Below are 58,523 nucleotides of genomic sequence, written 5' to 3' on the forward strand. Positions count from 1 at the left end.
AGTTGCAAACATCTGTTTGTCTCATGATTCTCAACCTTATGAAAGTGGCAATAAGGCCTACCTTTTACTTCCCTAAGAGTGTACTGTGCCAAGAAATCCTTAAGTGATTCCTTTTGTCCTTGTTTCACTTGGAAGAAAACCGCTACCTGCTTTGGTTTTACTCTTTGATGACCATAATTAGTGAGGAATTTCTCCTCTAATCTCCCTAAAACAAGAAATGGTCCCCTCAGGTATCGTACATAACCATTTCAGAGCTTTGGCTTTCAAGCTTGATGAAAATGATCGACATAGCACCGCATCCTAGTATTCAGTTCCATGATATATCAAGAACTGGTGTCGGTAGTAGAAAAGATGGTCCATGGGGTCTGTGGTCCCATCATATTGGGAGACTTTGGGATTTTTGAATTTTGGAGGTAATGGCACTCTCTCTATCTCCTTTGTCAGGGGGTTTCGCGTGCCCAACGTCATCGGTTAATTTTCGCACTGATGCTGACACTTTCCCCATCAGCTGGTCCCCAAACTACCTCTACATCATTTCCTAAACCATTTCTTTGGTAATCAGTGTTTGCTTTACCTCTTCCTCGTGCACCAACTGTGGTGGCGATTTCACCACTGAATGTACTTCCTCAAGGTGTCTTTTCCTAACTTCTTCGATATGGCTTTTCTTCGGCACTGGAGTGCCTGAACTCGATTCAGCTCCATCTTTCTCATACAAATCTTCCACCGCACGCCTCTCGTTCTCTTCCTTTACCGCTTTATTTTATGCTATTAGAGCTTTGTTTTGGTTTTCTAGCTTTTTGAACTTCTTTAACAAGATTTGCAAGGAAACTTCCTCCTCCTGCACTTCTTCTACTTCCTTTAACAACCTACTCATCGAACGTCTTGTTCTTCCTACATTTCTAAATGCTACTTGAGAAGTACTTCCTTCATTTACCATCATAGCTTTACTCCTAGTAGCACGCTTACTAGGCGCCATTAAATTACTACTAATTTGAGGAAAGATCTCAACCAACAAATCACACCAAACAGATCAACAAGATCGCACTACAAAAGGGAGAAAAATCAGAAAAACCTAATCTTTCAAGCTGGAGTAGCATGGACGGCGCCAATGTGGGTGATCAGCGTAGTGATCGTGGTTGCTAACTAAGATCATTGAGATTGAGTTAAGATCAAACTATGATTGAGATAAGATCGAAGATCGAAATGAAGTAAAACTCTATCCTCTTTCTCTCTTTCTTTCTCCAATTTATAACAATTTGTGTGTGTGTGTGTGTGTGTGTGGGGGTTGGGGGGGAAAGATCTCTTTCTTCTGATCAAGTCTTTATATAGTGTTTCCTATTAGCTTTGACCCAATCAGATCATGTCCATCTTCATCTTCCTCCTTTTCTTCCCGCTCAAACCTGCAACAATGAACTTAAATGCCAGATATCGACAATCATGTCGATATCTCGAGTTATTTATGAAACTCAGGCTAAAATATCGAGTTGATGATATTTGACCACAACAATAGATGCAAAAAAACCAATTCAAATCCTGCTCGGTATTGACCAAGTGACAGACTAATAACTCTGCTCGATCACTTTGTCAATTCGAATCGACAAAGTGAGAAAAATCAGGTATTGATATTGCTTATTGCATGTAGAGACTAGAGCGTATATTGAGGGAAAAAATTAACAAACAAATCGGAACTTTCTTAATGGCATACTGGTAAATATTGTTTGGGGGTATTTGAGCGATTATGAAAAAAGAGAAGGTCAACAATAAACACAAAATAACTGAGTAAACTGATAGAATTGGGGCCAAAATCGAATAAACGAACAAAGTGGGGCTAAACCCTGAATACCATTTTAAAACCTGGGGCCAAAATCTAATAAATTCTTACACTAAACTTAAATATGATTCTTGTGATTTAAATATAACTGTAAATGTTAGTTATTTTGGGACTACGACCTGATGATCTGTTGGATAGGAAATGGCTGCACTCTTCTTGGGATAAGAGTTGCCTATGTATGAAGTTTCTCGTGGTAAACTTGAATCAAGCCTTACGTAGTTCATCTCTCTCTATTTGTAGATGTGTGTCTAAACCATTATGGATTGCAGATCCACCTTGTATGCTATCTTGATGATTTGCCATTACTCTAATGTTACAAAGTAAATGACTCCTTGATTGTTGCGTTAACTGAGCTCCAAGATTGCGCTAGTTGATATCTTTCCATGTATGGCTGTAACTGCTGCTGGTGACGACCTGGGTGTTGGGTCATTGGTACGTTCTGATGTTGTGGGACGAGCTGAGGTAAGGCGTCCTGCCTTGTGGACACGTGCTCTATAGTGTAGAATGGAGGGTACTTACACAACCCCCTTTTTTATCCGTTATGTGGACAGCGGTTGCATGGGATAAGAACGGTTTAAAAAGTAAAGTTTGAAGGCACGTGTTTGACAGCTGTTTTATTTTGAATTTAGGTTTTGGGGAATGTGCGGGCACTGTTAGGCTAGATTCGTGGACCCATAGTTACGGCGATTTGTAGGCGAGTAATGATTTAAGTTTTGGGAACACGAAACATTTTGATTGTCTCGAGATGTTTGGGCAGTTGAGGGGTTTTTGACTTGTAGAAGTTTTTTTTTTGTTTGTTCACTTTTCAACCAAAGGAAAAAAAAAGAATCTAGAGTGAAAGAGGAAAAGGAAAAAGCGAAAGAAAGAAGAAAAAAAACTTCTCGTCCTTCTTGAATCAGGTTCGTCCTTCAACTTTAAAAATTTGAGCTTTCTTTCTTTCTTTGATTGTGCAATGTCTATGACTAGTGATAGTTTGAGGTTGAAGCTCATGAATGGAGAGAGAGAACTGTAAGTGAAGAAAGTGAGGAGAGGGTTCGTAGTGGTGATGAGGCTTTGTCGTCTTCCTCGTTGGAGATAGTGGATGAGAGGAAGCCTAAGTCGGTGAATTGTTATGCTGCTTTGAGGAAGGAGTTTGGTTGGGTGAAATCCGACTTGGTCATGTACGACCTGGCTGGGGAGAAGAATTTGTATACTAACGACTACATTCCTTGGGGTGGAGAAGTAGTTGTTTGTTATGGGAAGTTGAAGGCTGGGATGAGGCTGCCTTTTCCCGTCTTACTGTGGAGGTGTTGAACTTTTTGGGGAAAGCCCCTTGTCAGCTTGTGGGGAACAGTTGGAGGGTTCTCCATGTGTTGGACTTATTAAATGACAGGGGCTACAACATCTGTTTAAATGATGTGATTGAGCATTTTGTTTTTAGGAGGTTGGGTGTTATGAACTTTAGTTTTCATATTTATAAGGGGAAGTCTCCTATTATTGTGGGGGTGAGCAAGGAGGACTGAAGTCGTAGGCCGTTGTTGGCTACGGGTAGATATTGTCCTCCTGGCTTGGAGATTGATAAACGTGTTGTACAATCTCGTGGTAGGTCGTTGGTTGTAGGTCGTAATGTGTGTGTTTTATATTATAATTTGGACGTTCTGACTTATTGTTGGGTTTGTTTTTGCAGAGGTTTCTATCCCTTCTCGTACGAAGAACGGTATGATTGAAAGGTTTGCTTCTTTGAGTTTGGAGGATAAGCAGGCTTTGTTGGGGGAGGTTGCACATTATTTTAATAGGCGTGGAGGGGAGAAAATCAACCATAAGAGGTTAGAGCAGAAAGCTAGGGCTCGCAAGGTGGTGGTTGAACTTTCTGATTCTAGCTCGGAATCTGCCATAGAGAGGGAGAGTTATAAGAAAGTGATAAACATAAAATTGATGAATAGTCTACCTACGAAATGAACGATGAACTCAAAACGTAAGTAAACTAAAACTATTTATGTGTGTCTATATTTATCAAAGTTTCTACTCTCAATTCTATCGAAATAGAGTGGAGTAACAAATTCGTTCCACTCCTAGTGCTCTAGCATGGAATGTTTTCTAATCTAATTAGTCGGTCTTAAGTCTAATGAGAGCTTTACGAAGGGTGTTATACTACGATACAATATGAAATTGATTATGTTGAATTTAACTACGAATGCTATGGAAATATGATTGTTTTTGAATCTAGATAAAGGATTAGAGGGGAATTGAATCCACCTCGAATCCAACTTAATAACCTAGCATAGATTCTTGTATCTCGATTCTTACATTCTTACGGCAAGAAATTCGAGTTCTAATCCCTAGTGTTCATGGCATTTCTACCAAATACTAACTAGCATGTGAGGTCGTCCACCCATTCTCATGGCGAATCACGACCTTCTAGAGTGGAATAGATTCTACAACGTTTCTACACTATACCACTAAGTTTTCATCAAAGCTTCATCAACCCCTCTAATGGAGGTTTTAGCCTTGAGTCATCAAACCATCATTTCCCATTGAATTATAACTACACATCATATTAAAATTCTAACTTAACTAAATTAACTAACAATGTTTCAATCTACTTAAACTACGAAATTATAATCAACAAGAATTAAAACTAGATCTAATAGATTGAAATAACAAAAATCGAAATGACAAGAATAATAACTATTTTATTTATCTAATGAATGATATTCAATGATTCAAGAAATTAATCTAAAACAAGAAATGAAATTCTAAAACTAAGTTCTAAAACTCATTAATGGAGGCTAACTAATCTAATTCTAATCTAGGTCTAACTATCTACCCTATCTACCATTAACAAAGAGTCAAGCTTTTGTTTTTATACTTTCAGATCCAAAATTCGTGCATGGGCTTGGAGCCATGTTTTGGGCCAGAGAATCAGGCCCAAAACCCAATTCTTTCAGTCCAAAATGGGCTCTTCAGCTGCAGTTGGCTTCGACAGATGTTTCGTCCACTTCTGCTCTTCTGATTGGATCAAGGCTTGGACCATTGGAAAGCTCTTTCCGAGCCGGTCGTTTTGACATAAGGTAGGCCCAATTCCGAGGTCTGAGTCCAAAGATATGGTCTTCGGAAGTTCTGCTGACTTTGTGTCTTTGTTTCGCCCGCGTTGACTTTGACTTTTCAGCTTTGACCGGGCTTTAGAAAGGCTTTGTCTTCTTGAATCTTGGCCTTTAATCACAGAACTCCTTAGCAACCAACCATTGCTCCTTTATCTAGCTAAAGTGGCACATTTCTGCACATAATGGACTTTGAAGCCTGAAATGCATAAAAACACATAATCAGTATTAACTCTTACTTATTATGCACATAATTGGTCTAAAAGTATGATTATTAAGGGGTTAAAACTACATTTTTGGGCTCTTATAAAAAAGCACCTATTTCTGAAGTGAAACGGAGTGGAGGTGTTGGTGACAGCCGTTCTGGTAGAGCTAGGACGTCTGTTGGGGTTGCTGAACACCGTTCTGGAGCACTGAGGGCGGCTGGAGTGGTGACGCCTTCTAGACGTCCTGAGTTGGGTGATGCAAATCATTTGGCACCCCAACATTCTGAGCTGGGGGGTGGAGGGCGCTCTGCGTCCAACCGCTTCTCTTCTGGTGATGCAGATTGTTCTACATCCAACTGCTTCTCCTCTGGAGATGCGGGTTCTGGAAATGCTGGTGGTGCTGTAGGTGGCAGTGCTGGTGAGGAGGTTGATGCTCCCACTTTGTTCCAGAAGCCTAATCTGAAAAGGCATTCCGAAGTGGTTAAGTCGGAGGGGGCTAAGAAGGCTCAAATTGAGTCTGGAGACCGACCTGGTGCTGTTGTAGGTTGCTCGTCTTCAGGTCGGGCTCCTCTGCAGAAGATGAGCCTGATTGATGTGGCTGCTGATGTTGGGGCGGTTGAGGCCCGAGGAAAGGAGAAAGTTGGTGATGTTGAGCCTGTTATTGAGCAGGGCAAGGGGTCAGGAAGTATGGGCCCAAGTAAGAAGAGTGACAGTGATGTCCTTGATGGACTGGTTACGTATGAGGACCCCTACAGTTTGTTGCCGAAGTTTGTTGTGAATAGTGATTGTAGCTTCAAGTCCCCTGCGGTTGGTGCGACGTTGTTGGATAGCATTACGCTTGCTGGGGATAGGCGCAAGCTAGATGGTAAGGGTTTGGATGTGAACTTTGTGGAGATGGAACGGTCGTTGTGCTTTGTGAGTATTCTTCTGTTCTGAGCTTGCTCCTTTTTAGTCTTGTTGATTTTGATCCCATCTAATGTCTACATTTGTTGTCTTGTTTGTTAGGTTCTGGCGATGTGGCGTCTATCTCCGACCATTACAAGAAAGAGCTGGATGTCAGCAAGCAGACTTGTAGCAGATTAGTGGCTGACCAGTAGGTGGAGAGAACGGAGGTTGCAGGGCTGAGGGATCAGGTGCAACAACTTGGTGGTAAAGTGACTCTGTTGCAACCCGCTCTGGATTCCACAAAGTTGGAGGTTCAGCAATGGGTGGATGAGTGTAAGAGGATGCGCTCCGTTGTTGAACGAGCTGAGACTGCATATAATGACTTGGTGGATACGGTGGAGAGTGGCGATATGTACGTGCTGTTGGATGATTATTTTGAGACATTGGATAAGTATGATCGCCTTAAGATGTCTATTGAAAGTAGGGCTGCGATTAATGCATTGCGATCGTGATGAATAATGTAGATGCTAATAGACCATCGATCGCCATCCGACCAAGTCGTTATTGCCACCCGGTTGCTCAACCATTCCTTTTGTTGTTTCTGAAGTTGTTGTTGATCAGGCTACCAGTTCTGGTGTTGCAGAGGGCGTTGATCTGGACCCTTTTTGAATGTGGATACTCTCTTTGTGTGGATTGATTATGAATGTCTTGTGCTTGTCTTTGGGTTGGGAGGTCTTTGAATGCCTTGTTCTTGTCTTGTTATTGGGTTGGGGGGTCTTTGAGTAATACTTAAACAGCTTTTGTTCTTGATACAGATACAATATTATTTTTTAAAGGGGATACTCAGGTTATTTTCCTGGGATAACCTGGGGGCCTTGGTATCTAACCGATTTTGTATTGAAGTAGAAATATTTAAATTACTTACTTGTTGAAGTTGGTTTGAAGTATGCATGTGATTGCTTTTGTTGCTATTGATTTGTTGTTTGACGACCTGTGCTGCATAGTGCTAGTCCTGATGTACTACTTGATTTTGCTAGGTCGTCTTTAAGGTACAGGTTGTAGAGCGTTTGAGTACGACCTGATGTCTTTGCGTAGTTGGCACCTAGGCTTTGTCTTGTGTCAGGTATACGCCCTGATTCGTTCCTTTTGGGGGAACTCCTGATTAATATAATTAGCCTTTGAGTGGCCATTATATTTGAGTCTGCCTTAAACCCTTTGTGAGGTCGTAAGTTGACTTGGGGTCATTTTGGGGGTCCCTTAGATTGAATTTGTCTGATAATTGGCCTTTGAGTGGCAATTACAGTTGAACCATACCTAACCCTGGCGTTGGTGTTAGGTTAGTTTAGGGTCCTTTTAGGGGACCTTGATTTGAATTGATTGGAATTAACCACTGCGTGGCTGTTGTTGTTGAGTTGTTCTGAACTCCGTCTTTAGTATCCGATCTGACATTGTGATGTCCTAGGTCGGGTTGCGTAGTGTGAAATGCAAGGTGCTTATGTAATGCTAAAATGATAGCTGCACTCAAAATGTTGATGAGATTTCATTCATATTGACTGATGTACTTGGAGGAAAGAAAGAAAAAAACTTATTGATAAAAGCGCTTGAAGAGAGCTGTATTCCAAGGTCGGGAAAGCCTATCACTGAGCTGGGTTTTGATCCAATATGCGCCATTTCCAATGACTTTTTGATTACCTTGTGGAAACTTTTTGAGGACTAAGTCACCAGCTTGGAAAGATCTTGTGGACGACCTCTTGTTGTAAGAACGTTGGATTGTTTGATGATACCGAGCTAGGGATATTGCGACAGTTTCTCTGCGTTTTTCTAGGAGATCAACTTTTTTTGCCAAGATGTTGTCATTGACACCTGATTCAATAATGTCAGAACGTGTAGTTGTGATTGTGAGTTCTGATCACTGCTTCTGTTCCGAAGAGCAAAGTGTGAAAGGAGATTCATTTGTACTGGATCTAGCTGTTGTTCTGTATGCCCATAGAATATTTTCTAGTTGCTCTAGCCATTGGGTTTTCTTGATCTCTAGCTTCTTCTGGAGGTTTTCTTTGGTGGCCTTGTTGGTGGCCTCTGCTTGGTCATTGCTTTGTGCATATCTAGGTGTAGAAAATGCTTGGTGATGCGCCATTTTTGTAGAAAATCCTTGACTTGAGTGCCAGCAAATTGCGTTCTGTTGTCCATGACTAGGGTGTGGGGCAGACCAAATCTAGTGATGATATTAGTCCAGATGAAGTTGATTACGTTGAGTTCCTTGACTTGGACTAGTGGGATTGCTTCAACCCACTTGGTGAAGTAATTTGTGGCTGCTAGGACGTATTTGAGCCCTGATTTGTTTTGCGGGATGAATGGTCCCATGATGTCTAGCCCCCACATGTGGAACGACCATAGGCTGACTATGTTGATCAATTCCCTTGCTAGACTTAGGTGATTGTGGCCAAAAGTTTAACATTGGAGGCATTTAAGAACGTACCTTTTTGCCTGGATATGCATGCCTGGCCAATAATATCCTTGGGCGATTACTTTGTGTGCCAGTGATCTTGCTCCTGCGTGGTTGCCACATTCACCTTTGTGGATTTCGTCGAAAATGAGTTGTCCCACCCTTGGAGTTATGCACCTTAGGAGGGGTCCTCCTGCTGATTTGCAGAACAGTCTTCCATTGATCACTGTGTACCTTGTGGCTCGGAGTTGGATTGCACGGGAATGCTTTGCTTCTAATGGGATCTCACCATGTAAGATGAACTTGAGGAATGGGCCCATCCAAGATTGACTGATTTCTTCTTCAGATGAGGGTTGGAAATCTGTGAGGCTGTTGATACTTTCTTTATGGTACGCAGGTCGTTCCAGAATGTCAATGTAGACTGTGGTCGGACATGCCTCTTGTGTTTTGGAGGCTAGGAAAGCCAAGTTGTTTGCATGTCTGTTGTCCTCTCGAGGAATATGATCTAAGGAGAATGTTTTGAACGAACTGATTATGTCATAAACGACTTGAGCATACTTTGCCAAGTTTGCTCCGTTTGTGACATATTCTTTTGTGATCTGCTTGACGATTAGCTTGGAATCGCTGTAAGCTTTAAGCTTTGATACTTGTCCTTGTTGTGCCATTCGGAGCCCTGTGATCAACGTTTCGTATTTTGCTTCATTGTTGGACGTTGCGAAATCGATTTTTATTGATTTCTGTAGTTGGGCTCCCTCTGGTGAAGTTAATACAGCCCCAAGTCCACTGCCACTGTTATTGCTTGCGCCATCTACGTGGAGGTGCCATGTGTCTGGGGTGGCTAGTTGATGGAGTGATGTGATTGGCTCGGGTTCCCAGTTTATATCTTCGACAGGGAAATCTGCCAAGAACTCAGCAACGACCTGGCCTTTGCGAGACGTTCTGGGAACGAACTCGATGTGATGTTCTCCTAGTTCTTCAACCCATTTGGCCATGCAGGCTGTTTTGCTGCTAGAACTCAATACCTGTTTAATGGGTACGTCAGTGATGACCTTGATGCTGTGAGATTGGAAGTAAGGTCAGAACTTCCGGGCTGAGTAGAGTAAAGAAAGCATTGCTTTCTCCATCGGGGAATAATGTTTTTCTGCATCTGCCAACGTCTTCTTGGTGAAGTAGACCAGCTTCTCGACTCTATCCTGCTCTCGAAAGAGAACTGAGCTGATTGCGAAGTTAGTCGTTGCAAGGTACAGCCCTAGTGTTTCTCCTTCTTCTGGTTTGGACAGGACATGTGGAGTTGATAAATAGGCTTTCAGGTCGGTGAAGGCTTTGTGGCACTCATCTGTCCAAGTGAAACTTGCTCCTTTTTTGAGTATTTGCAGGAATGGTCTGCATTTGTCAAATGCTCTTGGGATGAATCTGTTGAGGGCTGAAACCATGCCAGATAACTTGTAGATTTGTTGCTTTGTGGTTGGTTCTAGCATTTCAAGGAGAGCTCGTATCTGTTCTGGATTTGCTTCAATGCGTCTTTGTGAGACGAGGTAACCTAAGAATTTCCCTGAGGCTACTCCAAATACGCATTTCGCTGGGTTGAGCTTCATCTTGTTTTGGCGAAGTCGTTCAAAAGCCTCTTGTAGGTGGGGAATGTGATCACCTGCCTTTTCGCTTTTGATCACCATGTCGTCTATGTTGACTTCCATAGTGTCTCCTAACAAGTCTTTGAACATTTTGGTGACAAGTCTTTGGTAGGTCGCTCCTGTGTTCTTCAAGCCGAAAGGTAGGACGTTGTAGCAGAACGTACCTTGCTCTGTTATGAAGGACGTCTTTTCCTGATCTTCCACTGCTAGTGGTATTTGGTTGTACCCACTGTATGAGTCCATGAATGACAAAAGCTCATGGCCGCAAGTTTGATCTACCAATATGTCGATTCTTGGTAAGGGGAAGCTGTTCTTTGGGCAGTGCTTGTTGACGTTTGTGAAATCTATGCAGAGTCATACCTGACCGTTCTTCTTCGGAACGGCTACTATGTTAGCAAGCTAGGTCGGGTACTTGACTTCTCTGATGAATCCCACGTTTTTGAGCTTTTCTATCTCTTCATTGATGGCTTTTTGAAACTTGAGTGCTAGCTTCCTAGGTCGTTGTTTGATAGGCTTGATAGTTGGATTTACATTTAACTTGTGGCAAGCGACCTGAGGGTCGATTCCTGGCATATCGATATACAACCAAGCAAAAACATCTTTATTGAGAGATAGAAATTTGACAAGCTGCTCCTTGAGCTTGGGGTCTAAGTTAGCCCCTACATATACAAATTTTGGGTCATCAGTTGTGCCCAAATTGACTTTTTCTCTTGGTTCTATTTGAGCTTGTTTTCCTTTGAGCTTTTCTGATGCCGCTACTGGAGGGCTGGATGTTTGAGGATCCTGCCTCTTTGGAACGTCCTTGGTTTTGACGACCTGAGGCTTGGGTGAGGTCGTAGTGCTGACCTGATTGCATCAGTGAGCTTCTAGTTGGTTGCTTCTGAGCTCCATGATGCCTCTGGGACCAGGATATCGTAGGACTTGGTGTAGGGTTGATGGAATAGCTTGGATTTTGTGGATCCAACGACGTCCTAGAATGGCAGTGTAGGACGACCTGACATCGATAACATTGAAGCGTGTTGATGTTTTGACCATGTCCTCTTTTTTGCCAATGGAGACTGGTAGGATTACATCTCCGATGGCATCTGTACGATCTCCGTTGAACCCATAGAGCGGTGCATTGGACTCTATCATCACCGAGTCTGGCAGGTGCATGTCTTTGTAAGTTTGATAGAACAGTATGTCGCATGAGCTCCTTGGATCAATGAGGACTCTTTTGACCGTCCAACCGTTGATCTTGACGTGCAATACCAAGGCATCATTGTGAGGTAGGCACACCTTGTGTAGATCTTCTTCTGTGAATGAAATTGCCATTGTCTTCTTAGGGTTGGTGGGTTTGATCATCTCGGCTTTGTGTGAGAGATGGTAGATTTCTTGGATTTCTCCCACTCTTTTGCGCTTCTCCCGACCTTAGGTTTCGTCGTTTGAGGTGTCTGTAATCATGTTGATTACTTTGTCCTCATCTTGGTCGGAGGAGTGTTGTCTCTTGTTGTGCCTTGACCGACCTGGAGACTTAGATCGTCCTGTTGATTTGCCTCTGCTTCTGTTTCTGTTGTTGGCAGGCCGTTCATTGCTACAACTCCTGCTTCTGTGGCGTTTGGCATCCAGCTTGTGCCTCAGATCGCTTTTTGGCAAGAACTCTTTTAATTTGCCTTCCTCTACTAGGTCTTGGAGGCAGTGCTTGAGGCTCCAGGAATCATTGGTTTCGTGGTGGTAGAGTTTGTGGAAATGATAGTATGGACGCTCTGGTATGGCTATTACCTTGTTGATGTTTGGTTTGAAATACGACACTGTATATATCTTCTTCAGGATTTGACTTGGCGTCCTGGAGAAATTGAAGAATTCCCTCTTTGTGTATGAGGGTTTGTTGGATCTCTTGTTGTTGTTGTTGTTGTTGTTGCTATTTGAATATTGCTTGCTTTCCTTGGGGTCTGGCTCGCTGCGAGGACCTCTTTGCCTTTGCGCTTGGCCATCCACTCTTCGTACTTGATGTATTTGTCGACTTTGTGATACAGGTCGCCTGAGGTGTCTGGCTTGTTGCGCATGAGGGACCCTGCTAGGTCGGAGTCATCCAAGAGGGCGTTTGTGAATGCAGAAATTGCAAAACCGTCACTGAGTCTTGACTCTAGCGAGAGTAGGTCCTTCTTAAAACGTCCTAGAAAGGCTCGGATCGTTTCGCCATGAGCTTGCTTGAGCTGGAATAGGGAGTCCAAGTCGGCACACTTCTTTCTGTTGTGGACAAACTCTGCTATGAATGTTTCAGCAAGGCTGTCAAAGTTGTTGATTGAATCTGGAGGGAGTGTGTAAAACCAGTCTATTGCTCCATCCTTTAAACTGGATGGAAAAAGTTTGCACTTCAGGTAGTCGTAGTCAGGATGGCTGTATAGTGCTAGGATTTGGCTGAAACGGGCTATGTGCTCGCCTGGGCAGGAGGTACCATCGTACAACGGGAACTTTGGTTGAATGAACTCTGAAGGAGGTTGTTTGTCTCTGATATCTTGGATGAATGGTGATGCTTTGTATGTCTCCAACATTTTTTGAGCGATCTGGATCGCACTGGCTCTTTCGCTTGACTTCTATAGTTTTTGCGCGAAGTCTTCTAAACGCTGATTGGTGGTGTTGGCTAGGGATGCAACAGTGTTGTGCTCCCTGATTTCTGTGGTGCCATTGTTGGTGTTGGAGTTGGCATTCTCTTGCATTGTCTGGTTTTCCTATTGTAAAATGATGAAGGCTTCTTGGAGTGTCCTCATCTGGTCTGCCAATGCTTGTAGGTTGGGCTCCATTGTGGTTTTGCTGACCAGCTTCGTGGGCTTGAGAAAAGAGTGGTTGCTCTTTTCTTAAGGAAATGAACCAGTAGACGGCACCAATGTAGATGTTGGTTATTTTGGGACTACGACCTGATGATCTGTTGGATAGGAAATGGCTGCACTTTTCTTGGGATAAGAGTTGCCTACGTATCAAGTTTCTCGGGGTAAACTTGAATCAAGCTTTATGTAGTTCATCTCTCTCTATTTGTAGATGTGTGTCTGAACTGTTATGGATTGCAGATCCACCTTGTATGCTATCTTGATGATTTGCCATTACTCTGATGTTACAAAGTAAATGACTCCTTGATTGTTGCGTTGACTGAGCTCCAGGATTGCGCTAGTTGATATCTTTCCATGTATGGCTGTAACTACTTGGTGACGACCTGGGTGTTGGGTCATTGGTACGTTATGATGTTGTGGGACGAGCTGAAGTAAGGCGTCCTGCCTTGTGGACACGTGCTCTGTAGTGTAGAACGGAGGGTACTTACAACCACCAACTCTCCCAAACAGTATAAATCACACTCTAGATGTCGTAAACAATAAATCAAGAAGTCAAAATGAATACTATTTTCTTTCTTCTATTTGAATCCGGCTTATTCTAATCTTCAAAACACAAAACACTTTGTTGTATTTCTTTTACCAAATATCAAGATAATGAGCTTGAGGTACATTAGCCGAGTTTTTTATCAAGTAAGCATGCGAGCTGTTCAAAGGATCAAAGATCAAGCATCCAAGTGTGATTCCTCTACTATCCGATCTCTTAAAGATTCCACTTCTTCTTATTATAAACAAATTAGAAGGTTCTCAAATGCTCAAGGTTCTTCATATCAAGTGGCCACGGCTGGCTCTGAGGTTTGGGTGGCCCTAGACAAGCCTCTTCAAAATGGGCCATTTTTCTTAGGAAACCAAAAAATAAAAATGACTTACCGTAAGTTGTTCTTTTGTTTCACTCAGTGTTCTAAAAAACACTAGGCAGTAGTCGGGCGGTGGGAGAGCGCCTAGGCCTTCTAGGCAGTGCCTAGATGAGCTAGGCCCTAGGCGGTTTTTTTTCCTAATATATCTTATAATATATATAATAATACACACCTATACTACAAGAAATGAAGAAAATCATTTACAATAACTCAAAAAATAAACACAAACTAATATACTTATTATAAAAATGCGTAATAGTTGAAGAATATTGATTTCATATAAAAACATACCCTTTCTTATAGTGGCATATAATTTACATTAGACTTTAGTCTTTTAAACTCATTCAAATCTTAAGCTTACACGGGTCTTTAATTTTCGATATTTAATTATTCAAAAAAAAAAAGAAATTACTGGACCGCCTAGCCGCCTAATCGGTCCTCCTAGACCCGCCTAGTTGGTCCACCAATTTTTTAAACAACTTGGGCCTAGGCAGGCTGCCTAGACCGATTTTTAGAACAGTGGTTTCACTAAAATAGTGTTCTAAAAAACGCTAGGCGGTAGTCAAGCGGTGGGAGAGCGCCTAGCGCCTAGGCCTTCTAGGCAATGCCTAGACGGGCTAGGCACTAGGCGGTTTTTTTTTCCTAATATATATAGTAATACACACCTATACTACAAGAAATGAAGAACATCATTTACCATAACTCAAAAAATAAACACAAACAAAAATATTTATTACAAAAATGTGTAAACACAAACAAATATACTTATTATAAAGATGCGTACGTAATAGTTGAAGAATATTGATTTCATATAAAAACATACCCTTTCTTATAGTGGCATATAATTTACATTAGACTTTAGTCTTTTAAACTCATTCAAATCTTAAGCTTACACGGGTCTTTAATTTTCGATATTTAATTATTAAAAAAAAAAAATTACTGGACCGCCTAGCCGCCTAATCGGTCCTCCTAGACCCGCCTAGTTGGTCCACCAATTTTTTAAACAACTCGGGCCTAGGCAGGCTGCCTAGACCGATTTTTAGAACAGTGGTTTCACTAAAAGCAGTGTTCTAAAAAACGCTAGGCGGTAGTCAAGCGGTGGGAGAGTGCTTAGCGCCTAGGCTTTCTAGGCAGTGCCTAGATGGGCTAGGCGCTAGGCGGTTTTTTTTTTCCTAATATATATAGTAATACACACCTATACTACAAGAAATGAAGAACATCATTTATCATAACTCAAAAAATAAACACAAACAAAAATATTTATTACAAAAATGCGTAATAGTTGAAGAATATCGACTTCATATAAATACATACTCTTTGTTATAGCGGCATATAATTTACATTTGACTTTAGTCTTTTAAACTCATTCAAATCTTAAGCCTACATAGACCTTTAATTTTTGATATTTAATCATTCAAAAAAAAAAAAAAAAAAAAAATATGGCTGGACCGCCTAGTCGGTCCATCGATTTTTTAAACGACTTGGGCCTAGGCGAGTCGGTTGGGCACTGCCTAGCGCCTAGAGACCGCCTAGGCGGCCACCTAGACCGATTTTTAGAACAGTGACTAAAAGACTTTTAGCAGTTAGGCTTATGAACTGAATGGCCCTAACTAGACTTAAAAAAAATAATAGTAATATGGACATGTGTAGTGGGTATGTAGCCCATTGGGGCCCTATATATTAGCAATAAGTGGGGGCCTTAGGCAGTGGCCTATGCTGCCTACCCCTCCAAGTGGCTAAGAATGGTAATAAGAAGCTGAAAAAAGCAAAGGAATCATTAAGGACTACTATACATTTAAGTTGTTGGGTCCTAATTGATCATGTTATCTACTTGATTTCGGTGTAATTTAATGGAGAGAGTGGTCGGTAGCAGAGAATTTGGTTGAGGGAGATGATACAAGGCAACTGGTGAAAACCAGTTTTCTCTGTTTTCATTTCAATTTGGGTTTTGGGCTTAGGGTTGTACTGGACCATATGTGGCGCCCAACACAAATACACCCCCTTTATTTTTTGGGGGCCTACCCAATAAAATTCGGTGTGTGCCAAACATAGGACCCACGCATTCTTAGAATGGCCAATGTGAAACTCATGGAATGGTGACATTATATGTGCAGGAAGCAGGCACATCTCAGCAGGTACGGTTCAGCGGAAGATGCGGAGCTACTAGCTTTCCACATAGGATTGCAACATGCCTTTCAACTAATTAAATATTGAGAAGCTCGTTATCTACTCAGACAACCAGTCCATTGTCAAGGAGCTGAATGGAGAATCGTCTGATGTCTCTTAGAGTCTATCGAGTCTTTTGGCAGAAACATTAGCTCTAAAACAGTCCTTTTGTTTCTGCATGCAAATAAACTTGTTTATTGTCCAAGAAGGTTGATTCATCATGCCCATATCATGGCTGAATCTGCCAAGCGTGTCTTTCATTTATCATGTAACTAGGGTATGCCCGTGCCATACGGCACTGATGAACTCGTCGCGCCTTCGACACTATCTCCTCTACCAACCCAATTGGTCATTATCCATAAGCCCAATATCATCAATTAGGCTAGCCCTTTCTGTAGTACCATGTTAAATTTGGAGGCCCAATAGTTTATAGGCTAGCCCAGTTTATAAGTCCAGCCGCAATTGTTGACTTTTGAGTGATTTTTAGATAGATCACATGGCCGGATACTGATTTGGTTTAACAAAATTGCACAAACCCCTAAATCACTTGGATTCGCTATGTCATATTTTGTGAGGAAAATTTATAGCCGCCGTATGGGCCCCTTTGGGCCCCACACCATTCTGCTAGATAGATGACAATGTGCCTCTAGCTGTCAAAGCCACAGCTTCCGTCGAGTCCAAGACGAGTTGTATCAACTTTTTGCTATCTTAAAAAAAAAAAGTAAATGGCCAAGAAGGGAAGAAAGATATATATGCATATGATAACTAAAGAACAATTAAATACACATGAAACTAAGAGTACCAACTGGCCTAAAAGTGAATAAGCAATAAAGCTCGGACAAGAAAGCTTAAAAGATGTTCCAGGTAAACGAGTGACATTACTCACTGCGATCCCAAGCCATCGTTAATCTCTCATAGAGCTCCACTCCTATAATTCTAGATATAGAATTACCAATAAAAATACATCATATAATACATCACCAAAAGCAATATGAATCATGAGGACGAACTACTTAACATCAGTGTTCTAAAAATCGGTCTAAGCGGCCTCTAGGTGTTAGGCGGTCCCAAACCGACTAGCATAGGCCCAAGTCGTTTAAAAAATTGGTGGACCGACTAGGCGGGTATATAGGCGGTCTAGGCAGTCTAGTCAAGTTTTTTTTTGAATAATTAAATGTCGAAAATTAAAGGCCCGTGTAGGCTTAAGATTTGAATGAGTTTAAAAGACTAAAGTCTAATGTAAATTATATGCCACTATAACAAAGAGTATGTTTTTATATGAAGTCGATATTCTGCAACTATTACACATTTTTGTAATAAGTATCTTTGTTTGTGTTTATTATTTGAGTTATGGTAAATGATTTTCTTCATTTCTTGTAGTGTAAGTGTATATTACTATATATATTAGGGGAAAAAACTGCCTAGCGCCTAGCCCATCTAGGCACTACCTAGAAGGCCTAGGCGCTAGGTGCTCTCCCACCGCCCGACTACTGCCTAGTATTTTTTAGAACAGAGCTTAACATACCTACTATAGATAATTAATAACGACAACTAAACCCTTTTTTTTGAATAATGGCAAAAGTATTTGTATTAGAAGTAAAATACCACCTTAGTCCTTAGGGAACTATCGATAGGAAGGGTTTAGATATATAATTTCCCAATGTAAACATGTGTTTTGATTTGTGCGTAAAAAGACAATTGTTTGTATACTTCCTTACCGTATGAGTGTTTGAGACACATGATTTCCTAAGGCATAAAATACCTTAGTTTGCATGGAAGAAATTCCATCAGTGAGTTTCGTCCCGTGACTTGAATGAGTCTATTGGTCGAAGAATCTCCTTGAAAAGCCAAGAAAGATCCCGCAATTAGCAACTGCAAATCGAACATATACTTCAGTGCCAACGGAATGTAATTAACGTCGAATTATGGAACCAATATGCAGTGCCTACCCTTTGTATCCCACCATTAAAAATGATGTAAAGTTTATATAGTTATTGAACTTCACCAATGAATATACAATCCAATAATTGCATACATAATCATTTTCCGCTACTAAAACGTGCTAATGATATCAATAAAGGAAAAAACAAACAATACAAGTCTACTCCAATAAAGTTAGTTATGCCCAACACATTTAAGAAAGTAACCATTCATTCTTTTCATACCAATGAACTAATTAAGTAGCAAAGTAATATACAAAACTTTCATTTGTTTATAGGGTCATTATTCATGAGCAAAGAAATATGATTGAAAACAACCTTCCGACCTTCCGGCGGCTGTGGGAACCAGGATTTTACGGGGTGGGGCGGGCTATTATGAAGTTTGTAAATGAGCGTATTAGTACTACTCTACATACAAGGTTAGGAGGGGAAAAGGATTTGATATTTGGGAAAGACCGAGTTCATTTTGAGCAAACTGCCTACGTATCTATCTCTCGATTCTCAGGGGAGAGAAGAATCAGGTCTCACGTAGTTCATATAGGTGGTATTTATAGATGCGGGGCGTTTAGATCTGCGAGACACATGTACTGACATGTACAAGTGTGGGGTGGAGATTAAGAATGAGTGTTAGGTTGGTTTTGGTAGGAATGTTGTGATGATTGGGAGTGGTTGTAGTAGTTCGTAGATCACAGTGATTGGAAGTACATGTATGGCTCTGGTAATGATTGTATTTGGATAAGGAATGGTGTCATTAGATGAAGCATTCTACTTGAGGTTGTCTCTTTGACCTGAGATATCTTGTAGCGAGCTGAAGTAGACCACCTACATGAAGCGAGCTAAATATGGAGCGATCTTGGAGAACTCTTGCTTATGAACACGTGCTTAATATTCCTGAATGAGAATATTACTCCCCTCACCCCCCTCGGTGGGGTCGCGGTTGTACACTAATCGCGTTTATCTGCTGAGAGAAAATAGTGGCACGTGTTAAGCATGAGTGGAGAAGTGGACCGGTGGAGGTCACCTCGTATTATGTGACGGGTGCGAGGGATAGCTGGCACGTGAGAGAATCGTAGCAATTGTGGAGGAAACTTGTCGCCGCATTTGTCGGCTCTTGAAAAGACAGGTCCTTGGTACACGTGTGCGGGCTAGGGCGTAGGCTGTAATCATATTACCTTGGGAACTGAATGGGTGGTTATTCAAAACCAAATTTCGGAGAACTGAAAAGTTATTTTCTGTTTCCTTCTTCAACATAAACGCAGGCTAGGGTTTCTCAGGTGAGTGCTTTTGTTGCCGCTGCTTTTTCATTTTTTTTTGTTTTCTTTCTTCTTGTTCAAGCGTTGTGTGTCTAGTAGGTAGATCGGTGCTAGGTTTTGTTGCTTAGTTTTGTGTATTTGATAAGAAGAAAATACAAAATGTCTGACTCTGACGATATGCGATCGGAAGAGGTTCAAGAAGTATCTTTAAGTTGTGGTGAATATGAGGAGGATAAAGAGGAGTCGGTGGGTTTTGAAAGCGGTCATGAAGATGATGAGGCTGAGGTTAGGGATGCGGATGATAGTGCACGATCTGGTTCTGTAGGTGCTGTTGCTAGCACTTCAGGTCGTGATGAGGGGTCATCTTCTAGCGGGTTGCCCCCTAGACGGTGGATCGACTTGTGGCAAGTGCATTCCCTGAACTGAGGGCAGCTTATGGGATAAAAGTAAACGACCTGGAGATATACGACCCTGGTCAGAACGAAAATGTGCGAAGTGAGGAGTACACCCCTCCGAACGGTGGGATAATAATTTGTGAGGGGCAACTGAGGGCTGGTATGAGGATACCATTCTTGAAGCTGGTTTGTGACTTTTTAAATTTCTGTTGGAAGTCCCCCTGTCAGTTTGTTGGTAACACTTGGCGGCTGTTCAAGGTGTTTGATTTACTGAATGCAAGTGGTGAGTACCGCATAGTGGTATCTGATATTATTGAGCATTTTGTGGTAAAGCGATCTCGTAATTTCAAGTTTAGTTTGCAAACTCTGACAGGGAATTCCAGTGTGTTGGATGGTGTTAGCAATGAAGCTTGGAAGAAGAGGTCGTTGCTGTTAGTTGGGAATTACTATACTAGAGGATGTAGTTTGCAAACTATGGTTTGCAATATTGCTGGTGGGTAGGAGTGTATTGCTCTTGTTATTTTTATGGTTGGGTTACTGTTGATTTAACTGACTTGGGTTTTTGTTGTGTTTGCAGAGCTCGCTATAAAGAAGCGAACTGAGCGGCGGGAAATAGAGAAGTTTGTGAAATTGACTCGGGCTCATAAACAAGCGAAACTGCCTGAAGTTGCACATTTCTTTGTGGAAAAAGGAGGTCTTGTGATTAGGGAGAAGAGGAGGGTTCAGAAGAAAAGGGCTCGGGGTCAGACTAGTGAAATAATGATGGAGAAGCGTAAGAGCGATCTGGTGACAAGGGAAGAAAGGAATAGAGGTCGTACTGGTCCTAAGCGACCCACTGGAGGTGCTGGTGCCTCGGGGTTTGGTGGGTCGGGTGGGCGACCTGAAGGGGGGTCTATTGGTGTGCCTATAGAACTGGACAGGGTGGTCTTCAAATCCCGTGAGCGGAGCAGCTCGTTGAAAAGAAAGGCTGATGCGTCTGAGCAGGACGCTGAAAAGGCTGCCAAAGCTGCGAGGCATGCGCTTGGGGAGAGTTTCAGTACTGGGGGCGTGTCTGGTGGTGGGCGAGTTGGTGGTAAGGCCACTCGCAGTACCAGGTCGAGGTCGGCACCAGTCATGGATCTGGAGACCTTTGGGGTCAGGCAGAGTTCGTCCCCAGCATCTCGAGAGCCCACCCCGTTGGCTAAGGCAAAGGCCCCAAGTAAAGTAAGTGGGAAGTCTGTTATGGCTGTTGAAGATTTGGAGCCCCAAGCGGCATATTTGGATGACCAGGGGGTGCAACGGACTGTAAGGCGAACTAATGTCAGCTTAAAGTCGAGTAAGATTTTAATGTGCTTGCTTGATCACATAGCGCTGGATGGCAACCGCAAAGAACTGGACGCCAAGGGGCTGGCTGATAACCTGAAGCGAATAGATATAGCGCATTGTCTGGTAAGTGGAATTCTCCAGATTTGGTTTGCTTGTTCTTTTATGAGAACATTGTGAACTGACTGTTATTGTATGCGTGTTAATGCAGATTGTGAGCGGGTACCAGAAGCTGAAGGAGATCGTCCAGCTCGCTAAATCAGATCGTGAGACTATAGCAAAGCTGAAAGACGAGTTGAAGGATGTTCAGGACGCGTATGGCATAGATCTCCAAGAACTTGTTGAGGTGAAGAAAGAGCATCAGGTGCTTAAGTTGGCGAAGATTCTGAAGGATACCGAGGAGGAAGATCTTAAGCTGAAATTACAGACCGCTGAGGAGAACGTTTTTGCTGCGACTAGAGAAATTGGTAGGTTAACTGACTACGCCTATCACTGCAAGGAAGTTGCTCAAAAAGCTACTAAAGCGTATGACGTTCTGGATGCTGACTTCCTTGAGCTGGAGGTCAACTACAATGCCTTGAAAGAGGAGTATGAATGCGGGGCTCCCAGTACATTAGTGGTACCTGTATTGAGAGATGCATGTGATGCTCCTACTGCTGCGATCCCTGCTCAAGAGGTCGTTGAACCGTGAACTGAAGATGTTACACCAGATGCGTTTGTGAACTTGGGTGCGGATGGTCTTGAGATTGTGGTTGAAGGGGGTAATGCAGAGGCTGAAGTAGACCTCCTAGCTGCTGAAAAGTTGGCTGTTTTTCTGGAATCTTAGAGTTGTGAGGGTATTGTGTTGATTTTGATATTTGTAAGTTGTGATATATTAGAGCTGGTTTTTTGGGATAACCTGGACAGTTCGACTTTCTTTTTGTTATGGTTGTCAAAACACTAAGCGAACTGGCTCCCCGTGTTGTTATGGGGAGCTCGTTGTATGTTGAATGATGATTGGTCGAGTTGGATTTCCTGAGTAAACTCAGCAGCTTGGCTAGTAGGCGAACTGGGGCCTGAATGTGGCTGAACAGTAGGTCCTTTTGCTTTTATGAAATGCTAGTTTTTGCTTTTCTGCTCTGTTTAACTTTTGCTGGTGTGAATGTATGATTCTTGATATTGTTATAATGGTCTGGCTGTGTGGGCGACCCTTGGTAAGAGTGCGGTGGCTAAGTAACTTGTGACCCTGAGTGAGCATTCTGATCTTTATGTGTTCTTAGTGTTGTAGGTCGCGAGTATCTTTATGTGTTCTGAGCGTTCCTTGTAGTTCCTGGCTGGGTATGATAAGTTGAAGTGAACTGTTAAGCGTACTGACAATGTTGATAGTGATACGGCCGAGTTACTGAGGATGCGTGCTGCCTGGGACGCTGACAAGAAGAATATGAAGGCCTTGAAGAAAAAACGTCAGGACGTGCTGGAGGAGAAAAGGGTGCTGGTTAGTTCGATGGTGGACTTGCAGGAAAAACTAGCGTCCGTGACTGAGTACACCAAGCAGTGTCAAGGTGTGGCACGAAAAGCACAGAAGGAATATGATCGAGTTTGTGAAGATCATGATGTGCTAGCGGAAATGTATGTTGAACTATTAGAGAAGCAAGATCGTGAGGCCAAGGGTACTGTTGCATTTGTTGTATCACGAGATGCGAGTAATGTCCCTTCTACCAGCGCCGCTCCTACTGATAAACATGTTGTTGGTGATGCTTGATTGTGATGCTGGACTTGTCTGTGTAAGTTATAAAAGTTTTTTGGATGTTTGTTAGTTCTCCTCTCTGCAAGAGAGTTAAACAATAGAGCTGGTTTCTCAAGCTTGTCTGAGCAGTTTGCCTTTTGGTATAGATACATAACGAACTGGTTTCCATGAAAGTGGCAGTTCGATATTTTTACAAAAGTTGTAAGAAATACCGATATGGATTTCCTGGGTAGACCCAGCAGATCGGTGGATTCATGAACTGGTTTCTTGGCGTCGGTCAGGCAGTTCCATTGATGAATGTGTATGGAATGCATGTTTGTACTTATGCTCGATTGCTTGTAGCTAGTGTTTCGTTTATAATGCTTATGGCGAATAGTGGCTAAGAAGCCTGAGAGTTAGCTTAAGTAAGCGTTTTGCTCGTAGATAACATTCTCATATGTGGGCTACCCACTAGTAAGAACTGCATGGCTGTGGAGCTTGGTAGCTCGTGGGAGCATGCTAGCCTAATATGGCGTGAGGCTCGCTGAGAGCATTCTCTTTGAGTTGATCCTAAAGTTAATGGTAGTCAACTAATGAGAATTTGAGAGGTGATGAAACCTATGAGCTCAAAAGAGCGTGCTGCTCACAGAGGGCGTATTGCTTGTGTAGAGCATGCTAGCTTAAGAAAGCATATCGCTCACTGATAGAGTTCTCACTAAGTTGATCCTAGAAGTATAGGTCCTCAACTAGTTAGAATTGGAGAGGCTCTAGAGCCTGTAAGCTCAAGAGAGCGTGTTAGCTTATGAAAGCGTACTGCTCATTGAGAGTGTTCTCATAGAGTTGATCCTAGAAGTATAGGTCCTCAACCAGTGAGAATTGGACAGGCTCTGGAGCCTGTAAGCTCAAGAGAGCTTGTTAGCTTATGAAAGCGTACTGCTCACTAAGAGCGTTCTCACAGAGTTGATCCTAGAAGTATAGGTCCTCAACTAGTAAGAATTGGAGAGGCTCTAGAGCCTGTAAGCTCAAGATATTATGCTGCTCGTGGAGAGCGTGCTAGCTTATGAAAGTGTGCTAGCTTATGAAAGCGTACTGCTCACTAAGAGCGTTCTCACAGAGTTGATCCTAGAAGTATAGGTCCTCAACTAGTGAGAATTGGAGAGGCTCTGGAGCTTGTAAGCTGAAGAGAGCGTGCTACTTGTGGAGAGCGTGTTAGCTTATGAAAGTGTACTGCTCACTGAGAGCGTTGAAACTCATGAGAGTGCTGGAAGTGCGTGTATACTGGTGGTGCTTTCAGTGCAAATTGGGTGTTTTGTTGATGAGATTGAACGGAGTAGGTTGTAATACAAACAGAAGTAAACTACACTTGAGCGTACAGTAAATAAAAACATGAAATTTACAATAATGCATTTTTATTGATAAAATTTCTTTAACAAATAAGTGTTCCAAGAGCGTGGCAATGGTTTCCCCTTCTGAGTCTTAATCCACTACTCTCCATTGCCACCAACTCGTTCTACTATGTACGGTCCTTCCCATGTTGGTGCTAGCTTGGAGTCATCTTGAGTCTTATTCAGAACTAGATCACCAGGTTGAAAAGATCGAGGATTGACTCGCTTGTTGTATGACTTCTTTAGAGTTTGATGGTAAGATGCGACTCTGATCGCTGCTAGGTCGCGGCGTTCTTCCAGCAAGTCGACCTCTCGAGTTAGGACGGAGTCATTGTGTCCAGACTCTACGAGTTTTGATCGAGTTGTAGTGACTGTCAGTTCGGTGGGAATCATGGCCTCTGTACCATAGCATAAGGAGAATGGTGATTTGCCTATGCTGGAGCGAGCTGCAGTGCGGTAAGCCCATAGAATGTTCTCTAACTGATTTGGCCATTGGCTCTTGTTCTTTTCAATCTTTTTCTTCAAATTCTCCAGGATTGCTTTGTTGGTAGGTTCTGCTTGGCCATTGCTTTGCGCGTACTGAGGAGTGGAAAATGCATGAACGATCTTCCACTTGGCCAGAAACTCCTTGACTGTTTTTCCTTTGAATTGGGAACCATTGTCCATCACCAGAGTATGTGGCAAGCCGAATTTGGTGATGATGTGAGTCCAGATAAAGTTTCTGACATGTGATTCCTTGACATGAGCTAAAGGAATTGCTTCGACCCACTTAGTGAAGTAATCAATTGCAGCTAAGACGAACTAAAAACCGGTGCCCTTTTGTGGGATGAACAGTCTCATGATGTCCAATCCCCACATGTGAAATGGCCAAGGGCAGGCAATATTGATTAACTTGTGGGCTGGTTGGATGATATGGTGGCCATAGGTCTGGCATTTGATGCACTTGAGGGCATACGTTTTGGCATCAATCTCCATTCGGGGCTAAAAGTATCCTTGGGAGATCGCTTTATGGGCCAACGAGCGACCTCCCACATGATTTCTGCACTCTCATGAATTTCAGCAAAAATCAATTGACCTTGTTCTGGGCTTATACACCTCAAGTGAGGTCCGCCAGCAGATTTTCTGAACAATTTGTTATTTACCAAGCAGTAATGGCAAGCCTAATATGGAATTTGTCTGGCTTTGACACGCTATTCTGGGAGTGTACCATGCTGGATGTATTCTATAATGAGTTGCATCCACGTTTGACTCATCTGATTATCAGAGAGTGGGAACAAGTTGCTGATTTCTAGGATGTGTTCCACTTGGTAAGCAGGTCAGTCCACTACTTCAATGAGTAATTGCCTAGGGGCGCAGTTCGGCGTTTGAGTAGCCAGGTAGGCTAAACTGTCCACGTGACGGTTCTCGTCACGCAAGAAGTGATGTATAGTGGCTTTCTTAAAAGAAGGAAGTAACTGATAAACAACTTGAAGGTACTTAGAAAGGTTACCTTCATGGGTAGTGGACTCTTTAGCAACCTGGCGAACAACTAGTTGCGAGTCACTAAAGACTTGAATATCCTGTACACCAAGTTGTAGCGCGATTCGAAGCCCCATGATTAGTGCCTCATACTCCGCCTCGTTGTTGGAATTTGCAAACTCGATGCGAACTGATTTCTCCATCATAGTTCCATCTGGTGACACTAAGACGACTAAGAATTCCGCTCCCTCCTGGGTTGCTAAAACCATCTATAAAGAGAGACCAGATTGATTTGTTGTGCTTCGTCGTGGATGGGATATCTGTTTCTGGTTCCCAATTTAGGTTGTCGATGGGAAAATCTGCGAGAAAATCTGCAATGACCTGTCCTTTCTGAGAGGTGCGTGGGACGAACTCGATGTGGTGTTCCCCAAGTTATTCGGCCCATACTGCCATGCGAGTTATCTTATTCTCTTTATGAAGGATTTTCTTGAGCGGAAAGTCGGTGAGTACTTTGATTGGATGTGCTTAAAAATAAAGCCTGAACTTTCTTGTAGAATATAACAATGCAAGTACAACTCTTTCAATGTAAGAGTAGTTCTTTTCAGCTGGAGTTAGCGTCTTACTTGTAAAGTAGATCGGTTTCTCTGAGTTGTTGTCGTCCTTGAAGAGAACCGAACTGATAGCAAAGTCTGATATTGCTAGGTAAATCCCCAGCATTTCCCCATCTGTTAGTTTGGCTAGGATGGGAGGTGTTGTCAGATATTCTTTGAGGGTGGAGAACGCTTGGTGGCACTGGTCGTTCCATGAGAACTGCTCACCTTTTTTAAGAAGTTGTAGGAAATCTCTGCACTTGTCTGACGCTTTTGATATGAATCAGTTGAGTGCAACAACTATTCCTGACAGCTTCTGTACTTGCTTCTTTGTCTGTGGATCGGGCATGTCCAAGAATGCTCGGATTTGGTCTGGGTTAGCCTCGATCTTGCGCTGTGATACTTGGTACCCCAGAAACTTCCCGGAGGACTCTCCAAAAAGGCACTTTTCTGGATTCAATTTCATTCGAGTTTGGCGCAATCTAGAGAACGCTTGCTCAAGGTAAGTGAGGTGGTCACCTGGTTTTTTGCTTTTGACTACCATGTCATCGATATAGACTTCCACGGTATCCCCTAACATGTCTTGGAATATGTCAGTGACTAGTCATTGATAAGTCGCTCCAGCGTTCTTGAGGCCGAACGGGAGAACATTGCAGCAGTAAATTCCCTGTTCTGTGATGAATGATGTTTTTTCTTGGTCTTCCTCGGCAAGTGGGATCTGGTTGTACCCACTGTAAGCATCCATAAATGACAGAAACTCGTGGCCACAGGTCTGGTCCACAAGTCGGTCAATTTTAGGTAAAGGAAAGCTATCTTTTGGTGTTTCTTGGTTGACATTGGTGAAGTCAATGCAAAGGCGAACTGTACCATTCTTTTTTGGGACTGCTACTATGTTAGCGATCTAGTCTGGATAATCAACTATTCTGATGAAACCGACTTGCTTGAGCTTGTCGACCTCATCATTGATGGCTTTTTGAAATCTTAAGGATAACCTTCGAGGTCACTGACGAACTGGTCTAGCATTAGGGTTTACATTTAGTCTGTGACATGCAACACTAGGATCTATACCGGGCATATCAACATACGACCAAGCGAAAACATCTTTATTTATAGATAAAAAGTTTACAAGCTGGGCCTTGAGTGTAGGGTCAAGGTTAGCCCTTATATAGATGAACTTATGGTCGTCTTTTGTTCCTAAGTTCACTCGCTCTCTTTCTACAGGTGGGGGTGCTGCTTTTGACGATGATGCGTCCTCAAGGGGATTGATCTTTGGAGATGTTGTGTCGACCTGAGAGATAGTGGAATTGGCAGCAGGGGTTAGAGCGACCTCTGTGGTTATGACAACAGGGGCTAATGCGACCTCTGTGGTCATGACAACATGGGATGGAGTGATATCTGGAATCTGTATTGGTTGTATAACACATGATGGGGCGACCTCTGGGGTCCTGACGAGTGGAGCAACAACTGCTAGAGCGACCTCTGGGGTCTTGACTGATGGAACAACAACTGATGGAGCGACCTCTGGGGTCTTTACTGGTAGAACAACAACTGTTGGGGCGACCTTTGGGGTCTTTACAGACGAGTAAACCTTCTTGCTGGAATCCCCAGCGTTCTGTTTTGGTGTTATGGCTTTGATCTCAACGACCAAGTCTTTGGCCATTGTGTAACTAGTGGGCTCATTCCTTGTGCTGATATGTGGGTCGGCGGTCTTATTCGCTGAGAGGACTTGATTACAATGATAAGCCTCGAGCTAATTGCTCCGAAGCTCCATCATGCCCTTAGGGCCAGGAAAGCGGAGTACTTGATGCAATGTGGTTGGTATAGCTTGCATTTGATGAATCCAACGTCGTCCTAGTATGGCGTTGTAGGACGATTTGATGTCCAGAACGCTGAAACGCGTATTGAAGCTGACTTTGTCCTCTCTAGTTCCCACAGAGACTCGGAGTATGATGTCACCGATTGGGTCGGCTCTGGAGCCGTTGAACCCGTAGAGAGGGGCGATTAGGTCTATGAAGATTGACTTGGGCAAGTTCATTTCTTGAATGGTATGGTAGAACAAAATGGCACATGAACTACCAGGATCTATCAGAACGTGCTTGACTGTCCAGTCGCTGATTTTGACATGGACTACGAGTGCGTCATTGTGAGGGAGGCAAACCTTGTTGAGGTCGGCCTCCATAAAAGTGATATCACCTGAACTGCAACCAGAATTGCATGGGGCAGGTGCGGCCTGGGAGGAAAAATGGTAAACTTCTTAAAGGGCGCCTACGTGCCTTATTTTTTCTCTGGATGATGTTACTGAATCATTTGGAAACGTGATCACATGAATGGTTTTGTCATTGTCACGATCTGACGAGTGTTGAAGTTGCTCATGGCGGGAACGGTCTCTGGGACATCCTCTGCTATGGGAGCGAGCTTGGACGTTGTAGCGACCATGGCAAGGCGAAGATTTGTTGCGCACCCAGCAAGCCATGAGTTTATGGCGTAGATCGCCATCAGCAATGTTGGTGTACTATTTGATATGTCCTGCTTCAATGAGGTCCTGGAGGTCACGCTTTAGCCCCCAGCATGCATCGGTTTCGTGATACTTTGCCTGGTGAAAAGCGCAGTAAGGCTTGTCAGGTCGATCTGCTGGCTATCATACGTCAGGTCAAAAATATGCAGCTCGCTTGATCTTGTCCAGTATGTAACTGGGAGATCATGTAAGAACAGCGAACTCACGATTGTTGTTTGTTATGTGCTCGGACTTCTGTTCCTACTGTCAGGGACGCTTTTTGGTGGGTGGGTCATTGTCAGAGATAGCTGCCACTTCTTGTTTTCCTGTTAGGCCTTGACGTTCCAGGGCTTCTTGCAACTTGATGTACTTGTCAACTCGAGCATATAGCTCGGACAATATTTCAGGACGTTCTTTCATCAATGACCTGGAGAGCTCGGTGTTACGCACTCGACAGGCGTTGGAGAATGCCAGTGTGGCAAAAGACTCTTTAAGACCGCTCTCCATGCATAGCAGTTCGACTTTGAACCGACCTAGGAATTGGCGAATGGTCTCATCCTCGCCAAATGAGAGCTGGAAGAGTGAATCGAGATCAGCTTTTTTAAGTCTATTGTGAACATACTGACTAGCAAACAGGTGGGTGAGTTGCTCGAAGGTCTTTATCGAGTCTGGCTTGAGTAAAAAGAACCAATCGAGTACACCATCTTTGAGGCTGGTAGGAAATTGACGACAATAAAGATGATCGAACTCCGGTGCACTATAAAGTGCAAGGCTTTGAATGTAGTGAGCCACGTGTTGACCAGGACACGTGCTGCCATCGTACATTGGAAAACGTGGTTGGATGAAATCTTGAGGAGAGGGTTTACCGAGTACCTCAGTAGTGAATGGGGACGCTCTGTATGTTTTGAGCATTTTCTGAACAATCTAAGTGGCGTCTTTCCGTACTGCACTTTGGCCGATCTTTTGCGATAGTTCGTTAATCTGTTGATTAACTTCGTTGATGCCGTTCTCTGTGATGGTACCAAATGGTGGTTGTGCGTTCACTTGTGCGCGTAGAGCAGCATTCTCCTGCCTGAGCAGGGTAATATTCTCATTCGTTAAGCCTAGCTGCTCTGCTAGACTTTGGACTTGAGCTTCGAGGCTTGCCATGCTTCGTGGGCTTGAGGTTTTTTGTTTTTGTAAAGTTGTTTCTCAAGTAATCAAGACCATAGATGAGGCCAATGTAAAGGAGCGTATTAGTACTACTCTACATACAAGGTTAAGAGGGGAAAAGGATTTGATATTTGGGAAAGACAGAGTTCGTTTTGAGCGAACTGCCTACGTATCTATCTCTCGATTCTGGGGGGTGAAAAGAATCAGGTCTCACGTAGTTCAGGTAGGTGGTATTTATAGATGCCGGGAGTTTAGATCTGCGAGACACGTGTACTGATATGTACAAGTGTGGGGTGGAGATTAAGAATGAGTGGTAGGTTGGTTTTGGTAGGAATGTTGTGATGATTGGGAGTGGTTGTAGTAGTTCGTAGATCACGGTGATTGGAAGTACAGGTATGGCTCTGGTAATGATTGCATTTGGATAAGGAATGGTGTCATCAGATGAAGCGTTCTACTTGAGGTTGTCTCTTCGACCTGAGATATCTTGTAGCGAGCTGAAGTAGACCACCTACATGAAATGAGCTGAATATGGAGCGATCTTGGAGGTAGAACTCTTGCTTATGAACACGTGCTTAATATTCCTGAATGAGAATATTACTCCCTCACAAAGTTGAACTGTAGAAATTTTTTTATGGAAGGTGTGGGCCTAGATGAAGGTAGGTATATATATCTAGAGTGGGCCTATATGACTAGATCAAGGATGTTTTATTGGGTTTGTACATGCCCACAGATTAATATGGATAGAAACCTCATTTTCATAGTATAAGACTATAAATATAGTAATTTTTTTTTTTGGGTAGGGAAGTTAGGGGGGATATAGGCATATATCCACTGTTAGCCCTCTCCTAGGTCCACCCCTGCCTCCCGATAACATTTTATAGATGCAAAAAAAAACCAATTCGAATTAAACCCTGCTCGGTATTGACAAAGTGACGGACTAATAACTCCGCTCGATTGTTTTGTCAATTCGAATTGACAAAGTGAGAAAAATCAGGTATTGATATTGCTTATTGCATGTAGAGACTAGAGCGTAGAAAGAGGAAAAAAATTAACAAACAAATCGAAGTTTCATGACTTGTGAAATAATTCTTATGTCCGAAATTTGTTTATTTAGGGAACAATTGAGCGGTCCAAAGTTCAATACGAGCCAGAGCACTTTTAATGGGCTTTATCAATTGCAGGGGTTTAATGGGCTGTTTCTATTACCCAGCTGTCCTTTTCTTTTACTTTTCAAAAGGAAATGACAATAAAACCCCCAATATTACCCACATCGTCTTCTTGCTTGCACTTTTCCAGTAAAGCAAAGCAAGATAGCTTTCCTTCCACCGTCTTTGATATTAATATAGAGTCCTGTATTGGGCGCCACACAAATTGGATTGGGCAGCCTCCAGCCCAAATCCAAACAGCAAAACCCAAAAAAAAAGCCCAGTACACCCCCCACCTAAATCGCGGAACCGGGAAAACCTTTTCCACCGGTATTATCTCTCTCGCGCAAGCCCAAAAAACCCTTCGAGCTTTGTAACAAAAAAAGCTCAAAACCAAACCTTTGTTTTATTGTATTGATCTATCTTCACACCATAAGGTATCGATCTACTTAGCCCAATATATTTTTTTTTTTTTTTTTTCCATTTTTAGATTTGTATATATATATATTTTTTCTTTTACTGCCTCTATATCAATTGGTCGAGTTTTGAATGGTTTGTGGGGTGGTATATATTTTGTGTCCGTGCTGGTGTGGTGTGTGCTGTTGATGTTTCTTTAAATATGGTTTGAATGTTGGCTTGTTTTGTTTGTTTGTTGGCTTGAAAACACAAAATTAGAATTCGTTTGATAAAATGCCTGATAGAAAATTACTTGTTTGTCTTGCCCATTTTTTATATGGTTATGTATTACTGTTTGTTTGTGATTGCAATAACTAGAAGGAAGAGATTATATATTTGGTTATTGGACATTGGGACTGTTTTTAGAAACTAGTTAGGTAAGAGTGTATGGCTAAGTTCGGTGTGGTATATGCTTGAGTAGGGTTTGCTTGAAGCTGTAGTGTAGTTTTATTTTTCGGACACTGTACTTTAGTCTTTTTGGAAATTATCTTAGAAAGAGTGGAGTGGTGGAAAAGTGAATTTTATACTGGTTTTGGTGGTTGACTATGGTTATCGAAAAAGAAAATTAAGATCTTGCTTCGTAACGAGTGTATGAATGGCTTTGCGTTCATATTCAGTGAGTCAGATATTTTAGCATGCTTGCTTGTTCAATGTGTAGTTTCACTTAGCAGTACTTTGAACTTGCAAAATTCTTAGGTGGACCAATATCAAGAGAGGAGAAATAGTTTGACGGCGAATATAATTGTATATGTTCATTACCGTTTTGAGTATGAAAATATTGTCAGAAACAAATGTGTTATTGCAAAAAGGAATTTTGGTTGGTTTCCTTTGATTTAAAGACTTATGATTGTCATAGTTTAAATCTCGCAGGTTGAATAAAGGTCTAGCTAATGAGTGGAACGTCATTGACATCATTTAAGGCTAGGCTTGGTGATCTTCCTTAGATGTTATAGAGTAGTAATAAGAGAGCTTGGTGTTAAGGTGTCTTCGATAGTATATCATTCTATCTTGTTGTTAGTTCTTGGTTGTCGATAACTATAATTTTATCATGCTGCTAGTTCTTGTATTAATGAAATCTTATTTTACTGATTGGGGAAAAGCAGTGGAATGATACCACTAGTTTGCAAAATGATTGTATCGCATTGAGGGACTAAATGTAGTATTCCCTATTTCACCTGTTTTTCCCACCTGCATGAGGCATAACATACATGGAAGACTATGGAGGTTTTGGAATTGTAATAGTAGTGTTAAAAATCAGAATATGATTTAAATTTGACTAAACTTATTATAGTTACTAATACTTGTTTTATTTTTCTTTGTAGCAATGGGTCCTCGATCAAAGAATGTCAAGAATGTAGTGAAAACTACATTCAAGGGTGTAAAGAAGTTGTTTGGTGGCGGCGTTCCTCTTCGGGTCGCGGTGACCCGCTTGAGCCTAAGAAGAAGAGAGATAGGTGGTGGAAAACAACGACTTCAATCCGTAGAGGCGATATAAAAGCAGATGATGATCCTACGAATGTAGGTGATGTAGAAGGAGAGAAAAAGAGAAAAAAGAGTGCGGGCACCTCGGCCTCAGTGCATAGAGGGGACCACAATGAGGTTGTTCCGAGTAATGTAGATACTGAGAGTGAGGGTAAGGGTGATATTAATGTAGATAAAGATTTAGATGACGTAGATAAAGATTTAGATATAGATGTAAATGTAGCAATGGATCGTGGGAAGAGTATAGTTTATGATGATGGGGATGACTCAGGAGAGGATGGAGATGATGGGGAAGAGTCTGGTGATGAAGATGAGGATGATGATTTGGAAGAAGAAGAATTATTGGAAGTTGAAGCACCGGTCGAAGTTGAAGCACCTCCAGTGGTAGACTATGTGAGAAAATCCAAGGATGATTTGGAGTACACACGAGGTGTATATGGTGGTGGCCCTACTGAGTCAGAGCTTCTGTATGACTATTCGGTGCATGTGGCTCGTGATGTTTGGGAAAATAAAGTATTATCATATACTTAGTATCTTGATTTTCCTTTGTCTTTACAAAACCTTTTGGTTCTCCTCATTGAGTCTTTGTTGTTTCAAGCAGAGCGCGGAGTGTTGAAGTGTGTTTCGCATCTATCCAAGTTAAGCCAATGGGATCTCAAGAATGAGTTCAAAAGATCTCCCAAATTTGAAAATCAGCTTAAGAGGACTGGGTTTTATGATCTGGTATTTGGGTGTTACAAACATCAAGATTCGGCATTGGTCTCTGCGTTTGTGGAGAGGTGGCTTCCAGAGACCAACACCTTCCATATTCTGTTTGGGGAGATGACTGTGACTTTGGATGATGTCTCCCAAATCCTAGGGATCGCAATTAGAGGCAGAGTAGTTAGAGGGAACACGGAGTTAACCCGTGAACAATCAGAGAGTCTCCTACACTGTGCTCTTGGTGTCTCGGAGCCTGTGATTAAAGTGGAGATGGACGCAAGCCGGTTCATTTCAAAGGTAAGGCTGGAATTCTTGCGGAGCCAATTTGCTGGGAAGGTCCGCGATAAAGGGGAAGGTGTCAACTTTGGCAGAGGTACAGAGGGCTGTAAGAGCTTATCTACTATTTTTCTTTGGATGTACCATCTTCACCAACAAGTCGGGAATTTGGAGTGCATTTATTATTTGACCAAGTTCTTTGAAATTCAAAGAGATCGGGCGGTATCGTGGGTGCAGCAATTTTGGCCTTTCTATATAGAGGACTTGGGGCTGCCACGTAATGCGAAGGTGAAAGATGTTTCGGCTTCGACTCTTCAAGTAAAACTTAAATATTTTGCAGATTCTTTTTAATGTTAATTATATTATTCTATTAGTATGTTAACTGTGTGTGTATATATCTAGGCGTGGATCTATGAGTACTTCCCGTTATTCAGGCCAATCCCAAACTTAGAGTATAAGTTGGCTGGGTCGCGTATTCTTAGACCCACAGTTAGCGCTGTGCACTATGAGAACCCATGTCATGCATTGCAGTATTACCGAGTGATATGATAATTGATGATATAACGGTGTTCAATGTAAGTATTTCAGTTTGTTTCAAAAAAAAAATTAGTAATTGATTATTTGAGTATGTGATTAATGACACATTTTATTTTGTTTAAGGTTGATTGGTGTCCATACGATGCATTCAGAGCTATACGCCTAGTCGATGACATTGCCTTTTTTGAGGGAATGATATGCTTTTTTGACGTTGTAGAGATTTACTGCGTTGCAAGGGTCATGCGTCAGTTGGGTCATGTGCAGTTTATACCTGCAGCTCCTCTAACACCAAATTACATGACCAGGACTGTAGCCGGACGCGGGTATGAAGTGAAATGGACATTGACAACTGTTGGGCTTGTATATTGGGAGTCGTGGTAGAATCACGTGATCCAACCCAACAATCGAGGACCCATCTGTACTTATCCATGCGAGTGTTATTCAGAGTACATGGAGTGGTATGTGAGCCATTCTCACATTCGATTGGTAAATCGCGAGCGACTTCCTATCCATTTCTCTCTAGAGACAGTTCCATCTTATGTACCGATTGTGAGTATTGTGATTTTCTAATTGTGTTTTGGTTACGGTCATTGAAAACGGTAATTAATAATTGTTTTGTATTCTTATTTTGACAGAACAACGTCATCGATGAAACAAGTCAATTGCTAGAGAGAGGTCTATAATTGGGTGGGAATAATATTCCCTAAGAAACAAGGTCCTCGTTCGAGGAGGCGTACAACTTGACTACGTGCAAGTATAGTGGTGGGCGGTACAATTATCATAATTGATTTTTTAGTGCGGCTTCCGATTTTGATGTAATTTATGTATTTTTTAATTTGATGTATTTTGAAGTGGAAATTGATGTATTCAATCTGAATTTGATGTGGAAATTGATGTATTTGAATTTGATGGCGTATTCGAATTGAATTTGAAGTGGAATTTGATGTTTTGAAATGAATTTGAAAGTGTATATGAATTTGATGTGTTGGTATATAAATTTGATGTTTTGAAAGTGGAATTTGTTTGTTTTTTGGATATGAAAGTGTTATAAAAACAAAATGAAATTCGAAAAATATTTTGTCCAAACGACCCAGTCATGTCATTTGGTATAAAAGCCAAATGACCCAGCCACATCGTTTGGTATAAATGCCAAATTACCAGCTCAGACCGTTTGGTGTAAAAATAGAGAGCTCTGTTTCAAACGACCAGCTCAGACCGTTTGGTGTAAAAACAGAGAGCTCTCTCTTAAATGACCAGCTCAGACCGTTTGGTGTAAAGGTCAAACGACCAGCCCACATCGTTTGGTTCAAAGGTGAAATGATTTGACTATGTCGTTTGGGGTAAAATCAAGTAAAATCAAATCAAATCAAATTACACTTATTCCAAATTGCACCAACACCTGATCTCTCCATCTTTAACATGTTTTACGCGGGTATCTATTTCTTCAAATAGCAAGTCCAAACACTTGTGTGAGACAAGGCCTCTGAGTTCACGAAACAAAGGAATCCGGGGGTGGTGCTGAGTTACAATCATACTCCTCTCGAAGGTAGCTCTAATCTCGGACATCTGGATCTCTAGAATCGGGTGGAATAAGCTAAACATACTCAAAAAATCATGACAGTTTACATTTTCTAGTACACGCTTCACCTGAGCATGAGACCCTTCAACTCTATTAGTTGTTGTACTCCCAAAGTAAATGTGTTGGTCAGTCCAACAACATACGAATCGATCCCTGTGAGGAAACCAAGTCTCTCACAAATAACTAACAAAATTAGAGTACTCAACCCTGTAATATTTTTCCAAAGCATCCCATCTACGCTGAGAAATAATCTTTGTCTTCGATTTGACTACAATGTTCCACGAGAACTGGGACTTCTCTACAAGTTCTGTAGTTGGAAAAATATCGTAACATTTTGAAAGGACGCACATAGCGATATGCCATCTACATAGATGCTTGTGTGTGTTAGGGAAAACTTTGTCAGTGGCACTCATCAGGGCCAAGTCCATGTCAAACACGATCACGGATGGGCTTATGTCACCAAACAAGCCACTAAATTTACACAGGGCCTACTCATAGTCGACTGTTGTTTCAGACTGAAGCAGCACCTGACACACGGTGAAAGACTTCCACGTTGAACTCACCCCAACAAATTGTACGAAAAGCCACTGATGCCTGTTAGTTTTGTAGGTAGCGTCTAACATAAAAATTGTTGGAAAATTTTGAGCCAACTTAACACCTTCTGAATGGGCCCATAACAACCCCGTTATCTCCTTGGTATTCTCATCCTGTCTCAATTCCTCAAAATAATGTTCTTTTGCTAACAACTCATGCAATCTCTGCAATTGTGTGAGACCGTTCATATCCAATTTCCTCACCTTCTGCCTTGTAGTGTAGACTTGGGATATATGATAACTGTAAAATGAATAGTTTACCTACGAAATGAACTACGAATCCAAAACGTAAGTAAACTAAACTTTCTAACTTTTACGTGCTTGATTATCAAATCTTCTACTCTCAATGCGAATTGCACTAAATGGAGTACGAAGTTCGTTCCACTCCTAGTTCCCTAGCATGGATTGTTTTCTAAGTCTAACTAGTCGCTCTTAAGTCAATGAGAGCTTTACGAAGGGTGTTATACTACGATGAAACTAAAATGAGTCTACGTTGAATTTAACTACGAATACTATGGAAATATGCTTGTTTTTGAATCTAGATAAAGGATTAGAGGGGAATTGAATCCACCTCGAATCCAACTTAATAACCTAGTATAGATTCTTGTATCTCGATTCTCACGTTCTTACGGCAAGACATTCGAAGTTCTAATCCCTAGTGTTCATGGCATTTCTACCGAAAGTACTAACTAGCATGTGAAGTCGTCCACCCATTCTCATGGCTTAAACACGACTTTCTAGAGTGGAATAGATTCTACAACCAATTCTATACTAACCACTAAGTTTTCATCAAGGCTTCATCAAACCCTCTAATGGAGGATTTAGCCTTGATTCATCAAACTAACAATTCCCATTAAATCTAAACTAAACATAATGAAAAGATTCTAACTTTATGCGATTTCACTAAACAATAATCGAAATCTAATTAATAACTATGAAATGATAACAAACAATAATGGAATTTAGATCTATAAAATCGAAATTGACAAAATAACTATTTTTATTATCTAATCAATCAAGAACAATAATTTGAGAGTTTAATCTAAAACAAGAATTGAAATGAAATTAAACTTAATTAATCTAATGAAAACTAGATCTAGAATTAAGGTTTAATGGAGGCTAACTAATCTAATTTATTTTCTAACCTAACTATCTACCATTAACAATGAACTAAGCTTTTGTTCTTATACATTCAGATCCAAAAATCGTGCATGGGCTTGGAGCCATGTTTTGGGCCGAGAATCAGCCCAAAACCAATTCTTTCATCCAAAAGGCCTCTTCAGCTGCAGTTGACTTCCACAGACTTTTAGTCCACTTCTGCTCCTCTGATTGGGTCAAAGCTTGGACCATTGCAAAGCTCTTTCCGAGCGGTCGTTTTGACATAAGGTAGGCCTCAATCCAGGTCCGAGTCCAAAGATATGGCATTCGAAGTTCTCACGACTTTTGCTCCTTTATCTCGCTAAAGTGGCACATTTCGCACGACATAATGGACTTTGAAGCCTGAAATGCATAAAAACGCGTAATCGGTGTTAACTCTTACTTATTATTCACATAATTGGTCTAACAGCGATGATGATTATTAAGGGGTTAAAACTACAGTTTTGGGCTCTTATCAAACCACCCCAACAAAGATTTTGCTTGTCCTCAAGCAAAGATGAGAAATAAAGTGACCAAAATGGAGTTCTACCTAATCTCGTTTCACTGAGCGATTGCATTGACCATATGCAACAAGGCCTTAAACCACTAGGAATCCCCCTAGTGGACGAAGTTATAGCCTCGTGAGAGTTTTCCAAGTGAAGGTACTCACAAACTTCATCTATACTACAACGACTAAGAAAATAAAACTATTGTTTCCTTATTCATGCTCAACTATCTATACATCTCTCTAGCAATTACATAAGAATAACCAGTCAAAACCCTAAGTTAATATATGCATAATAATCAATCATCTAAAATAAACATATAACAATGAGTAATACTATGAAATGTAATAGCGAGGTCCGTTTCGAACTTCGAATAGCGTCCTTAAGTAGGTCCTCACATAAATGTCAAGACAAAAAACACTCTGATTTTTCCACTCAAGTTTTAGCTACTCCAGTGTGTAAGTGGGCACACTTTACCTTACAATCTCAATGACAACAAGGAAGTTCGGGTCGATCAAACACATCCGCCACTTACTATCACACTAACCTATTCCTAATCGAGCTAGAGGTCTTTATTAGGTGTTGGGGATTAGGAGATGGTTTAAGAAGGAAGGAAATGGATATTCAAGAGGACAAGTCCGAGATAATAGAGTCTTCATATTATGTAACTAGAGAAAACCTTGTTATTTACTTTTGCTTCTACACTTTGTTTCCATCCTTAGCCATATTTTTTTTTTTTTTTGGCCTTTTTGACTCCTTTTATTCTATTTTTGAGTTTTTTTTATTTATTTCTATTTTTTTTTTTCTTTTTTTTTTTTTTTTTTTTTCTTTTTTTTTTTTTTTTTTTCTTTGGATGGAAACTTCTTTTCTTTATTTTTTCAAGCAACTAACTAATTTTTGTTTACACACTGTGTTTTTCTCTTCTTCTTTTCTTCCTCATTCTATTCTCGGACTTATTCTAAATTGGGTAGGTTGATTTTTTATTTTGTTTTGTTTTTTTTAACGGGGTAAAGGAATTATGGTGTATGGAAGGCTAAAGAAAAGGCTCTCGAGTGGTGACTAGCGGGAAAATAATTCATAGGTTTGAATTTACGGCTATATCGATCCAAAGAGCGCCTAAATTCTCACTTAGGATATGGTTTAGTGATCAAGCAAGTGGGACGTGTGATTTCTCTATCCGGATTTTACTTCTCCCCTTGTGTCATTTCTCAATTGTTTTAGCTCATATATAAGGCTTTTAGGCTATATTCTCACAGGATTTGTAGAATAAGTACTCTAGCCTAGATTTTGAAACTTATCGCTAACAATCATAGATACTCATGTAATATATTTATAGATAGATGCAAAGATTATTACCTACGATATTAACCTAAGTTTCTAACAATTATTACGATGCAACAACTATATGAGACTTCTAGATTGTTAAGAGCATGGAGAAAGAAAACAATACCAATATTCCTAAGTGTATAGCATAAACTTATTTATTTATATTTTTAAATTTTTGAAATTTTAACTAGAAAACAAATGCATATTATATATATTTATATCCCTAGCAGATGTCTTAATTACACGTGTTTCTATGCCCCCCAAACAAAAGCATGCTTTGTCCTCAAAGCATTTAAATAAAAGAGGGTAGAAAAATACCAAGGAAACGCGTGAAATTCATAAACATCATCGCAAAACAAGGTTAGAACATACTAATATAGGAAATAAAATCGACGAACTCTATAAGAGTTCCACCCATTATGGGGTTACAGAATTAAATTGCTTGGGACATAGCGACACTAACGTAAACTAAAACTTACCTCCACTCCGGGACATGCATATTATCTACCCAATAGCATCATGGGTCTTGTATTTCAGCGGGCATGGCAAGTCCAAGAACAATTTCTAGCAAGACCCATAAGCGGTTCCTAGCCTACGTGTGTGATCACCTCATGAAACCAAGCACCATAAGTAGTGCTTTGGAACACATCTTTGAAAAGACTGTTCTGGTATTATTATAGGAGATGTCATCTCAAAATTATGCGCCTGGAATAGCTATGAATGATCTGGAAACTACCCAGAAAACTGGAATTTTTCTGGTCCACGGAAGTCGGCGTGGCGCTGCCAGATATAGAAACTGAGTCGCGCTCTGAAATTTTAGAATTCCGAAGTGTTTTAGCTGGTCGCTATTTCAACTTGAATGCTGGCAGCATATCTAGGTCCATAGATGATGAGGATGGTTGCCAGCTTGAAGCGCTGGCGCCCGGAAAGCAAAATTCAGAACAAAATATACAGAGATGAAAGTGCGCTTCCTCAGAAGCTTGCGAAAGTGCTTCGGAGTTGCTGAAAATTGAAAAATGAGTTTTAAACGTGGGAGTGAAAGGTGAGTGATGGAAGTTAGGTGTAGTGTGGGTTGTGAGTGTAGAATGAATGAAGTTTATATAAAATCATCTTTGGAATAGATAACACCACCCCCAAACAGTTTGGGAAGGTGGGATCAACATTAACTAATCACGACAATGAAAATAACGACATTATATTCATATTGTCATTCAAACAACATTTCACTACAAAAGTCAAAATTAACTACGGAATTTAACAACGTAACATCCTATCTACTAAAAATAATAAAAGACAACATCAAAACAACAAACAAGTAGAAATCTAGCTACTCTTCAAGGGAGCGAGGGTGGGGGTAAGAATAGGAATTTGAGTGATCAAGAATGGAAAAACCAAACACCTTACCCCCAAACAAATTTTTGAAAACAGGGTTTGTAAAAATTTGTTTTAAAACGCGGGTCTTTTAAAGTCAGATTCGAGACTTGCTAGATTACTATTTTTATATATTTAAACTTTTTACTTTTTATGAATTAGGTTTAATATAAAGGAAAACAATAGCAAAGTAAAGACATAATTCACACCATAGAGAAACATGACTCAAAACCGAGAAAACATGCAAGAATGGAAAACGTGAATTATGTGAAACGTGGACTTAGGATCCGTACTTACAGCCACACACTCCATAGGGAGGGCCGGTTACCTGAATGGTGCACTCAATAATATATTGAAATGAAAGGAAGTGCACCAAACACAAAAATTGAGTCGTTTATAGTCGATACTTCGAGACTTTATCTAAACATATGTATGAATATGTAGTTTATCATATATCAACAACCCGAAATAGTTGTGGATCATTCCATAAATAAATATCAAAGAAAACATATCCAAACACAATCAAGCACCAAGATTTCCCTCGACGCGTGACCTAGTGGAATGAAAGCGAAGTCGGATAGACCTATAACATAACCGAAGGCACACCTTATGTTTCATCTTTGAATGAGAGGGTGTCCTAGTGAATAAGTGTGGAAAAGTGAATGGTTGTGGAAGATATGGTGGATTGGGATAAGTTTTAAAGGGAAAGCATGGAAAAAATGAGGATGTGGGTTTAGCACAAAACTCATTCATGGTGTAGTTAGGGACCTGTCTCAAGTCTAAAAATGAAGGTGTCTAGTGGTTTATCCTTGGGAAGTATTTGTTTAATAGGTGGATTTAAAAAAATCATGAAATTGTGGGGAGAAACTAAAGGATCGAGTGCAAACTCGAGGTTCCTTTGAAAAGGTGGAGGGTGGGGAATATTGGTGAGGAAGGTGAATGATTCGCCTAGAGCTCTCAAGTCCATATCATCGAAATCTTGATATGTGCAAGACATTCCTCAATAGTTGGGTCAAAAGGATTGGGATAGAGATTGAAAAATTCATCTTCCGGCCATAGCATCAAAGGATGTATGGTTGTTGGCAAGGGGGACTCGCTGAAGTGGTAAAGAAGCGGTGCAAAAGAGTTGCAGTGAATTCTTCTTCGATTTCGCCTACTACCGTGGAGTCATTGTTAAAGTCGGAATTTCGAAGGCGAAAGGAATTTGTTAACTGTTTCTCTCGAAACATGTTTTGAAGTAATCTTGAGCTAAGCTCTCGATCATGCTAACCCTCCATTTGTAGGTGAATCGATATCTTGGTCCTCGTTTTGAAAACATTTACCTCAACGAAAAGATGGCCAAAGGACAAGGACATCGAACCATCGCGGCAGTTTATGAGCGTTGGCAGATGCAAGAAGGACGCCCTAAAATGATAGGTACAAGTCGTTAGTGAAGTTACGTGGTTCAGGACAACGGTCGGTGGGTAGTAAAATTTTGGACTTTAACCAAAGACGTTTCAACCACACCCTTAGGATACTTAATAGACCGGTCGACTAATTGCAAACGTCATTTTAGTAGGTTGCATCTCCTCTAGACCTATTTGTTTATACAAATAAAATGGGAGTAAGTTAACACTAGCCCCCGTGTCTAATAAGCCGGGCCGTCGTGGTGAGAATCTCCTAAGGTGCATCAGACAAGAGGGCGAATTGTGGTCCTTGTACTTAACAATTCCATTATTTTCGTGATAAGCGTTGGAATTGTTCCATTAAAAAGCGCCTTTTGGTATATTGGTCTTACGCCTAGTAGTACACAACTCCTTAAGAAACTTAGCATGGTGTGGTAGCTTTTTAATAGCTTCGAGAAAGGGAAGGTTTATAGTTAGATTTTGAAAACGCTCCTAATCTCCTCATAATTTGTATCCCTAGTTAACATGGCTAATTTTGGGGAAACGGTGTTTTTCTCTATAATTAGCATATGGATCAACAGGATGTTTAACCTTGGCTTTTTGTTTCTTAGGTTGTGGTTTAACTGGTACCTCTAAGGTTGTAGGCTCTTCAGTTTCTATTTCGTATCTAGTTCGATATCCGATTTGTAGGAATATTGATGGGGTAACTATAGGCATAGTTACTTTGTTATCAACCACTCTTCCGTAACGGAGAGTGGTGATGGCATTTAGCTCACCCACGTTTGTAGTTTCCACTAGTATTACCGTTTACCCTCAAAGGTCGTGGTTTGCCGTTTTAGGATTAGGTATCGCTTTGACCGAAACACACCTTTGGTTGGGCTTTCTCTGGGCTAACCGTTGGTTTAAATTATTAACGGATTGTAGAATGTGTTGGTTAGATTGAGCCATGGTTTGAAAAGTTGTTGGCTCACTTGTATGAAGGTGTCAAGACGATCCGGTTGTGTGGGTGTAGTAGTCACGGGTGGTGTGTGATTGGAACTATCTCGCGTTGATTATTTATAGGCGGATTGTGATAGTTATTATTTACCTAACGATACCTCCATTAGCATTATAATTACTATAACTATATTGACCTTGTGCTTGACCTTGTCGAGGTCAGGCTTGGTTGTTATAATTATTATAATTACCCCGACTCGCCCTTGTCTGGAGGAGCATGGTTATAATCGCGGTGGTTGGCCTAACATATTGATTATTGTACCACGAAGGTGTGACTTGTTGGTTATTTCTCCAACCGAAGTTGGGATTTTGTCTCCAAGGGGGTTAGGTTCACTATTAATGGAACAAGAATGTTCATAGGTTATAGACGGACAAATGGGAGTCGGGATGCTCGGGGACTCCAAGTAAACTACATGGATTTGAATTTACATTCATGACGGGATAGCTTTTGTTGTACAGAAATGGCCTCAACCTTTTTAGTTAGAGATTCGATTAAATTTTTAAGTTCTAGATCGGGTTTAACCTCAAACATACCGGTAATTTTAACGTGGAAGAAGAACTAGCTGAGCGGGGAGTAATCGCCACTACCCCCAGTTGTTGTTATTTCGCTTAGTTTGATCCTCTAAAAATTTGTAAGCCCTCATTGGCTCCTTTACTTAGGAAACTACCCCCATTCATTATGTCAAGGACTTCTTTATGGTGGTGTAGAAGTCCTTTGAAAAAGGCACTAACTAACGTGTCTTTAGCTAAGTTATGGTGTGGACACTCTATAAGCAGATCGGTGAAACGATTCCAAGCCTCTAAAATGATTCATGAGGATTTTGTGGAAAAAATGAATCTTGGAAAGCATCTCATCCGCCTTAGGGGTGGGTAAAAATGTTCCATAAACAACAACAAGTTTGGCCCACGAGTCCACGCGTAATTAGGCAGGCAGTTAACCAAGACGCCGCCTTTATCGCCTAAGGTGAAGGAAATACCCTCGGTTTAATTGTTTGCACCAACGGTAGGATGATGGAATGTTGTAAGGACTTGTTCAATCCTACGCGATGTGTTGGTAAGGTTTTTCATGGTCTAGACCATGGAAAACGGTAACAGATTAAATATGTTTGGGGAATTCAAAATCCCGTTGGGTCCGCTAGAACGATGCAAGATTTAGGGCTATCGCCAAAGCTTTATAAAAGTCGAGAGAGGAGTCTCTCTTTCTTCAGCCATAATATCAGGTATGGTTTGTGTGATAGTAGTTAGAGGTGTCGTGGGTGGTGTACTAGATAGACTTGTTTGTTGTGGTGTAATTACGTTTGTTGTTTTTGTTCGACCAGACCTTAATCTCATGCAAGACTAAGTTGAGCTTAACTAACATGCAACACTCCAAACAATTCTGATATACTAGTATAAAACCTCTAACTGGAAAATGCGAGGTATGGAAGAAGGAGTACCTGAATGCCTCCTTGCTACGCGTTTGAATAGCGTCTTGTTTACGCGTGTTCAGTGTATATAAGAGATTAGAACACTGAAAAACTTGACAATTCGAAGTTTAAATCAAACTGTGGAAATCCCGGAATTTCAAGGCGCTGGTTTCTATATTATCGCGGGCGGCGCTTCAAGGTAAAGTCGACCTCAGTAAGATAGCGCGGGTCGCGCTTTGAGGCGAAGCGGCGCTTCGAGTATATAAGCGAAGTCCAGAAGATAGCTGGTCGCGCTTCATATCGTTTTCTCGCTGAATTTTTCCAAAACTGAAACGGCAACCACAAAGATGAATCAAACAAGGGTGGGTGGGTGAAATGGGACTAAAAAAATAACTAATTATATTATGAAAACAATGCTAAAGTGCAACTAAGATGCGCCATTTGATAAAATAAAATGAATAGTTTACCTACTTAAATGAACTATGAATCCAAAACGTAAGTAAACTAAACTTTCTAACTTTTACGTGCTTGATTATCAAATCTTCTACTCAACGCTAATTGCACTAAATGGAGTACTGAAGTTCGTTCCACTCCTAGTTCCCTAGCATGGATTGTTTTCTAAGTCTAACTAGTAAGCTCTTAAGTCAATGAGAGCTTTACGAACGATGAAACTAAAATGAGTCTACGTTGAATTTAACTACTTAATACTATGGAAATATGCTTGTTTTGAATCTAGATAAAGGATTAGAGGGGAATTGAATCCACCTCGAATCCAACTTAATAACCTAGTATAGATTCTTGTATCTCGATTCTCACGTTCTTACGGCAAGACATTCGAAGTTCTAATCCCTAGTGTTCATGGCATTTCTACCGAAAGTACTAACTAGCATGTGAAGTCGTCCACCCATTCTCATGGCGAAACACGACTTTCTAGAGTGGAATAGATTCTACAACCAATTCTATACTAACCACTAAGTTTTCATCAAGGCTTCATCAAACCCTCTAATGGAGGATTTAGCCTTGATTCATCAAACTAACAATTCCCATTAAATCTAAACTAAACATAATGAAAAGATTCTAACTTTATGCGATTTCACTAAACAATAATCGAAATCTAATTAATAACTATGAAATGATAACAAACAATAATGGAATTTAGATCTATAAATCGAAATTGACAAAATAACTATTTTTATTATCTAATCAATCAAGAACAATAATTTGAGAGTTTAATCTAAAACAAGAATTGAAATGAAATTAAACTTAATTAATCTAATGAAAACTAGATCTAGAATTAAGGTTTAATGGAGGCTAACTAATCTAATTTATTTCTAACCTAACTATCTACCATTAACAATGAACTAAGCTTTTGTTCTTATACATTCAGATCCAAAAATCGTGCATGGGCTTGGAGCCATGTTTTGGGCCGCAGAATCGTGCCCAAAACCCAATTCTTTCGATCCAAAAGCCTCTTCAGCTGCAGTTGACTTCCACAGACTTTTAGTCCACTTCTGCTCCTCTGATTGGGTCAAAGCTTGGACCATTGCAAAGCTCTTTTCGAGCCGGTCGTTTTGACATAAGGTAGGCCTCAATCCGAGGTCCTGAGTCCAAAGATATGGCATTCGAAGTTTCACGACTTTTGCTCCTTTATCTCGCTAAAGTGGCATTTTCTCGCACATAATGGACTTTGAAGCCCTGAAATGCATAAAGACGCGTGAATCGGTGTTAACTCTTACTTATTATTCACATAATTGGTCTAACAGTATGATTATTAAGGGGTTAAAACTACAGTTTTGGGCTCTTATCAATATACTAGATATGTTTTCATGATACCTATTCTTGATGGAATCCAAAATTTGTTTAGGCTTTATTCCACAGTTACTCATCTCTGACAAGTACTCGAACTATGGAACGGTCAGACGAGTAGCAAATGCATGTCTTTCAAGGGTCCTCGCCAATACATGGTTGTGAATACCATTTATAACTTCTATTTTCCAACTATCGACAGTGCCGCTTTAGAAAACACCTTTTAACTTAAATGGACATCACAATTTCTTGGTTCCCGACCTTCTCTTATTAACCCTCCCTTCGCCTTCCTTCTTGTGTGACCGATACACACCCGAGCACTCGCAAGCCAAATTCAATCTTGCTACACAGTTTCTCTTGGCACACTTTGACTTTTCAATAACCACAACCACATTAACTTGTTTTCCTCTAGCGGTTCCCCAACCGATTGCCTAGCTACGTGTATGAAAGACCTAAACACATAAAAAAATAACAACTATTATTAATGCACTAATAAACTTACATTTAGAAAATTAAAAAAAAAATGAAATCAATGCCTACTCCATCATATCTCTTCCGTAGTAAAAATTTATGTTGTATCACTTAAAATCGGTTGACAATCCACGTCATTCGAGTTTGCAGAGGATCGGTTCTCAGATAGCAGCAAAGAATCCTACATATAGAATAAATCAAGAGTCTCAAACAATTTGGGTAATGAGGGATTTCAAAGTCAAAAAAAAAAAAAATGAATTTCTCACTAAATTTAGTCCAAACGACCCAGTCATGTAGTTCCATAGAGGGTCCAAACGACCCAGTCATGTAGTTCCATAGAGGGTCCAAACGACCCAGCCATATAGTTCCATAGTGTACCCAAACGACCCAGCCATGTAGTTCTATAGTGTCCCCAAACGACCCAGCCATATCGTTTGGGCTCGGGTTTTGCATTCATTCATTCATTCAATCAATCAAGTGATTTGCATTCATTCTAATCAATGCTCTATTGCAGATTCATTTAATTCATTAATTCAATCAATCAAGTATTTTGTATTCATTCTAATCAAGTCTTACCTCGTTATTTAGGTTTGTTTGTCTTTTTCGTCGACGATTTCTCGGCATCTCATTTGCTCGACTAGTCACATCTTCAACTTCTTCACCTTCACCTTCAATATTTTGTGCCACTTCTTCACTTTCAACAATTAGGTTGGGGCATCCTTAACCCCTAGCTATTTTTTAAAAAAAAAAAAAAAAAAAAAAAAAACATTTCTTCTATTTTCTCCTTTTTTAATTTGTTGTTGCACCTCAAACATTATCTCAAATGCTTCTTCTTCATCTTCATGTTCCATTTAGGATTTTGATTGAGTATTCTATGTAGAGAAATTTAAGTATTCTATGTAAGGAGTAAGGGCTTTGATGAGAAAATGAGTAAGGAGGAGTAAATGAGAAACTTGAGTATTCTATATAGAGATATTTGAAATTTTGATATATTTTGAATAATTGAGTGAAATATGTTTGTAAACCCTAAACCCCAAACTAGTTTATTATTCACAATTGAAAAAAAAAAAATTGAAAATAACAAGTTTAGATATAAAACAAATTATTATTTTAGATTTGGATAATTGAGTGAAATATGTTTGAAATTAAAATTTTTTTATGTCGGTACGAAATTTGTAAACCCTAAACCCCAAACCCCCAAACTAGTTTATGATTTACAATTTGAAAAAGAAAATAAAAAATAACAAGTTTAGATATAAAACAAATTATTATTTTGAATAATTAAGTGAAATATATTGGTACGAAATTTGTAAATCCTAAACCCTAAACCCTGAACCCCAAACCCCCAAACTAGTTTATGATTCACAATTTGAAAAATAAAATAAAAAATAACAAGTTTAGATATAAAACAAATTATTATTTCGAATAATTAAGTGAAATATGTTGGTACGAAATTTGTAAACCCTGAACCTTGAACCCCAAACCCCAAACTAGTTTGTGATTCACAATTGAAAAAAAAAATGAAAAATAACAAATTTAGATATAAAACAAATTATTATTTTAGATTTTGGCATGTTTGATTATATGTTTTAACTTGGTTATATAGGTACTATGTCATAACAGATAAAGAGTGCAGAGTGCATGTAATTGTGTTGTTCCTAATCCAATTTTTTAAATCGGATTTCAATTTTCATAATTCAATTGGGATGTGTTGATAATTAATAATTACTAATTCAATTTTGCAGATAATTGTTTAAATAAATTATTGTACAATTATGATCGATTAATGATTTGTATTATAAGAAAAGTGTTTAGTGTTTATGTATAAGAAAAGTGTAATTGGTATTTATGTAATCAATTTTTATTGGTTAATTGGGCTAATCATTGGTTAATCAGGAATTTCCTTAATTTAGAACTTCTCAATTATTTTAGTCAAAACAACTTCACCATATCACCCCATAGACGCCCCAAACAATATGGCCAAGCTGTTTAAATGCACACTCAAACGATGTGGTCAAGCCGCTTAAGTGTACACTCAAATGATATGGTAGTACCGTTTGAGTGTACACTCAAACGGCATGCTCAGACCGTTCCATGGAGATTCCAGAGAACTAAGTTTCAAACGATAGGCTCAGACCGAGTGCGTGTACACTCAAACGACATAGTGGTATCGTTTGAGTATACACTCAAACGAGATGCTCAGACCGTTCCATGGAGATTCAAGAGAGCCAAGTTTCGAACGACTGGTTCAGACCGAGTGCGTGTACACTCAAACGACTTGGGGGTATCGTTTGAGTGTATACTCAAACGACATGGTGGTATCGTTATGGCGAGACAGGTTGAATTAGTTGCTACCCTGGGTTTTAATGGCAAACTAGTAATATGACAAACTTGTAAAAATTTTTTTTTTTGGGGGTTGCCCAATCCAATTTAATGAGTGCCCAATTGAATCACCTTAATATATTATGCATAATGAGTTATCGTGTAATAGGAAGTGCGTGTACACTCAAATGACATGGTGGTATCGTTTGAGTGTACACTCAAACGACCTGGGGGGTTCGTTATGGCGAGACAGGTTGAATTGGTTGCTACCCTGGGTTTTAATGGCAAACTAGTAATATGACAAACTTGTAAAAAATTTTTTTTTTGGGGGTTGCCCAATCCAATTTAATGAGTGCCAAATTGAATCACCTTAATATATTATGCATAATGAGTTACCGTGTAATAGGAAATCTGGGCCCGTCTAGTCTACCGCTCTACCCAAGTGAAATGAAAGAAAACAGTCTATAGCAGGCAAAGTATGTGGTTTCATTTGCCTTGAGCAAATATTTTGCTGTGGAAATTATAAGCACTTCCTCAAAGTTCGTTCTTGGTTTGTGGCGTTGGCGTGCAGAACAAGCTGCTTGACTGACTCAATTAGTTCTCAATAGTCAAGGTGTCTCTGCATTAATTGATATATTCGGCAAAATAACAAAAGCGTGTAAGAAAAACATGATTCCAAGCCAAAATGCCATTCATATCTAATCCAATCCTATATGTGCCATGCTTGACTTTGAAAACTTATAAATCACTTCGTTGCTTCAAGCATTCTTTTCATATGAATATCTAATTTCTACTAAAAAAGAACTCACATATTCTGTCCCAAACATTTGCTCTGTATCTTCAAAGAGATGAGGACCATCAGTTTCTTTCTCTTAAATGCACTCCTCTTCAGTTGTATTTCTTTACTGGTGAGATTATCAGCAGCCAACATCTTAGGAAACGAAACAGATAGACTGGCATTACTAGCATTCAAATCTCAAATAAATCAGGGCCCTTTAAGTTCATGGAATGACTCTCACCATTTCTGCGAGTGGGAAGGAGTCACATGCAGTCCTAGACATCACAGGGTGACAGTCCTGAACCTTAATTCCAAAGGTCTAGTGGGATCAATATCTCCCTTCATTGGAAACCTCTCTTTTTTAAGGGCACTAGCCTTACAAAGGAACAAGTTGGAAGGTGAAATTCCTCAAGAACTTGGTCTTTTGTTTAGACTGGAAAATCTTTATTTGGGTTACAATGCTTTGGTGGGAAAAGTTCCAGTTAATATCTAGCTCCCACTGTTCTAAACTCATAGCCGTCCAACTAAGGAGCAACAATCTTGTAGGAGAGATTCCTGTGGAACTTGAGTCTCTCTCAAAGCTTGTTATACTGGGTCTTGATTCTAACAAGCTAACTGGAAGGATCCTTCTTGGGGAACCTTACATCTCTTGAAATTATTTCTATATCTGAGAACAATTATTTTGGTGGTATACCAAGTTCCCTAGGCCAATTGAAAAGCCTTGAGATTCTTGCACTTGGCCTATGTAACTTATCTGGTATGTTTCCTTCCTCTCTTTATAATCTCTCAGCTTTAGAAATTATTTCCGTTACTCTTAATAATAATCTAATTGGCAACCTTCCCACTGATTCTGGTTTATATCTTCCCAATCTCAAGTACTTTTTTATTGGGGGAAACCAGTTTTCTGGACCAATTCCTGCCACATTGTTTAATGCTTCAGGACTTGAAAGGGTTGATATGACCCAGAATCAATTTACTGGGAAAATTCCTCTCAACGTGGGGAATCTAAAGAACCTTACTAGACTACTTTTGCCTGCAAACAATCTTGGAAGTGAAAAATCCAGAGACTTAGATTTCATTACTTTCATGGCTAATTGTAGCAATCTACAACAACTAAGTATATCCGCAAACCGGTTTGGAGGTATGCTGCCTGCCTATGTAGGCAACTTCTCAAACTTAGAAATGTTATACATGTTTAAAAATCAAATATCTGGAAAGATTCCTTTTCAAATTGGGAACCTACAAAACTTAATTGGCTTAGATCTATCTTCTAACTTCCTCACTGGAAGTATTCCCATCAGCATTGGAAATCTTCAAAACATAGGAGAGTTGCATATACAGAGTAATTATCTATCAGGATGTATCCCTTCGTCTATAAGGAACATGTCTAAGCTATACATTCTAAATTTGTCAAGCAACGGCTTTGAAGGAAGCATTGCTGCAAGTCTAGGAAATCAAAATTTGCAGTTCTTAGACCTTTCTCATAACAATTTAACTAGTACCATACCGATACAAGAGATTGGTCAGTCCTCGCGTTTAGTAAACCTTAATAATTCATTGAATGGATCCATACCACTAGAAGTGAGTAATCTGAAAAAGATTCAATACTTGTATAACACCCCGTCTTTTAATTGCTTTTCCTATAATAATATTAATAATAATAATAATAATAATAATGAAATAGATAAAACAGAGATAGGATATCCAGTAGTCTTGGATAAAAGCCCGTAAGTAAGTAGATAGGTTTAAAACCCTTGTTTTTCGGGCTGTGACATTTTGGTATCAGAGCCTAGGTTAACTTAGTGTTAGAAAGTCTAAGTGATCCTCGGATATGGAATATGGGTTATAGTATTGAGAGTTTTGGATATATGTGAATATTAATGGGAGTTTTGTTTGAACTGTAGATCATGGTTCAGACACGTAATGGTATCTTCATCGGCCTGCAGTGAACACTCCAAAGATGGATGTTAGGAGGAGGCAGTTTGAATCGGTTGTTGCAGGCTATGCGAGAATAACCATCCCTGTTCGTGGAGATCCTTTGCTAAAGCTAATAAGGAGTTTGGTACTCTTGGTGGGCAGCGATTTCATCGGGTGTTGGGAATGCACGATTGCAGCAGAGTCTTGGATTCAAAGTTGTGAAAATGTATTTGGCGTATGCAGCTCATCGAGATTCGAGCGAGGGAGTTGACACTCACCAACTTTGATGACATCGCTAGGTTTTGGTGGCGAGCTCTCACCCCTAGTCCGACACTAGAACTTTGACTTGGGAAGACTTCAAGATTAGATTTGAGAGTAAGTTCATTCGAGGCAAGAAAAAAAGCGATTGGCTCAACAGTTCTCTCGAGTTGACTCAAAGACGGAAGTCGGTGGACTGGGTATGTGACCAAGTTTAATGAGTTATCGAGGTTTGCTCCCTATCTTGTGGATACCGACAAGAAGAAAACCAAAAGTTCATACGTGGGTTAGAGAGTCACTTGTTCGGCAAGTTGATTCCTTTGATGGGGACACTTTTGATCGTGTGTTGGACTTGGCCTTGAGATATGAGGAGCGAGAATGCAGCCCTAAGAGAGTCGAGGGGAAGAGGAAGTTTGGTGAGATACCGTTGTTGGTCCTAGGCCTTTTGAGAGCAAAATTTAATAGGTTTAGGCCTTACGATATACCCTCGAGGGGAGGGCACGTTTCGAGACCACCATCCGTGGGTTTCGGGGAGGATTTCATCAAGAGGGTGGTTATAGGCCACGGGGCAGACCGGAGGCTATAGACCTCGTGGGGAATCAGTGGTCGGGCGGGGTCCCCAAGCCGTGGTCGAGCTCCCGCTCTTCCGTGATCGACCAACATCATTACTTTTACCCGCACCGGCCAAAGACCAATGCCGAGCCATAGTTCGGTTGAAAGTGGCTTTGGGGAGAGTAAGCAAGTGTGGGGCATTTATCTCAAGCGTTATTGCCCTACTAAGCGGGTGGTAATCGCCAGAAGCAGAGCACCAAAGACTACCACTCGTGCTAGAGCATATGCAGCTATGCCGGGACACAGGAATGTTGAAGGTACCTTTAGTTCATCTCGGTTTATATTCAGAGTTTTGTTTGATTCGGTGCTTCACATTCCTTTATATCTCGTCAAGATGTTGAGAAAGAAAGTTTTAAAACTACCCTTTATCTAAGCCCTTGTGTGTTGAGACACCGTTAGGGAGGTTATGTTACCTTATATGACGAAAGTGCAAAGGTTTTAAGTTGTGTTTCTTAGACCGTGTTTTTATGGTAGACTTGATCGCGTGTTTAGGTTTGAGGGTTTCCATTTCATACTTGGTATGGACTGGTTGACACGCTATCATGTTACCTTGGATTGTGCGAGGAGGGAGGTTATAGTGAATACACCGCATGCCGAGGTTGATTCACACCGTGTTAGTAAAGAGGACTCGGTGATGTCTAGTTTCCTATGCTCTATAGAGATACCCACGAGGGATATCAGTGATGTGGAAGTAGTGAGAGACTTCGAAGATGTTTTTCAGGAGATTCCAGGGTTGGCACCCAAGAGGGAGGTGGAGTTTCAGATAGACTTGTTACTAGGGACTGCACTGGGTTTCAAAGTCGGCTTTAGGTTGGCACCTAAGCTATTGGATCTAAAATGAAAGTGCAAGTCGAGGAATTACTCACGAAGGGGTAAGAGTTTAATGTTTAGTGTTTTTGTTTTTGGCATAACCATATCTTTTGAGTATATGGGTTTGAATCTTTTAAGGTGTGTATGACTAGGTTCATAACGACCGAAAGCAACTCACCATGGGGTGTACCGCTATTTTGTTTCAAAGAAGGATGGTACTTTGAGGATGTGTATTGACTTCGTGGATTTGAACCGGTGACTATAAAAAATAAGTATCCGCTTCCTAGGATTGATGATTTGTTGGACCAGTTGAAAGGGGCTAAGATATTTTCAAAGTTTGATTTAAGGACTGGTTATTATCAGATGGGAGTTGAAGAGAAGAGTATTCCTTTGACTGCATTTAGAACTCGGTATGGGTTGTATGAGTTTTCTGTGATGCCTTTTGGGTTGACGAATGCACTGCGTGATTCTTTATGGACTTGATGAATCGTATTTTCAGGCCCTTTTTGGATAAATTTGTGATTGTTTTCATTGATGACATTTTAGTGTATTCACAAAACACAGAAGAACATAAGATGCATTTGAAGATAGTGATGCAGACTTTCCGGGAACAGAAGTTGTATGCTAAGTTTAGCAAGTGCCATTTTTGGGAAGAAGAAATTCGTTTCTTGGGACACGTGGTATCTAGTGAAGGGATTTCTGTAGACCCTGAGAAGGTTGCTGCAGTGAAAGAATGGAAACAACCAACCACTGTTACCGAGATTAGAAGTTTCTTGGGGTTATTTGGATATTATCGGAGATTTATTGAGAAGTTTCGCTATCATTGCAGCTTCGGCCACCAAGTTAACTAGGAAAGATGTGAAGTTTATGTGGACTAATGATTGTGAGAAAGCTTTCCTAGAATTGAAACAGAGGTTGACTACAGCTCCAATTCTAGTAATCCCGACTAGAGGCAGAAAACTAGTGGTTTTTACAGATACTAGTGGAACTAGTTTGGGTTGTGTGTTAATGCAAGATCAGAAGGTGGTGTCGTATGCTTCACGACAGTTGAAGATACACGAGAGACATTATCCTACTCATGACCTAGAGTTAGCGGCAGTGGTTTTTGCTTTGAAAGTGTGGAGACATTATTTATATGGTGAGAAGTTCGAGCTTTACACAGATCATAAAAGTTTGAAGTATCTTTATTCACAGAAAGAGTTGAATATGAGACAGCAGAGATGGATGGAGTTCATAAGTAGTTATGACTTCGAGATTCAGTATCACCTAGGCAAGGGCAATGTAGTTGCGGATGCACTTAGTCGATTGCCTGGTGTTTTGACCACTCTTATGGTGCAAGAGTGGAAGAGTTTAGAGACTATAGCAGCTTATGACGTCCGGACTACACTAGATACAGATGAGGGGTATATATGCAGTTTGGAGGTTAGGCCGGTGATATTCAGTAGAGTGATTGCCATGCAGCACAGAGACCGATTTCTTTTGAGTCGGTTAGATGATCTTGTCATTGATATTTTAGATGATTGTCTGTCTGATTGGGCAGTAGATTCTGATGGAGGATTGAGATTTCATGAGAGATTATGTGTACCTGATGATGCAAAGTTAAAGAAGGAAATATTATATGAAGCTCATCGTTCTCGGTTTACAATTCATCTTGGAGGAACGAAGATGTACCAAGACTTGAAGAGGACCTTTTGGTGGGAAGGAATGAAAAGAGATGTCGGAGAATATATTTCGGTGTTTAACTTGTCGCCAGGTTAAAGGCAGAGCATCGAGAGGCCTATACGGATTATTGCAGCCATTAGAGATACCGATGTGGAAATGGGAGCACATTTCTATGGATTTCATTGATGGCTTGCCTAAGTCTCGGAGAGGTAATGAATCTATTTGGGTTATTGTTGATCGCCTAACTAAATCTGCTCATTTCATTCCTATTGACGCATCGTAGAAAATACGATAAGTTGGTTTCCTTGTACATTCGGGAAGTGGTCGGGTTACATGGGATTCCAGTGAGTATTGTTTGGATCGAGATCCTTTGTTCACTTCGAAGTTTTGGAAGAGTTTTCAGCGCTATGGGCACTAGTTTGGCGATGAGTAATCGCTTATCATCCTCAGATGGATGGAATGACGGAGAGAGGGTGAATCAGATATTAGAAGATATGTTCTGATCTTGTGTAATGGATTTTGGTGGAGGATGGGAGGAGCATTTACCTTTGGTGGAGTTTGCATATAATAACAGTTTCCAGTCGAGCATCGGTATGGCACCCTTTGAGGCTTTGTATGGGCGTCCATGTCGATCACCTGCTTGTTGGGCAGATGTGGGATACCGAGTATTGCTTGGGCTTGAGATAGTGAGAGAGACATCTGAACAGATTAAAGTCATTAGAGAAAGGATTAAGACAGCACAGAGTAGGCAGAAAAGTTATGAAGATTTGAAGAGGAAACGAGTAGAGTTTTCTGTAGGCGATTTTGTGTTTTTGAAGGTTTCCCCTATGAGAGGAGTTATGAGGTTTGGCATGAAAGGAAAGTTGAGTCCACGATATATTAGACCATATGAGATAGTAGCCTCCGTTGGTAGTTTGGCGTACCGTCTTGCTTTGCCGCCTAACTTAGCGATGATTCATGATGTCTTCCACGTGTCTATGCTACGGAAATGTGTGAAAGATCCATCGAGGTTGTTTGACCGCCAGAGCTAGAGTTGAACGATGATGTAACTTTTACAGTGAGGCCTATCATGATAGTAGATAGGGATGTGAAACACCTTAGGAGGAGGATTGTAAACTTGGTAAAAGTGCAGTGGAGTGAAAGGGAAAATGACGTGACCTGGGAACTTGAAGATAAGATAAGGCAGATGCACCCTGAGCTCTTCTCTGACACTCTACCTTGAATCTCGGGACGAGATCCTTTTAAGGTGTGTATATTATAACACCCCATCTTTTAATTGCTTTTCCTATAATAATATTAATATTAATAATAATAATAATAATGAAATAGATAAAACAGAGATAGGATATCCAGTAGTCTTGGATAAAAGCCCGTAAGTAAGTAGATAGGTTTAAAACCCTTGTTTTTCGGGCTGTGACAACTTGGATGTCTCGGAGAACAAGATGACGGGTGAAATTCCTAGCACACTTGATAGTTGTACAAGTTTAGAATACATCTATTTTCAAGGTAACTTTTTACAAGGACCCCTTCCCTCTACCCTTAGTTCCTTGAAAGGCCTTCAAGTTTTGGATGTTTCACACAACAACTTAACTGGGAAAGTTCCTAAAGAATTAGGGAATCTCTTAGTCTTACGATGGTTAAACCTATCTTTCAATAACCTTGAGGGCGAGGTACCTATAAATGGAATCTTTGGAAACACAACTGCAATCTCAGTCAAAGGGAATGACAAGCTTTGTGGTGGCATTCCTGAGCTTAAGTTGGTTACATGCAACATCCACAAGTCCAAAAGACAAGGAATTCCTCTCGCTTTAGCGGTGATACTTGGTTTACTAGTCCTATCACTACTAATGGTGGCAGTGTTCCTTGTAATCTATATGAAGAAAAAGCCAAGAGAAGCCCTCCGTCTGAACAATTTCCTGAAAATTTTAGAAGGGTTTCCTACAATGATCTCCATAGAGCAACGGACGGATTTTCTTCTGCAAACTTAATTGGTATGGGAAGTTATGGATCTGTCTATAAAGGAACTCTTTGTCAAGATGAAGGTCCTATTGCGGTAAAGGTGCTAAAGCTCATGCAACGCGGACCTTCCAAAAGCTTCATGACCGAATGTGAAGCGTTAAGAGGAGTTCAACATCGAAATCTACTCAAGATCTTTACTGTCTGCTCAAGTGTGAATTTTAGTGGTAATGACTTCAAAGCTTTAGTTTTCCAATTCATGCCCAATGGAAATCTAGAAAGTTGGTTGCATCCAAGTTCAGATGATGGACAACGTCTACAAAGATGTTTGAACCTTTACCAAAGATTGGACATAGCAATCAATGTGGCTTCTGCCTTGGATTACCTTCACAATGATTGTGAAGTACCTATTGTTCATTGTGATCTGAAATCTGTTGGGATATTTGGCCATTACAAAGCCAATGAACATTTATTTGTTTATACATGATGATGTTTAATTAAATACACGAATCTTATTATTATGCATATGAGTGAACTAATATCATATGATGAAACCATAAGTTCCATAGATAATAGAATTAGAACAATCAAGCATATGAAGAGTCATGTGCGGGAGATTTGATTGTATCTATTTACCTAGAATGCTCACAGTTAGGGGTGAAGTCGAACGCCCATTTATAAGACTGTAATATACATAATTGCTATATGATAGGATGATGATATCTCAATCATTTGAGTATGACTCTAAGTTTGTATATTGGTGTAGGTTTGTATATTGGTGTAGTCACATGACTGACACTGAGGGGATCAAAGTGAGAACACACTATAAATTCGCTGTTAAGGTTAGTGTGTAAATCTCATTCTACCAATTAATCCCTAGACTTGAGGAATTGTGAAAATTCATTGTGTCTCAAATTTATTACTTTGAGATGTTAAAAGGTAATGTCTATTCATAGACTAGACTTGACATTTTGGGTAATGAATGTAGGACGTCTTGAATCACGAATTCTAATAAAGGATCCACCACTCTACGGAGTTATGTATTAGGAAATTGTGACATAACTAATTGAGCTCAAACCCGGCCGGTATAAGAAATAGTTTCTTAATGCTCAATTGATGTTAAATGTCAAATTGGGTCAATTAGACATGGGTGTGACAGTGAAGAACAAATTCCCAATGGTCTAATTGTGAATACAAGTAAGGTAGAGGGACATAGATATAATTAATGGTAGGAAATGACTTTCTTGAAAGTTCCAAGGGCCTTATTGTAAATATGGATTTGTTAATGGGCACTTTCCATATTAAAGAGATATATATTAAAAGGGTTTTAATATATCAAGTATAAGTACTTGTATAACAAAGACTTGTCTTCTTAAGATAAGACTTGGAATCCTAAG

The 58,523-nt window shown here is 40.5% G+C and overlaps 3 protein-coding genes across 3 annotated transcripts; 1 reads left to right on the forward strand and 2 right to left on the reverse strand.

The window, feature by feature from the left end:
* Positions 1-7,587: 7,587 nt before the first annotated feature.
* On the reverse strand, positions 7,588-9,437 carry LOC147510854 (uncharacterized). The gene is made up of 2 exons (XM_086598268.1): positions 8,573-9,437; positions 7,588-7,865 (listed from the first exon to the last, which is right to left on the reverse strand). Exons 1-2 carry the CDS (start codon positions 9,435-9,437, stop codon positions 7,588-7,590), a joined length of 1,143 nt encoding a protein of 380 aa, XP_086454394.1.
* Positions 9,438-11,881: 2,444 nt separating this feature from the next.
* LOC147510855 (uncharacterized) lies at positions 11,882-12,610 on the reverse strand. Its single transcript, XM_086598269.1, has one exon. The coding sequence runs from the start codon at positions 12,608-12,610 to the stop codon at positions 11,882-11,884; it is 729 nt and encodes a 242-aa protein (XP_086454395.1).
* A 20,932-nt stretch (positions 12,611-33,542) lies between these two features.
* Positions 33,543-34,616, forward strand: LOC147510856 (uncharacterized). Its single transcript, XM_086598270.1, has 3 exons — positions 33,543-34,016; positions 34,101-34,238; positions 34,359-34,616. Exons 1-3 carry the CDS (start codon positions 33,543-33,545, stop codon positions 34,614-34,616), a joined length of 870 nt encoding a protein of 289 aa, XP_086454396.1.
* Positions 34,617-58,523: the final 23,907 nt, after the last annotated feature.

Source organism: Coptis chinensis, chromosome 3 (genome assembly GCF_015680905.1).
Source record: "Coptis chinensis isolate HL-2020 chromosome 3, ASM1568090v1, whole genome shotgun sequence".
NCBI lineage: Eukaryota > Viridiplantae > Streptophyta > Magnoliopsida > Ranunculales > Ranunculaceae > Coptis > Coptis chinensis.

Bases quoted from the DNA above. Each gene is read 5' to 3' on its own strand.
- LOC147510856 (XM_086598270.1), top strand. From the start codon at position 33,543: ATGACTGTGACTTTGGATGATGTCTCCCAAATCCTAGGGATCGCAATT. The intron at 34,017-34,100 runs GTAAAACTTAAA...GTATATATCTAG, and splicing joins TTTCGGCTTCGACTCTTCAA to GCGTGGATCTATGAGTACTT. The intron at 34,239-34,358 runs GTGATATGATAA...ATTTTGTTTAAG, and splicing joins ATGCATTGCAGTATTACCGA to GTTGATTGGTGTCCATACGA.
- LOC147510854 (XM_086598268.1), bottom strand. From the start codon at position 9,437: ATGGCCAAATGGGTTGAAGAACTAGGAGAACATCACATCGAGTTCGTT. The intron at 7,866-8,572 runs GTGAATGTGGCA...TTATTGAATCAG, and splicing joins TTTCGACGAAATCCACAAAG to GTGTCAATGACAACATCTTG.
- LOC147510855 (XM_086598269.1), bottom strand. From the start codon at position 12,610: ATGTTGGAGACATACAAAGCATCACCATTCATCCAAGATATCAGAGAC.